The sequence below is a fragment of the Martes martes genome (genome assembly GCF_963455335.1).
Source record: "Martes martes genome assembly, chromosome: 9".
In the NCBI taxonomy this organism is placed as follows: domain Eukaryota; kingdom Metazoa; phylum Chordata; class Mammalia; order Carnivora; family Mustelidae; genus Martes; species Martes martes.
In genome coordinates, this window is record NC_137896.1 from 101,699,604 (window position 1) to 101,771,692 (window position 72,089).

Below are 72,089 nucleotides of genomic sequence, written 5' to 3' on the forward strand. Positions count from 1 at the left end.
CACCAATAAGTGAAACCATATGATACTTGACTTTCTCTGTTTGACTTATTTCACTCAGCATAATCTCTTCCAGTCCTGGCCATGTTGCTACAAAAGTTGGGTATTCGTCCTTTCTGATGGAGGCATAATACTCCATAGTGTATATGGACCACATCTTCCTTATCCATTCATCCGTTGAAGGGCATCTTGGTTCTTTCCACAGTTTGGCGACCGTGGCCATTGCTGCTATAAACATTGGGGTACAGATGGCCCTTCTTTTCACTACATCTGTATCTTTGGGGTAAATACCCAGCAGTGCAATTGCAGGGTCATAGGGAAGATCTATTTTTAATTTCCTGAGGAATCTCCACACTGTTCTCCAAAGTGGCTGCACCAGTTTGCATTCCCACCAACAGTGTAAGAGGGTTCCCCTTTCTCCACATCCTCTCCAACACACGTTGTTTCCTGTCTTGCTAATTTTGGCCATTCTAACTGGTGTAAGGTGGTATCTCAATGTGGTTTTGATTTGAATCTCCCTGATGGTTAGTGATGATGAACATTTTTTCATGTGTCTGGTAGCCATTTGTATGTCTTCATTGGAGAAGTGTCTGTTCATATCTTCTGCCCATTTTTTAATATGATTATCTGTTTTGTGTGTGTTGAGTTTGAGGAGTTCTTTATAGATCCTGGATATCAACCTTTTATCTGTACTGTCATTTGCAAATATCTTCTCCCATTCCGTGGGTTGCCTCTTTGTTTTGATGACTGTTTCTTTTGCTGTGCAGAAGCTTTTTATCTTGATGAAGTCCCAGAAGTTCATCTTTGCCTTTGTTTCCTTCGCCTTTGGAGACATATCTTGAAAGAAGTTGCTGTGGCTGATATCAAAGAGGTTACTCCCTATGTTCTCCTCGAGGATTCTGATGGATTCCTGTCTCAAGTTGAGGTCTTTTATCCATTTCGAGTTTATCTTTGTGTACGGTGTAAGAGAATGGTCAAGTTTCATTCTTCTACATATAGCTGTCCAGTTTTCCCAGCACCATTTATTGAAGAGACTGTCTTTTTTCCACTGGATATTTTTTCCTGTTTTGTCAAAGATTATTTGACCATAGAGTTGAGGGTCCATATCTGGGCTCTCTACTCTGTTCCACTGGTCCATGTGTCTGTTTTTATGCCAGTACCATGCTCTCTTGGTGATCACAGCTTTGTAGTAAAGCTTGAAATCAGGTAACGTGATGCCACCAGTTTTATTTTTGTTTTTCAACATTTCCTTAGCAATTCGGGGTCTCTTCTGATTCCATACAAATTTTAGTATTATTTGCTCCAGCTCTTTGAAAAATACTGGTGGAATTTTGATTGGAATGGCATTAAAAGTATAGATTGCTCTGGGCAGTATAGACATTTTAACGATGTTTATTCTTCCCATCCAAGAGCATGGAATGGTCTTCCATCTTTTTGTGTCTTCTTCAATTTCTTTTAGGAGTGTTCTGTAGTTCCTCAAGTACAGATCTTTAACCTCTTTGGTTAGGTTTATTCCGAGGTATCTTATGGTTTTTGGTGCTATAGTAAATGGAATCGATTCTCTAATTTGCCTTTCTGTATTTTCATTGTTAGTGTATAAGAAAGCCACTGATTTCTGGACATTGACTTTGTATCCTGCTACATTACTGAATTGCTGTATGAGTTCTAGTAGTTTGGAGGTGGAGTCTTTCGGGTTTTCCATATAAAGAATCATGTCATCTGCGAAGAGAGAGAGTTTGACTTCTTCCTTGCCAATTTGGATACCTTTTATTTCTCTTTGTTGTCTGATTGCTGTTGCTAGGACTTCTAATACTAAACCATTGGCCACACTAATCCAAAAGAAAAGAGAGAAAGCCCAAATTAATAAAATTATGAATGAAAAGGGAGAGATCACAACTAACACCAAGGAAGTAGAAACAATCATCAGAAGCTATTATCAACAGTTATATGCCAAAAAGCTAAGCAACCTAGATGAAATGGATACATTCCTGGAAAACTATAAACTCCCAAAATTGAACCAGGAAGAAATTGACAACCTGAATAGACTGATATCTAGTAACGAGATTGAAGCAGTGATCAAAAACCTCCCAAAAAACAAGAGCCCAGGACCTGACGGATTCCCTGGGGAATTCTATCAAACTTTCAAAGAAGAAATAATACCTATTCTCCTGAAGCTGTTTCAAAAAATTGAAGCAGAAGGAAAACTTCCAGACTCTTTTTATGAAGCCAGCATTACCCTGATCCCCAAACCAGGCAAAGACCCTACCAAAAAGGAGAATTTCAGACCAATATCACTGATGAATATGGATGCTAAGATACTCAACAAGATCCTAGCAAACAGGATCCAACAGCACATTAAAAAGATTATCCACCATGACCAGGTAGGATTCATCCCTGGGTTACAAGGATGGTTCAACATTCACAAATCAATCAATGTGATAGAACAAATCAATAAGAGAAGAGAGAAGAACCACATGATCCTCTCCATTGATGCAGAAAAAGCTTTTGACAAAATCCAGCATCCGTTCCTGATTAAAACGCTTCAAAGTATAGGGATAGAGGGAACATTCCTGAACTTCATCAAATCTATCTATGAAAAACCCACAGCAAATATCATCCTCAATGGGAAAAAGCTTGCAGCTTTCCCATTGAGATCAGGAACACGACAAGGATGCCCACTCTCACCACTCTTGTTCAACATAGTTAGTAAGGAATTCTAAACAAGATTTGGACTGTAGTAGTGACTTAGTGAAAAGTAACAAGTGTTGTTTCTACAGAGTTCTAGATTCTACATTCCCTATCTATGACAATAAGGATGTCTTTTTAGCTCCTGGTCCAGGGAAGAATCCTTCCATATGAGAGATTTATCTCCTGCTTTCAGGGGAACACAGTGTGTCCTCCTTGCACAGGCTGTCCCTCAAGGAATGATTATTTAAAATAATATATGAAAATGGCACATTTTCAGTAGCCTTCACTTAGTCCCTAGGTTGCCTTATCAGAAGAGCAGGAGAAAGAACACAGGCACAGAGCTACAGAGAAAGCAGACCAAGTGAAGACACAGGCAGACATCAGACTTATGCTGCCCAAGTCAAGGAATGCCTGGAGCCACCAGGGCTGTAAAGAAACAAGTGAGGATCCTCTCCCACAGGGTTCAGAGAGGGCAGGGTCTGGCCAACACCTTGATTTCAGATTTGAAGCCTCCAGACCTGTGAAAGAGTACACTTCTGTTGTTTGAGGCCACCAGGTTTGCAGTGCTTTGTTAAGGAAGCCCTAGGAAATGATGCACCCACTATCCGACATGAAAATGCAGATTAGGGGAAATTGAGTAATAGTGAGAATCCTGTTGGGTTGGATTTTATGACAGGCCCAGTTTTCAGAAACTCCTTTTTACAAAAGTCTTTAAGATGCTGAGTCAGGAGGTATTGCCTATTTTGGTGAAATTAACACAAAACCTTTCAAGTTGTCCAAATTCTTTTTTTTTACTTTCAGTTTTAATGAGATAGAAATGACATCCAGCACTCTATAAATTGAAGGTGTACAACACAGTGACTTAACTTACTTGTATTGTGAAATTGTTGTAGTTTTGAAATGTTGATGAGGTCCCCAGTTGATGGCCAAGAAAGAATTCTTGAGACATCTTTGGTGCAAAAAGATGATTTTATTAAAGCCTGGGGACAGGACCTGTGGGCAGAAAGACTTGCTGCCCTGGGTTTGTGAGGAGCAACTGATTACATACTTTAGGATTGGGTGAAGTAAAGATAAGGGAAGTTTCAAAATGATATTTAAATGCTAAAGAAGACACCTAGGATACAGGAGGCCTGGTTTTTTGCCTCTAGCAAGGCATTAACATGAAGACAGTTGGGAACTTAATGGGAGAACATTGTACTCTGCCTCCCTCAAGTATTGGTCAGTGGGTGTCAAGTTGTATTAATGTTATCTACATGTCCTTCTGCCTTTCATTCCCACAACATATATATAATGGAATATTATTCAGCCATAGAAAAGGAAGGAAAACCTACCATTTGTGACAACTTAAATGGACCTCCAGGACATTATGCTAAGAGAAATTAATCAGAAAGAAAAATACAAATAGTGTATGATTTCACTTACAAGTGGATTCTAAAACAAAGAAAGAGACAAAAACAAAGTTAACTCCAAAAAAAATCAGATTTGTGGTTACTGGAGAAAGGGACCAGAGGGTAGGGGAATTAGACCAAGGTGGTCAAGACATCCAGGCTTCCAGGCATAAAGGTCTCCAATTTTTATTGGTTGTTTCATGTCATAATCTGTTATCCTTAAATATGTAGAAAATATAAAGTATTTTTAAATTCTCTCTTTGTCAGAAAAAGGCTATGGAATGTTCTGATACTATTCATAGACAGGAAGTACAATACTCCTAATTCTAAAAAGAACCTCTGCCTTTCTTAGATTTATGAAGTACACTGTGGCCTGGGCAACAAAACCAACAGCATCCAACACCAGTCACTCCACTGCACCTAGATATAATAAGACTCTGTACAGGGGTTGAAAGAACAAGGAACATGAGGTCCACCTCAGCACCAGTCTCTGGGAGTCTCCAATCTCAACCATTGTCCACTGAATGAGGAAGGACTTAGGCAGGTGGGTCTCACTGTATTTTGTCTCTGTTGTCAGATGCTGTTGGTTTGAGCTGCATAAAGCTGAACCCAGCATATGACTGTGACCTGGGAAGACTGTCTTGTTGGGTCTGAGTCTGGTATTGTTCTATCACTTTTGGCAGCATGGAGACTATGCACTGTGTTCTCTCAAGTTTGTCAACCCATGCAGCCAGGCCCACACTGCTTTGGATGAGATTAGAGACATAGATGTCTGGTAACCTCCTTGAACCAAAAGGAGGTCCTTCTCTCTGATTAAAAGGGAGTTTGTTCTTGAGTGAGATCAACCTGCCCAGTAGGGAAGCTCCCAGCTGCAGGTGGGCTGGAGTGGATCACTGAGCCCTAAGTCACCTGTGACTGAAGCTGGTTGCTTTGGACAAATAACTGCAAATAGTCACCCAGAAAAGGTGAACTACATGGACAAGCTTTCTGGTTGCAGGGAGCTCAGGAAAGACTCCATGAACACATTTACCCTCTGAGTGTGCAGGGTCTCTGGAAAAACTGGGAGAAACGTGTGCTTACCTGCCTGACTGCTCTGGACCCTCAAGGTCACATTCCCCTTCTGCTTCACATGAATCAGCATCCAAATGTCTGACTCACTTTTGTTTCCTTTCTTGCTATAACTATAAATATCAGATGGAGGTCACACCTGATCCATAAAGATATGTGTGGGGATCATGTGCTGGATGGAGTCTCCTTGTCTATAAACATGAAACTCTCTAGGCAAACTGATGCACAACAATTCCATTGCCTGGGGAGGGAAACCTACAAACTCACATTGGGATGAGGAGACCCAAGTCCCATCTTCTATATTGTATCTCAATTTTCTTGGCCAATTTCTATTTTAAGGAAACTTGGAGGTTAACCATATCTAGGAGAACATGAGGCTGCTTTGGTGCTTAAGACATGAAAAGAGAAGTGAAGACAGGAAAAGAGTAGAATTCATGACTCTTCCAACTCTTCAGCTTTCTCTAGCCAAGGGCACAGCATGACTAAGACAACCAGGGCATCACTTACCATGGGTTCCCATCTTTATGCCTCTGACTCACAGAAACACACACAAACATAGAACTTAGAGCTCAGATAAAAAAAAAAAAAAAGTCAGATAGGGAACTGGCCTGAGATAAGGTTGACATGGATTCCTGGATGTCTGAATAATCAAGGGCATGGGAGGAGAAAATTATAAGATCACCCATTTTAGGATCTGGAAAAAGGACTGTGGATATATAGGAGGCAGTAGACTTTGTCAGTGGAACTCAGAATTTTGTCAAAATTCAGCAGAGCACCCACCACAGGTAAGACACCAAACAAACAAGCTTATACCTCTGAGAATACGAGCTGTCCTCAATCTTTGTCTCAAGTTCCATGGGACTGGCTTATTATGTTCATGAGAAACAAAGTCATAGTGACATGGGTGAAGGCCATGCATATCCAATGGCATGAGCCCACCATCTCCACTGGGGTAGAGATAATTATTGTCACCTCTGGGCATCTCAGCTGCCACCAGCAGGGAATAATTCCCCCCAACAACCTAGTACTAATTTTGTACATCTTATCAGTTCCCCTGGAGAGGATGTGATACATCAGTCCCAGGATTAGGTATGTTCTAGATACAGTTAAGCCTTCCTGAACCAGTGAGGCTCAGCTGCTGTCACCATCCAACAGTTCACAGAGTTTCTGATTTACCAATGGGAATATTGGTTGGGATAAGGAAACTACTTTGCAATAAAACTCATGTAACAATAGACTCATGACTACAGTGTCCATTAATCCTACCATACATGACATCACACAAAGTGGTCTTGTTGAGTATAAAATCCTGTAGACTTCAGAGACTCTCCTTCAGACATGCTACGTATTTTGATATCATGACTGTGAGCACAAGAATGAATAGGTTTTGAGGCACCTTGCTGGCTTTGTCACTAGAGCATGTGACTCTTGATCTTTGGGTTATAATTTAAGTCCCACAATAGGTGTGCACATTTCTAAAAACAAAAAATCTGCAAAAAAGGAAAGAAAGAAAGGGAGAGAGAGAGAGAGAAAGAAAGAAAGAAAGAAAGAAAGAAAGAAAGAAAGAAAGAAAGAGAGGGAGGAAGGAAGGAAGGAAGGGAGGGACAAAGGGGATTTGAAACCAACTGCTGAAATTAAAAGCAAGGACTCTAATCACTGCAGACAGTGACAAACTAGGGAAAATTCAAGGGACCTAATGCAGCAGAACCACTTCCCTTACCAAGGGAGCCTGCCCACCTCAGGACTGTTACCTTAGAGACAGAGAAATCTTGTTACATTCGTTCAACTTTTTGAGTATTTTGAGAATTCTGTGTCACAGCCAATTAGATTGTCTTCTGATTCTCCGTGGTGTCCACTCTCAGTTTCATGACATGACTTGTTTTTTACTATTTTGTTTTGAGTGCAGCACCTTGGGATAAAAACATCATGGAGGATTCCTCTACCTATCTCAAAGTGATGAGGGAGTTTGGCTTTCTCTCCTGTCTGACATCAAAGCAGAATTTCCAGATCACAGAGCACTGTCAATCATGTAGCAGCAAGATGACTATGGCTCTGCTGAGCCTTGGGCCTTCCTGCTCTCATTGCATTTCCTTCTCCACTTTCATAATCTCTTTACATCTCACCATACATTTATTCCAAAATAATTGATAACTGTCATATGTTCCATGATTGGTGGGCTTCAATCTGCTGGATTTCTGATACATTTTCCACACACTATCAAAGCTACTGACATAACAGACTTAGCTGTACTTGCCAGTCTATTCATCTCTTGGAACAGGCACTCACCCACAATACATTTTATTTTGTTGTCTACAAGCAAAGTTGGGCATTTGGTTAATTCATTCCCTCTTCTTTGTATCATATGTGTGATGATGTAAGACATGAGTAATTTCTAGGTCAAGTGTCACTCTGAAGCATTCTTTTCAATGGAATCCAGTCAATACATAAATTTTCTAACATTTCCAAAAAATACCCTATTCAGAGTCATTTTCAGTTAATGACCACATCCTGTGAAAATAATGCTTCTACTTATTGTTCAAAACCTTTTCTAACAGCAGTAGAGCACCAAATTCATCACATCTAAAGCAGTGTTTGGGTTCCATATGCTTAACATCCTTCCCATTTCAGAGAGAAAGGAAAACCTCCTATATTTAGGATTTTCCTGTCACCTAGAAAGGTAACCTTTGTCCCGATCTTTATTTTTGGCTGTTTATGTTCAAACCACTTTTGAAGTTCCAAGAACCCCCTTTCACTCAGGAAGATGTAATTGAGGGAAATCAAAGACACTTGGCATTGGATCTTATAATTATTAAAAACTGGTAAATATTTCTTTTATTGATCAGAATTAAACATTTCTACTGATTGTTCTCACCCGGACTTTCCCTGAGGGCAGCTTGTGTAAATCACTCTCTTGGACATGTTACTGGAGAGCATAGTGTAAGTAACAGAGAAGTAGAAAAAGGTAAAGAAAAAGGTAAAGTGAGAAAATACCAATATTACCCATATTAGCAAATATGATCCTGTGGAAGATACAACCCACATTGTTCATTCCAATAGGCATTCAATTTCTGCCACAGATCAATGTCTCTTGTCTAGTTACTAGAGTGACTATTTTTATTTGAGACACACAGGCACAGCAAGGAGGATTAAGGGGACCCCTCAGGAGCTCTTCCATTTACCTTAACCCATTCCTTATGGGACAGGACCCCCTAAATTCCCTGTTGCTTCTTTTTTTAAATTACTTTTTATTTTTTATTAGTTATTTTTATTAACATATAATGTATTATGTGCCCCAGGGTACAGGTTTGTGAATTGTCAGGCTTACACACTTCACAGCACTCGTCATATCACATACCCTCTCCAATGTCCATAACCCAACCACTCTCTCCACACACCCCCTCCCCCCAGTAATCTCAGTTTGTTTTGTAAGACTGAGAGTCTCTTATGGTTTATCTCCCTCCCAATTTTTGGGTCGGCGGGCTCCGGGAGTGCAGGAGGAACAATGGAAGTGACCGCCTGGTCTGCCGTCTTCCAGTCTCCTCCCCCTCCCCTTCCTTTACCCTTGACTCTCCTGCCAAAAGGATGTCTGCCCAGGTCACGTCTCCATAGGTAACCCAATACCTGTGCAGGAAACAGAAATATCAGGACCCCCCACCCCATACCCTCTGATCACCAAATGCCCTACCACATATGGATGTGAGCCCATGCCCTACCTTGGCCCGATAAAAGACCCCTGCCAACTCTCTCCCAGTGCAACTTCCCCCACTCCCCTTTCCGGAGTAGAGGAACCTCACCCGAGGGTGCCCACCTCCTCCTGGTGCAACTTTCCTGGCTCCCCTTCTCCTGAGCCCTGAAACTTCGCCAGAGAGTGCCTTTAATAAATCTTGCCTTGCGCCTATCTCACCTGGTGTCCTGTTTACCTCGCCTATAAAACCTTACACAAATTTCGTCTCTTTTTTTTCTTCCCTCCCCCTCAAACCCCTCACTCTGCCTCTCAAATTCCTCATATCAGGAAGATCATATGATAATTGTCTTTCTCTGATTGACTTATTTCGTTCAGCATAATACCCTCTAGTTCCATCCACATTGTTGCAAGTGGCAAGATTTCATTTCTTTTGATGGCAGCATAGTATTCCATATATATATATACCACATCTTCTTTATGTATTCATTTATTGATGGACATCTAGGTTCTTTCCACAGTTTGGCTATTGTGGACATTAATGTTATAAACATTCAGGCGCACATGACCCTTCAGATCACTACATTTGTATTATTAGGCTAAATACACAGTAGTGTGATTGCTGGGTCATAGGGTAGCTCTATTTTCAACTTTTTGAGGAAACTCCATGCTCTTTTCCTGAGTGGCTGCAAAAGCTTGCATTCCCACCACAAGTGTAAGAGGGTTCCCCTTTCTCCACATCCTCTCTAACATCTGTCATTTCCCATCTTGTTAATTTTAGCCATTCTGACTGGTATGAGGTGGTATCTCATTGTGGTTTTGATTTGTATTTCCCTGATGCTGAGTGATGTGGAACACTTTTTCATGTGTCTGTTGGCCATCTGGATGTCTTCTTTACAGAAATGTCTGTTCATGTCCTCTGTCCATTTCTTGATTGGATTATTTGTCCTTTGGGTGTTGAGTTTGATAAGTTATTTATAGATTTTGGATGCTAGCCCTTTATCTGATATGTCATTTGTGAATATCTTCTCCCATCCTGTCAGTTGTCTTTGGTTTTGTTGACTGTTTCCTTTGCTGAGCAAAAGCTTTTGATCTTGATGAAGTCCCAATAGTTCATTTTTTCCCTTGCTTGCCTTGCCTTTGGCAATGTTTCTAGAAAGAAGTTGCTGTGGCTGAGGTGGAAGAGGCCACTGCATGTGTTGTCCTTAGGAATTTTGATGGATTCCTGTTTCACATTGAGGTCTTTCCTCCATTTTGAGTCTTCTTCTGCCCCTCTATCTCTTTCTTCTTCTTCTGGAATCCCAATTATTCTAATATTGTTTCATCTTATGGTATCACTTATATCTTCAATTCTCCCCTCATTGTCCAGTAGTTGTATGTCTCTCTTTAGCTCAGCTTCTTTATTCTCCATCATTTGGTCTTCTATATCCCTAATTCTCTCTTCTTTCTCATTTATCCTAGCAGTAAGACCCTCCATTTTTTATTGCACCTCTTTAATAGCTTTTTTAATTTCAACTTGGTTAGATTTTAGTTCTTTTATTTCTCCAGAAAGGGATTTTATTTCTCCAGAAAGGTTTTCTCTAATATCTTCCATGCTTTTTTCAAGCCCAGCTAGCACCTTGGGAATCATTCTGAATTCTAGTTCTGACATATTACCAATGTCCATATTGATTAGGTCTCTAACCATCAGTACTGCCTCTTGTTCTTTTCTTGTGGTGAGTTTTTCTGCCTTGTCATTTTATCCAGATAAAAATATATGAACGACAGAATAAAATACTAAAAGTGTGGCAAAGACCCCAGAAAAATGTATGCTAACCAAATCAGAAGAGATCCAAAACAGGGGGTGGGGGGGCAGAAAGGGGGAAAAAAGAAATAAAAATAAAAATAAAAAATTATGTGTATATATATATGTGTGTATGTATATATATATATATATATATATATATATATATTAGACTGGTGAATAGAACAGAGCTACCTCACTTGATTTTGGGTGTATTTTGGTCTCTACCTCCCAAAATTTTAAAGAAAGAAAAAAAAAAATATATATATATATATACACACACACACAAAATTAAGGGTAAACATGATGAAGGGATAGAATATGACTGTAAAGATGAAAATTTTTTTAAAAATCTAAAAAAGGAATTGATAAGTTGGTTGGAAAAAGAAAAAAAAAAAACAGAGGAGGGAATGTGCTTAGGCTGGAGAATAGAAGAAAGCCATGTGCTAGATTAGGGTATATTTTCATCTGTTAGAAGAAATTGTATCCCAAAACTTTTTAGAAAAAAAAAAAAAACCCTATATGTATACAAAAAATAAGTTAAATACAGTGAAGGGATAAAATATGACTATAACAATGAAGGTTTAAAAAGATTTTTTTAGAAAGGTATTGCTAAGATTAACTAGTTTAAAAACTTAGAAGAGGAAAGAGGAAAAGTTTTAAAAAATAGAATAAGAAAAAAATAAAATTTAAAAAAATTTAACTTTGCAAGACGAAAGGATCATGGGGGAAAAGCCATGAATTCTATGCATTGCTTTCCCCAAGCTCTGGAGTTCTGTTGTTCTTGATCGGTGAGCTTGGTCTTGGCTGGATGTTCTTGCTAATCTTCTGTGGGAGGGGCCTGTTGCAGTGATTCTCAAATGTCTTTGCCCAAGGCGGAATTCTACTGTGCTTGCCAGGGACCAAGCTAAGTAATCTGCTTGGATTCGCTATCAGGAGCTTTTGTTCCCTGAATGCTTTCTGTACCACATTGGTGGATGGGAATGAAAATGGCAGCTTCCCAATCTCCGGCCCAGGGGAGCTGAGAGCTTGGGGCCCCACTCCTCAGTGCGCCCTTGGAAATAAGTAGTCAATCCCTCCCATCTCCCTGGTCTCTGGACTCACTCTGGCTCACCAGGCCTGTCATTGAGCATTTCTATCTCTGAGGCATGGCCCTGTTTGGAGACTCCAAACCCAGCCGATTCCTGCCATGCGCTCCCATGCCACTCTTCCCAGGGGAGGAAGGTGAGTCTCCCCGATCTCTCACTTGTGGGGTCCCTGCTCAAAGAGCAGTGGTCTAACTGTGCCTTGGATCATGGTTTAAGGTAGCCGTGATCTAAAACCACTTGCCGGGAGCCAGTCCCACCCCCCTGCAGTCTATCTTCCAGTTGTTTCAGATTCACTTCTCGGCACTTCTTACTTTCCAGAAAGTGGTCAATTTTTTTGTTCCTAGAATTGCTGCTCTTCTTGCCTTCTATGTCCTATTGAGTTTGTAGGTGTTCGGAATGCTTTGATAACTATCTAGCTGAAATCCTGAGATCTGATGTCATTTCAGTCTGCTACTCCTCCACCATCTTGCCTCTCACTCTTCCCTGCAGCTTCTGCCATGTCAGGCTGGGCAGTTGTCAGGGCCTCAACATGTAGAGCCTGACACCCAACTGTGAGCTGCTCCCCCCAGCGCCTCCAGTTCCTTCCTGTCACACAGACTCAGAGAACGTCCTGTCAGTTCCCCAGAGAAGCTGCTCACTGGGGCAGCCATAACCCCAGACAGGAGGTTTGTGTTCAGGTCTGAACCACTGTGGGAGAAGACTGTAGATTTTGCACACAGTAATAAACTCCCACATCATCAGCCTGCACCCTGCTGATGGTCAGGGTGAAATCTGTCCCTGACCCGCTGCCACTGAACCTGTCTGGAACCCCAGTGAAATGGTTGGAAATCTTGTAGATCAGAAGCTGTGGGGACTGGCCTGGCTTCTGCCGGAACCAACTCAAATAGGTTTTTCCATCACTGTGCAGGAGGCTCTGACTGGCCCTGCAGGAGATGGAGGCCGGTTCTCCAAGGGTGATGGACAGGGTCAGTGGGGTCTGTGTCATCACGATTTCTGCACTGGATCCTAGGTAAGGAGAGAAAAGTGCCATGATCAATACAAATATATTAGCTATTTTCATTGTTTCCATTTTGTTACTTATTTTAACTAAAATACTGCCTTTTAAAAATTACTGTCATTATTTCAGACTTCAAAAAGGCTCAAATATGCATATTGAGGAATGAACCAGACATTCCTGAAGTAACAAGACTCCTCTGAATATTGCCCACACTATCTCCATCTTCTCTGTCACAGTCCCCACTAAAGCACAGGTCCTTGTTCCTTCTGGAATCTTCCTCATTCTCCCAGATCTACACATCTCCTGCCCCACCCTGGAGAATAAGTCACACACCTCCTACTGGCACACAGAATACACTTGGAGAGCAGCTGTGCCCCAGCTCACCCCACACTCAAACTGGTTTTCTTTCTTCACCCCTCTGTTCTTACCAGGGATCCAAAGCATTAGCAAGCCAATGAGCTGAGCAGGGAACCTCATTCTGAGAAACTGAACTGAGGGTTCCTGGTAAGTCAAAACAAGATTCAAGCTGGCCTTTTATGTCAGACTTGCAAGGGAAGGTCCTCCCTAGGGGACACTATGCAAATTCCCTGCTGGGTGCATTAGTGGGGAAGGGGCAGGAAGAAGGTGGGAGGGGCCGACCTTTGAGCAAAGTGACATAAAAGGTCTTCTGTATTTGGGAGAAACCCAATGAAGTCAACTCCGTGCTACCTGCAGCAGTGGGAAGCACAATCCCCCTGTGAATGTGTGGATCTCAGCCAGGACTCAGTGCATATTGTTCCTCCACTCTGAGCAAGTGTCAGAGAGATGATCAGAAGTTTGTGTCCTGGGTCCATCTCTGGACAGGGAACACCATGTTGCTCACATTCTTCCCCCTATTTGAATTGGTTCCAGCAGAAGCCAAGCCAGTCTCCACAGGGCCTGATCTATAAGGTTTCCAATCCTTACTCTGGGGTCCCAGACAGGTACAAAAAGTGGGACCCATCACCGAAAAATTCCTGGGGTTTTATTTAAATACAGTCACTGTGGAGTAGGATGCTGGGTCAGAGATGCTCTGGGGTGTTGGTTGCCCACACCAGCCTTTATCAAATAAGGAAATAACCTGATTTTACTTCTCGTGTGAGCCTAGTGTGGGTCCTGTTGAATTGAACAGCTCCTGAAAAATGGTGCTTACGTCAAATTGCTTTTAGCTCCAAGTCGTATTTGGAAGCAAATGAAAAAATAGATTTTATCATCTGACAGTAACATGTAAGATTCTTCAAGACTATTTTCCCTGAATATCTTTTGGGAAACCCTTAAGAACAACATTTTCAAACAATGCTGAGAACTTACTTGAGCAGAATTTTGTTGAGTTATCAATTCTGAAGTCTGGGGCAAGAATCCTTGTTGCTGAGAGAGACTGTGGTGTGGGGTGGATTGGAATACATATGTTCTTTTTTTTTTTTAATTTTATTTATTCATTTGACAGACAGAAATCACAAGTAGGCAGAGAGGCAGGCAGAGAGAGAGGGGGAGGCAGGCTCCCCACCGAGCAGAGAGCCCAATGCGGGGCTCAATCCCAGGACCCTGAGATCACGACCTGAGCTGAAAGCAGAGGCCTAACCCACTGAGCCACCCAGGCGCCACTGGAATACATATGTTCTACATTGCACTAGTGACAGTATGCTTTCTTAGTTCCGCTACATTAGTTTAGGTTTTCAGTTTCCTTGGCCTGATCCTTTCTTAGGATTCTAAGGAGAGTGACTCTAGGTCTTACTTCTGGCTTCTGATGACATCTATACAAATACATGTTTCTATTAGCAGGTAGCTGTTCGTGTCCAGAGAGTTCCAGCCCTTCTAATTAAATATGTCAAGGTAAGATGTCAGAAAATTAAGCAGCAAAAGAAAGAAAGAAAGAAAAAGAAAGAAAGAAATGAGAGAGGGAAGGAAAAAGGGAAGGAAGGGGGAAGGAAGGAAGAAAAGTAGAAGGAAGGAAGGAGAAAAGAAAGAAAGAGAAAGAGAGAAAGAGAGAGAAGGAAGGAAGACAGAGAAGGAAGGAAGGAAGGAAAGAGGAAGGAAAGAAAAGAGAAGGAAAGGGAAGAAAGGGAGAAAGAGGAGACTCTACAAATTGTAAAGTTAATTGTGTAAGACTATTTTCAAATGTACTAAGAATTGTTTCTATTCAGTATTATTGGTTGAATTGTGTCCCACAAAAATGATATTAAGCTCATTCCCTAGTACTTCAGAATGTGACGTCATTTTTAAAAGAGTCATTGGAGAGACATATAGCTAATTTTGATGTGCTCTTATTGTGGTGGGCCTTTCATAAATATGATCTCAGGAAGGGAGAAAGGACACAAATTCCTAATTTTAAAGAAGAATTTCTGTCTCTTACGGATAAACAGAGGGTACTGGGGCCTGGAGAACAAAAATGACCAGCAAGCTACCACCGCTCCTAGAAATAAGACTTTGTACAGGTTGGAAAAACAAGGAACATGAAGTCCAGCTGAACATCAGCTGCTGGCAATCTCCAACCTTGACCATCGTCCAGTGAATGAGGAACGACTTAGGCAAGTGATCTCATTGTACTTTGTCTCTATTGTCAGATGCTGTTGGTCTGAGCTCCATAAAGCTGGAAGCCACTGTGTGCCTGTGTGACTTGGAATGATTGTCTCCTTGGGTCTGAGCCTGGTATTCTGCAACCCTTTATGGGGGACAGAAACTGTTCTCTATCCCCCCATTCTGGGCACTGTGTTCTCTAGACTTTGTCAACCCACACAGCCAGGCCCATACTGCTTTGGATGAGATTAGACACATGGAGGACTGCTCACCTCCTGGATCCAAACAGAGGTTCCTCTCTGATTAAAGGAGAGTTAGTTCTTGAGTGAGATCAACCAGCCCAGCAGGGGAGCTCCCCCAGCTGCAGGAGGGCTGGAGTGGATTGCAGAGCCCTGAATCACCTGTGACTGAGGGTAGTTGCTTTGGACACATAACTGAGAATGGTCACACACAAAAGGTGAACCTCATGGACAAGCTTTCTGGTTGCAGGGAGCTCGGGAAAAACTCCATGAACACGTTTACCCTTTGAGTGTGCATGGTCTCTGGAAACACTGGGAGAAACAAGTGTGCTTACCTGTCTGACTGTTCTGGACCTTTGAGGCCACATTCCCCTTCTGCTTCACATGAATCAGCATCCAAATGTCTGACGTCTTTTTGTTTCCTTTCTTGGTATAAATATAAATATTGGATACAGATCGCACCTGATCCATAAAAATAAGGGGGAATCATGCTAGATGAAGGTTGGCTCTCTGTCAATATGAAACTTTCTGCTCCTTTGAAGTCACCCATAGACTAACTAGACAAAGTAACACACAACAATTCCATTGCCTGAGAAGGAAGGAAACCTGCAAACTCACATTGGGGTGAGGAGACCCAAGTCCCATCCTCTATGTTGTATCTGACTTTTCTTGACGACAATTCTATTTTTGGGAAACTTAGAGGTTAACCATATCTAGGAGAACATGAGGCTGCTTTGATGCTTAGGATATGAAAAGAGACATGAAGACAGGAAGAAAGTAGAATTTGTGACTCTTCCAAATCTTTGGCTTTCTGTAGCCAAGGACACAGCATGACTAACATGCCTGGGGCATCACTTACTGTGGGTTCCCATCTTTATGCCTCTGACTCACACAAACACACACAAACATAGAATTTAGAACTCAGATAGGGAACTGGCCCGAAATAAGGGTTGGCATGGATTAGGGATGTCTGATTAATCAAGGGCACAGGAGGAGAAAGTTGCAAGATCACAGATTATGAGATCTGGAAAAAGGACTGAGGATGTATAGCAGAAAATAGTCTTTGCCAGTGGAACTCAGAGTTTTGTCAAAATTCAACAGAGCATCACCTCAGATGAGACGCCGAAGAAACAAGCTTATACCTCTGAGCAGATGAGCTGTCCTCAGCCCTTGTCTGAAGTTCTGTGGGATTTGCTCACTATGTTCATGAGGGACACAGCCATAGAGACATGAGTGGAGGCCATGCATATCCAATTGCATGAGCCCACTACCACCATCTCCCCTGGGGTAGACATATTTATTATCTTCTCTGGGTATCTGAGCTCCCACCAGCAGGGACTAATACTACCATCCACTTATTCCTAATTTTGAACATCGTATCAGTTCCCCTGGAGAAGGTGTGATGCATCAAACCTGGGTTTAGTTGTGTTCCGGATACAGTTGAGCCTTCCTGACCCAGTGAGGCTCAGCTGCCGTCACCATCCAAGAGTTCACAGAGTTTTAGTTTATCAATACAAGCATTAGTTGGGACAAGGAACCTGTTTTGTCATGAAACTCATGTAACAATAGACTCATGACTATAACATTCATCAGTCCTACCATATATAACATCCCACAAAATAATCTGCTTAGGCATGAAATCTTATAGCTTTTGGAGACTCTCCTTCAGACATGCTATGTATTTTGATATTGTGACCATGAGCACAAGAAGGAAAAGGTTTTGGGGCACCTTTCTGGCTCAATCAGTAGAGTGTGTGACTCTTGATCTCGGGGTTGTAGCTTAAGTCCCCCAGTGGGTGTGGATAGTACTTAAAAACAAAAAAATCTGTAAATACATAAATACATAAATAAATAAATAGGATTTGAAAGCAACTGCTGAAATTAGGAGCAAGGTCACTAATCATTACCCACAGTGACCAGCTGGGGAGAACCCGAGTGACCTGATGCAGCAGAACCACTTCCCTTACCAAGGGAGCCTGCCCACTTCAGGACTGTTACCTTAGAGACAGAGAAATCTTGTCATATTCAATCAACTGTATTTTGATATTTCTGTCTACAGCCAATTTGATTGTCTTCTTATTCTCCTTGGTGTCCTCTGTTTTATGACATCATTTTTATTTTTTACTATTTTGTGTTGAGTACAACATCTTTGGGATAGAAGCATCATGTAGGATTCCACTACTTATCTCAACATGATGAGGGAGTTTGGCTTTCTCTCCTGTCTGACATCAAAGCAGAATTTCCAGATCACAGAGCACTGTCAATCATGTGGGAGGAGGATGACTATGACCCTGCTGAGCCCGGGTCTTCCTGCTCTCATTGCATTTCCTTCCACCGCTTTCATAATCTCTTTCCATCTCATCATATATTTAATTATTAATTATATAGAATAATTTATTAGTGTCATAAGTTCCATGATTGGTGGGCTTCAGTCTGCTGGATTTCTGTATACATTTTTCCACACACTATCAAAGCTACTGACAAAATGGACTTAGCTGTACTCGCCCTTCTATTCATCTCCTTGGAACAGGCATTCATCCGCAATACATTTTATTTTGTTGTCTACAAACAAGGTTGGGCGTTTGGTGAATTCATTCCCTCTTCTTTGTATCATATGTGTGATGATGTAATGCATGAGCAATTTCTAGGTCAAGTGTCACTCTGAAGCATTCTTTTCAATGGAATCCAGTCAATACATAAATTTTCTAACATTTCCAAAAGATACCCTATTCAGAGTCATTTTCAGTTAATGACCACATCCTGTGAAAATAATGCTTCTACTTATTGTTCAAAACCTTTTCTAACAGCAGTAGAGCACCAAATTCATCACATCTAAAGCAGTGTTTGGGTTCCATATGCTTAACATCCTTCCCATTTCAGAGAGAAAGGAAAACCTCCTATATTTAGGATTTTCCTGTCACCTAGAAAGGTAACCTTTGTCCCGATCTTTATTTTTGGCTGTTTATGTTCAAACCACTTTTGAAGTTCCAAGAACCCCCTTTCACTCAGGAAGATGTAATTGAGGGAAATCAAAGACACTTGGCATTGGATCTTATAATTATTAAAAACTGGTAAATATTTCTTTTATTGATCAGAATTAAACATTTCTACTGATTGTTCTCACCCGGACTTTCCCTGAGGGCAGCTTGTGTAAATTGCTCTCTTGGACATGTTACTGGAGAGCATAGTGTAAGTAGCAGAGAAGTAGAAAAAGGTAAAGTGAGAAAATGCCAATATTACCCATATTAGCAAATATGATCCTGTGGAAGATACAGCCCACACTGTTCATTCCAATAGGCATTCAGTTTCTGCCACAGATCCATGTCGCCTGTCTGGTTACTAGAGTGGCTACGCTTATGGGAGAAACACAAGCACAGCCTGAGGAAAAGGTGGAAGAGGTCTCATTAGCTCTTCCTCTCACCTCACAAGACAGAACCCCCTAAATTCCCTGCTGCTTCTGCCATGTCAGGCTGGGAGGCTGTCGGGGCCTCCACATGTGGAGCCTGACGCCCAGCTGCGAGCTGTTCCCCCAAGCACCTCCAGCTCCTTCCTGTCACAGAAACTCAGAGCACATCCTGTGAGTTCCCCAGAGAAGCTGCTCACTGGGGCAGCCGGGACCCCAGGCAGGAGGTTTGTGTTCAGGTCTGAACCACTGTGGGAGGAGACTGTAGATTTTGCACACAGTAATAAACCCCCACATCGTCAGCCTCCACCCTGCTGATGGTCAGAGTGAAATCTGTCCCTGACCCACTGCCACTGAACCTGTCTGGAACCCCAGTGAAACGGTTGGAAACCTTGTAGATCAGAAGCTGTGGAGACTGGCCTGGCTTCTGCCGGAACCAACTCAAATAGGTTTTTCCATCACTGTGCAGGAGGCTCTGACTGGCCCTGCAGGAGATGGAGGCCGGCTCTCCGGGGGTGATGGGCAGGGACAGTGGGGTCTGTGTCATCACGATTTCCCCGCTGGATCCTAAAGTAAGGAGAGAGAAATGCAAGATTATATACAAACTTTTTGAGCCATTTTGGACTTTTTCTCTTGTTATTTATTTCAGGCTAAATCATTTTAAAATGTTGATTTCCACCCTAAAATATCCAATTTCAAAAAAGAATCCACAGTTTGCAACAAACAAAGGGGCCTCAAGAAGTCACCTACACCTTCCCTCTCCTTCTGTATCACAGTCTTCATCAGAGCACAGAACCTTCCTGGTTCCTTCTCGAATTTTCCTCAGGCTCATGGATCTAAACATGCCCTATCCTAGAGAGCAAGCTGTGTACCTCTGACATGTGGACATCATAACCAGTTGTGTCCCCAGCACTCACAGTCCCCACTCCCTATTCCTTTCTCAACCCCCCTCTGTCCTTACCAGTGATCCAGAGAATCAGCAGCCCCAGGAGCTGAGCAGGGGAAGTCATTTTGGGAGGTTGAACTGATGAGCCCTGATAAGCAAAAGGAGAGCTGACCTTTTATCTCAGACTCACAAAGGAAGGGCCTCCCTAGAGAACAACATGCAAATCCCCTGTGTGGAGAGAACCAGTGGAAAGGGGTTTGGGAGGCTCTCCTGGACCAAAGTAGGAGCAAATGTCTCTACATTTGAAGGAAAACCAACAGAGATAAAATCTATGCTGCCTAAAGGGTAGATGTTCACAGTTACGTGTCCCCTTCTATTTTCTCTCCCAGTTTTCTGGGTTTCCAGAAATTTCCCAGTCATATTTACATTTTAGTGTGGTTGAGTTGCCACAAATATTTGGTGATTTTTGTTTCTTTCTTATGTTTGTTTGAAAGGCTCTGGGTTTTGTCCTTTTTAATTTCAACTGAGATAAAATGCATACAGAATAAAGGGCACATATTTTCAGGGCACAAGTGAACAGTGACAAGTGGTCTCCATTGTGATGAAAATACCGAATATTTCAAATCCTCCAGAAGCCTCCCACGCGCACTTTTCTGTCCATCTCTATTCCCAACCACTCTAACTGTCCTTCTGACTTCCTTCATAGTTGTTTCGGTTTTTCTGCCCTTGAATTTTCATGTAAATTGAAGAAATTATCCTGTTTCTAGCTTATTGCTAGTCTCTTTACTTCCAAAGACTGCCTTTACTTATTTTTTTCAGATGTTGGTTCTGTTTCAAGCTGCTGTGTCATAAAGGACTTTGTGAAAGGAATTTACTTCAGCCTACATGAAAAGGGATCCCGAGATGGCCATTTTCCATACAATGGAGTGGATGATATGCTGTTTCTTTTCCAATAAACAGTGAGGAGCCACTGGAGATGGAAATGCAATGAAATGGGTGGTGGAAAGAAAAACCCTGAAGAACTCCTAGAGGATTACAGTCTACGTGTGAGAGCTAAAATAATGAAGCTTCTAGAACAAAGCCCAAGAGGATAACTTCAGGCTCTAAAGGTAAGGCAAATATTTATTACATGGAACATATGAATACACACACTAAGTTAAGGGAGAAAAAAATGGATAAATTAGACCCCATCGAGATTGGAAGCTTATTTTCAAATATATCATTAAGAAAGTTAATAGAAATTCCTAAACATGAGGGAAGATTTTCCAATGCATGTTTTTTGTTTTTTAGATATTTTTTATTTATTTGACAGAGAGAGAGAGAGAGAGGTCACAAGTAGGCAGAGAGGCAGGCAGAGAGAGAGGGGGAAGCAGGTTCCCTGCTGAGCAGAGAGCCCGAAGCGGGGCTCGATCCCAGGACCCTGGGATCATGACCTGAGCCGAAGGCAGAGGCTTTAACCCACTGAGCCACCCAGGTGCCCCCCCAATGCATGTTTTTGACAAAAGATTCCTTTTCAGAACATATAACAAAAGATAATCCCTCTCTCTCTCTCTCTCACCCCTGTATCTATCTATCTATCTATATCTGTTTCAAACAGATATTGCCCAAGATATCCAGATAGCTAATGAAAAACATATGAGAAGTTACTCAACATCATTACTCATCAAGGAAATCTACATTTTAACCACAATACCACCTCAGGGTTGACCAATAAATTGTGACAACACCAAGTATTGCCAGGATTTGCAGCCACTGGAACTTGAACTCCCAGCTGCCAGAGCGGAAATGGAAAGGGGCAGTGTTTCCTGAAGCCAAACCTGGGGATTCAGCACTTGCATTCTGAGGAAGGTACCCAAGGAAAGGAAGTGTGTAAGTCCACAAACGACCTTGCAAAAATGTTCCTAAAATCTTTATCAGTAACAGTCTCCAATCTTGAAGGAACTTACAGATTGAAAAGGGAATTGTGAATAGATTCATATACTAGAGAGAACTTTACTGAGGTAAAAAGGAATAAATTATAGCCACACCAACAACACAAGTGAAGTTCAAAAACCATGTTGTCAAAGGAAGCCGAAAAGTACATACTGCATGATGTCATTTATGTGATGTTTAAGACCAGGAAACGGAGCCCTGGTTGCTGCCGGTGCTTCGGGAGCATGGAGTGTGGCTGTGACTGCAAGGAGTGTGAGGAAGCTTTTGGGATGTTGGAGACAGCAGCTCTCTGGACTCGGTAGCATTTAGAGGAAGATACGTGTATGTGTATGTTCATCTAGGTGTACATTTAAATTCACTTTATATACAGGAAATTCACCTTGCTGCATTTAATATTATTTACTTTTTAAATGAATGAGTTGATTAATGCATAGAGGATTATCGCTATCATCTCTAGAGGATGATTGTGTGACTATTTGCTCTGGCTGAGTAAGGCCCCGGAGCAGCACTGAACACAGAGCATGTCTCTAAGACTTCAGCAAATGGCAACTGGCAGGGCATTACTATCGTTGTTTATTGTCATCAGTAGCATTATTGTTATTATTACTATTATTATTATTAATAGTATTACTAGGAATATTTTCTTGGATATAGGCTCCTTTTTCTGCCTAGTGCTCTGTTTTAAAACAAAACAAAAACCTCGCAGAGTGTTTCTCAGAGAAGGGATTCAAAGATGATACCGCAGACAAATTCCTCTGCAGGCCTGACCTAGAAGCCTCCTTGGTAGGATTCGCTGAAGGTTTGGTTGTTTTATGTTGTTCAGAAAGGAACCTTTCGAAGGACAAAGTCCCTTTCAGGTCAGGTCATGACGCTTGAGCCCTCCGAGCCCTTCCCCAAAACGGTCCTTGTCCCATGAACAGACCACAGAGCAGAACGCAGCTGCTGGACCCACCGCGAGCCCCGGCCCCCCTTCTACCCGCCCCCCCCGCAACCCCAGCCCAGGGACGGTTTCTGCTTGGGGCTGCAGCACCGTGGGAAGAAGGGTATAATCCCGCTGGCAGTAATAACTGACGGCATCCTCAGCCTCTACTGCGCTGATTTTGAGGATGAATTAATTCTCTGTCTGACTGAATCTCAGAGAACCGGTCTGGGACACCAGACTTGAGGTTATCAGCATCATAGATGAGAAGCTCAGGAGCCTGGCCTGGTTTCTGCTGATACCAGCTCAAGTAATTGCTGACACTCTTATTGGCCCTGCGGGTGATGGACACGCCCTCTCCCAGGGACACGAAGAGGAAGGCGGGAGACTGGGTCAGCCCCGCGTGCCCGCGGGCAGCTGGGTCGGAAGCAAAACACAAAGTCACCGTAGTTTACCAGGTCCCACTCCACGTTCCTCCCAGAAGATTATGGCAGCCCTGGTCCCCTAATCTGAGAGCACCTGGGATTCCAGGGGAGGGGAGACCCCGGGTCAGGGATCCACAGGGAGGATCCCTGGAGAGATCCCACAGTCAGGAGGAGAGGACTCCCACCATCTGGGGCATGTCCCCTGCACTTCCCTCCTCACCTGGGAGGCAGGCCAGCAGAAGGCAGAGGAGTTGGGTCAGGACTCCCACGTCGATCCCAGGCCCAGCCTGAGGCTCTTTTTTGCCCCGAATGTCTGAGCAGCCTCTTCATGGGGATGTTGAAGACCAGAAATGGGCTCTGGGGAAAATCTTCTTAGTTGAAGTAAATATTCTCTAAACCTGGTAACTTTCTGAAATGCAGACCCCCATCTGAAGGTCTAAAGTGACCTGCATTTCTGTGTTTATAAGCAGTTCTCAGTGATGCGGATGATGCCAGCAAGCTTGTGGGAAAATGTTGAGGGGCAAGTCATTTTCATATTAAGGAAAAAGAATGCAGCATTAATGTGTAATGTTTCTGTGTGTGTCAAAAACGCTTTTTCATTTATTTGTCAAAGGATTACTATATATTTAATGTATTTCCTCCTTTTCTGTTTACCATATAACTCAATAAAATTTCACGCTATGATCCCAGACTTGCTGATAATACATGGAAGCACATTCAAGTGTATTGTGGGTCCACCCTCTAGCCAGAAGGGCTCTGAGAGTCGTAAAGTCCTGACCATCCTGGGCTGCCTGCTGTCAGCTACCCATCATTGCACCCCTTCTGGAAGCACCTCTTTCCTTTTTTTTTTTTCTTTATAGCTTCTTTCAAGGTGTTCAACGAGGCAGCCTCACTGGAATTTGGAGGTCAGAAGAGGAGGATTTGATACTACTGGTCAGCAGCTACAGGCAGAGTGGACAAGGTGAGGACCAGAGAACCACCAGGTGAGGGCTGCAGAGGCTAGAGCGTTCTCAGGCTTTCCAGACAGGCTCGAGGACCACATGGTTAGGCAGCCTGTACTCTCAGTGGCGATGTGCTCTGGCTGCTGGGGGAGCACCAGGGAGTCACCCATATCTATCATACGTTTTCCTTATTATCATACTTCCTAGACTTTGAAGCATTTTGAAAGGTTATGGCTCAGGATGGAATTCTATGAATTTGAAACATTCCTGCTTGGAATACCTAGAGAGGCTTCTCTTTTGCTCTGAGGACCCTGGCTGACGCCATCACCCACACTCCTCAGGTGCAATGATCTGGGGGAAAGGGAGTCAGTCAGGGGGCCAAGGAGCCTCTTTGCCCTTCTCCCAAAGCCTCCAGTGATCTCCGAAGAGGGGCTGCCTCTGAGAAACTGTCTGAGCAGGTACAGGCATCAGAGGAACGGTGGGGGACAGCCCAGCCCCTCCCACTGCTTCCCTGGTGGTTTATGTTCTGACCTGTAACACTGTGGGCGGGTAGCTGTTGTGCTGTTGGCAGTAATAGGTCCCAGCATCTTCAGGCTCCAGGCTGCTGATAGTGAGGGTGAAGTCTGTCCCAGACCCACTGCCGCTGAACCGTGACAGGACCCCAGTTTCCAACTTGGATGCTTCATAGATCAGGAGCTTAGGAGCTCTCCCTGGCTTCTGCTGATACCAGACTAACCACTTGTTAGCATTCTGACTGGCCTGGCAGGTGATGGTGACTCTGTCTCTTGGAGATGCAGACAGCGAGAATGGGGTCTGGGTCATCTGGATTTCAGAACTGGCTCCTGAGACTGGAAACATAGAAACAAATAGCCACACTATGAATCATGTTATAAGAGGTCTTCCCTGGAGGGCCAGGCAGTATGACCACACTGGCTGAGCGAGTTCCCAAGGTTCTCCTTCCCTACCTGGGAGCCAGAGCAGCAGGAGACCCAGGAGCTGAGTGGGAACCTTCATGTCCATGCTATGTCCTGACTGGGACTGCGTCCTGCATGCAGTGTGACGGGTCTGTTAATCAGCGTTCAGGGAAGTGGGCTGTGCTCCAGTGATATGCAAATCAGCAGGGGATGGAGCATAACTGGGCACTGCCATAGGGTTGAGTTATTTCAGTAATGGTACAGATGCAATAACCCTTCTGCTCTGGGCAGCAGAGACATTTTAACAACGTTTATTCTTGCAATCCATGGGCATGGAATGGTTTTCCTTTCCTTTGTGTCCTCCTCAATTTCTTTCGTCAGTGTTCTGTAGTTTCTAGAGTACACCCTTTACCTCTTTGGTTAGGTTTATTCCTAGGTATCTTATGGTTTGGGTTGCAGTTTTAAGTGGAATCAACTCCTTAATTTCTCTTACTCCTGTCTCACTGTCAGTGTATAGAAACGCAACTGATTTCTGTGCATTGATTTTCTATCCTGCCACTTTGCTGAATTCCGGTATGAGTTCTAGCAATTTGGGGGTGGAGTCTTTTGGGGTTTCCACATAGACTATCGTGTCATCTGCAAAGAGTGAGAGTTCGACTTCTTCTTTGCTGATTCAGATGCCTTTTATTTCTTTTTGTTGTCTGATTGCTGAGGCTACGACTTCTAGTACTATGTGGAATAGCAGTGGTGACAGTGGACAGCCCTGCCATGTTCCTGACCTTAGGGGAAAAGCTCTCAGTTTCTCCCCATTGAGAATGATATTCGCTGTGGGCTTTTCATAGATGGCTTTTATGATATTGAGGTTTGTCCCCTCCATCCCTGTGAAGAATTTTAATTAAGAAAGTGTGCTGTACATTGTCAAAAGATTTTTCTGCATCTATGGAGAGGATCATATGATTCTTGTTCTTTCTTTTGTTTATTAAGTGTATCACATTGATTGATTTGCCATGTTAAATCATTCTTGCAGCCCAGGAATAAATCCCACGTGATTGTAGTGAATAATCCTTTTAATGTACTGTTGGATCCTATTGGCTAGTATTTTGGTGAGAATTTTTGCATTCATGTTCATCAGGGATACTGGTCTGCAATTCCCCTTTTTTTGGGGGGGGTCTTTATTTGGTTTTGGGATCATGGTAATCCTGGCCTCATAGAAGGAGTTTGGAAGTTCCCTCCCATTTCTGTTTTTGGAAACAACTTCAGAAGAATAGATATTAATTCTTCTTTAAATATTTGGTAGAATTCCCCCTGGGAAGCCATCCCGCCCTGAACTCTAGTTTGTTGGGAGATTTTTTATTATTACTTCAGTTTCCTTGCTGGTTATGGGTTGGTGTTAGAAGTCTTAGCACACTCAGGAAGCTTTTTGCTTGTGTTGCCTAGTGGGACACAAGGCTTAGCTGGAGACAACAGATTAACAATGGCAGATTCTCAGTATCTTGGCACTTACTTACACACCATGACACCCACACTTCTTTATCACTCTTCCACCTCATTGTGTCTCTGGATGGGAGTGATGATGATTTATTATGCCAAGAATAGCAGGAAATTATAGCAAAGAGGAATCTCTGTGGCCTTAACAATATTCACAAGCCCCAAATAAAAGGAACCTGTACAAGATCTTAGATTGTCTGGGATTGTATAATATCTAATGGATACTGTCTTAGAGACACAGTAAGAAAAGTGTGTCATGAATCCTGAAGAGACCAAAAGAACTCTCTATCCACAGAACACCAGACAGGTTCTGTCCCATGGTCTCCAGGGAGAAATACCTCCTCTGTAGGCAAATTTGTGCTGCTCTGATCAAAGCTGGACACTGGGGGATTATTACATTTTTAAAAATGGAAAAAAGAAATGAAACAACTTCTAACACCAGTTTTGGCAGCCAGGGGTTGTTGCCTACATAAATATTTTTATTCTAGAAATCAAGAATTCATAGAATTCTGAGAACTTACCACAAGATAAATATTGATATAATCTTCTTTGCTCTGTCAAGACTGGGCTTCTCTGCAGGACTAGCTTTTTACAATAGCAGCACCCAAGTGCAGTGTCCTCCAGGAGTCCCAGGTCAGACCTGAACAAAATTGTCTGCAGAGAACATGTCTACCTGTGATGGCCACAGGACAGAATCAGAATGAAAAAGGCCCAGAAATCCAAAGAAATTCTACAAGGTCCTTGCATTTGGTGCTTAAACATCTTTTAAGACAGAGAATCTTCTTCTTTGCTCTGATGTCCTGATGCCCTTGATGTGATAAAATATTGGCATAGAGAGAGAACCCAGGATGTCTATAGATGGTTCTTCTCAATATTCAAGAGTGTACTGATCAACACATGCATGTCAAGAATGTACTGAGGCTGAGGAAAATAACTGCATGAGAGTCTTACAGGGAAAATTTGCCAGAAAGAGTTACTGTGTGCACCAGTGAGAATAGAAAACCTCATGGTTCACAGGGCATCCAGTTGAGAACTCAAGAAGTTTGGGAGTGGAGCAAATTACCCCTGGATAAAATGTTACCCCAGCCCACCTAACAAAGCTTAAAAGCAAGACCCGAGTCCATCAGATAGATTCAAGTGGCAAGATTTGATATTTCAGAAAAAAAAGATAAGCAGCTTTAGCTTTAGAAATTGTCTAAAGTGTAGTATTGTGATAAAAAATACGTAAAAAAACATGAACAGAGAGTGAATCAGTAAACTGTGTAACAACTTCAAGCAGTCAGTTATGTGAGTAATTGGAGTCTTGAGATGAGAAAGTGAAGAAGTCTAAGAAACATTTTGAAAAAATATTGGCTCATTTTTTTCGGTTTTAAGAAATCATTATCAGGACCTGCACAATCAAAAATCCAGAGTCTGACTACATAATTCTTAAAGGGACTATCCACCAAGATGATCTAACAATTGTAAATATCTACACCCCCAATATGGGAGCAGCCAATTACATAAGAAAACTATTAATCAAGATAAAGAGTCATATTGATATGAATACATTAATAGTAGGAGATCTTAATACGCCTCTCTCAGAAATAGATCATCGAAGCAGAAAATCCATAAATAAATAAGAGCATTGAATGACACATTGGACCAGAAGGACCTCATAGATATATACAGAACATTCCACCCTAAAACAACAGAATACTCATTCTTCTCAAGTGCACATGGAACCTTCTCCAGAATAGACCACATACTGGATCACAAATCAGGGCTCAACCGATACCAAAAGACTGAGATTATTCCCTGAATATTCTCAGATCACAATGCTTTGAAACTGGAGCTCAATCACAAGGAAAAGTTCAGAAGGAACTCAAACACCTGGAAGCTAAAGACCACCTTGCTTAAGAATGCTTGGATCAACCAGGAGATCAAAGAAGAACTTCAACAATTTATGGAAACCAATGAGAATGAAGACACTTCACTCCAAAACCTATGGGATACAGCAAAGGCAGTCCTAAGGGGGAAACAAGCCTCTCTCAAAAAAATTGAAAAATCGAGAATACACCAGCTGTCTCTACACCTTAAAGAACTGGAGAATCAACAACAAATCAAACCAACTCCACACGTAAGAAGGGAAATAATCAAGATTAGAGCAGAGATCAATGAGGTAGAAACCAGAGATACAGTAGAACGTATCAATGAAACTAGAAGCTGGTTTTTTGAAAGAATCAATAGGATCAATAAACCGTTGGCCACACTAATCCAAAAGAAAAGAGAGAAAGCCCAAATGAATAAAATTATGAATGAAAAGGGAGAGATCACAACTAACACCAAGGAAGTAGAAACAATCATCAGAAGTTATTATCAACAGTTATATGCCAAAAAGCTAAGCAACCAAATAAAATGGATGCATTCCTGGAAAACTATAAACTCCCAAAATTGAACCAGGAAGAAATTGACAACCTGAATAGACTGATATCTAGTAACGAGATTGAAGCAGTGATCAAAAATCTCCCAAAAAACAAGAGCCCAGGACCCGACAGATTCCCTGGGGAATTCTACCAAACTTTCAAAGAAGAAATAACACCTATTCTCCTGAAGCTGTTTCAAAAAATTGAAGCAGATGGAAAACTTCCAGACTCTTTTTATGAAGCCAGCATTACCCTGATCCCCAAACCAGGCAAAGACCCTACCAAAAAGGAGAATTTCAGACCAATATCACTGATGAATATGGATGCCAAGATTCTCAACAAGATCCTAGCAAACAGGATCCAACAGCACATTAAAAAGATTATCCACCATGACCAGGTGGGATTCATCCCTGGGTTACAAGGATGGTTCAACATTCACAAATCAATCAATGTGATAGAACAAATCAATAAGAGAAGAGAGAAGAACCACATGATCCTCTCAATTGATGCAGAAAAAGCTTTTGACAAAATCCAGCATCCGTTCCTGATTAAAACGCTTCAAAGTATAGGGATAGAGGGAACATTCCTGAACTTCATCAAATCTATCTATGAAAGACCCACAGCAAATATCATCCTCAATGGGAAAAAGCTTGCAGCCTTCCCGTTGAGATCAGGAACATGACAAGGATGCCCACTCTCACCACTCTTGTTCAACATTGTATTAGAGTCCTAGCAACAGCAATCAGACAACAAAGAGAAATAAAAGGTATCCAAATTGGCAATGAAGAAGTCAAACTCTCTCTCTTCGTAGATGACATGATTCTTTATATGGAAAACCCAAAAGACTCCACCCCCAAACTACTAGAACTCATACAGCAATTCAGTAATGTGGCAGGATACAAAGTCAATGTCCAGAAATCAGTGGCTTTCTTATACACTAATAATGAAAATACAGAAAGGCAAATTAGAGAATCGATTCCATTTACTATAGCACCAAGAACCATAAGATATCTCGGAATAAACCTAACCAAAGAGGTTAAAGATCTGTACTCGAGGAACTACAGAACACTCCTAAAAGAAATTGAAGAAGACACAAAAAGATGGAAGACCATTCCATGCTCTTGGATCGGAAGAATAAACATCGTTAAAATGTCTATACTGCCCAGAGCAATCTATACTTTTAATGCCATTCCAATCAAAATTCCACCAGTATTTTTCAAGGAGCTGGAGCAAATAATCCTAAAATTTGTATGGAATCAGAGGAGACCCCGAATTGCCAAGGAAATGTTGAAAAACAAAAATAAAACTGGCGGCATCACGTTACCTGATTTCAAGCTTTACTACAAAGCTGTGATCACCAAGACAGCATGGTACTGGCATAAAAACAGACACATGGACCAGTGAAACAGAGTAGATAGCCCAGATATGGACCCTCAACTCTATGGTCAAACAATCTTCGACAAAACAGGAAAAAATATCCAGTGGAAAAAAGACAGTCTCTTCAATAAATGCTGCTGGGAAAACTGGACAGCTGTATGTAGAAGAATGAAACTCGACCATTCTCTTACACCATACACAAAAATAAACTCGAAATGGATAAAAGACCTCAACTTGAAAAAAAAAAAAAAAAAAAAAAAAAAAAAGACCTCAACTTGAGACAGGAATCCATCAGAATCCTCGAGGAGAACATAGGCAGTAACCTCTTTGATATCAGCCACAGCAACTTCTTTCAAGATATGTCTCCAGAGGCAAAGGAAACAAAAGCGAAAATGAACTTTTGGGACTTCATCAAGATCAAAAGCTTCTGCACAGCAAAAGAAACAGTCAACAAAACAAAGAGGCAACCCACGGAATGGGAGAAGATATTTGCAAATGACAGTACAGACAAAAGGTTGATATCCAGGATCTATAAAGAACTCCTCAAATTCAACACACACAAAATAGACAATCATATTAAAAAATGGGCAGAAGATATGAACAGACACTTCTCCAATGAAGACATACAAATGGCTACCAGACACATGAAAAAATGTTCATCATCACTAGCCATCAGGGAGATTCAAATCAAAACCACATTGAGATACCACCTTACACCAGTTAGAATGGCCAAAATTAGCAAGACAGGAAACAACGTGTGTTGGAGAGGATGTGGAGAAAGGGGAACCCTCTTACACTGTTGGTGGCAATGCAAACTGGTGCAGCCACCTTGGAGAACAGTGTGGAGATTCCTCAGGAAATTAAAAATAGAGCTTCCCTATGACCCTGCAATTGCACTACTGGGTATTTACCCCAAAGATACAGATATAGTGAAAAGAAGGGCCATCTGTACCCCAATGTTTATAGCAGCAATGGCCACGGTCGCCAAACTGTGGAAAGAACCAAGATGCCCTTCAACGGATGAATGGATAAAGGAAGATGTGGTCCATATACACTATGCAGTATTATGCCTCCATCAGAAAGGACGATAACCCAACTTTTGTAGCAACATGGACAGGACTGGAAGAGATTATGCTGAGTGAAATAAGTCAAACAGAGAGAGTCAAGTATCATATGGTTTCACTTATTTGTGGAGCTTAACAAATAATATAGAGGACAAGGGTAGATGGAGAGGAGAAGGGAGTTGAGGGAAATTGGAGGGGAGGTGAACCATGAGAGACTACGGACTCTGAAAAACAACCTGAGGGTTTTGAAGGGGCGGGGGGTGGGAGGTTGGGGGAACCAGGTGGTGGGTATTAGGGAGGGCACAGATTGCATGGAGCACTGGGTGTGGTGAAAAAACAATGAATACTGTTATGCTGAAAATAAATAAAAATTTTAATAAAAAAAATTAAAAAAAAAAATCCAGAGTCTGCTTGAAACCAGGTACTTGGTGTTTAAATATAGAAGTGCAAGACAGATCACACAGAACTTCCTCCATGGTCATGATGCAGTTGCAAAGAAGTTTCTAGAAGTTGAGTTGTCTGGGGAATGTAAAAAAAAAAATTGTCTCCAAAATGAAAACACATTTTCAGGGGTGTCTTGCTAGCTCAGTTAGAAAAACATACGACTCTTGATTTTGGAGTTGTGAGTTTGAGGCCAATGTTGGGTGTAGAAGTTACTAATATAAATAAATAAACTTTAAAAAAGAAAACCACATTTTCTGTAACTGAGAAACAGACTCCACACCATGAAGCCCTCTTTAGATTTGAAACCAATATATATATGCATTTATTTAGTAACCTGTAAGGTTGTCTACTTTGAGTGAGACCCAGAAGAGAACAACACTCTGCAGCAAGGCCAACCTATAGAGGACTTTATAATCCAGCAGGACAGTGATGCTTAAAGTGTCTGGGACACATAGGGAGAGCATTTGGAGGCTCCAGAAAGCCCCAACAGGCGAAGCACAGTACGGACATCTAGAGTATTGGAATAGTGCTGTGATCTCTTCAAACAGAACAACTCTCTTTTTGAGATAAGGTCCTGGCTTGCTGTTAAGTCCTAGAGAGACTCCATGTTGTATACAGATCCTCAAGTAGCCAAGTGACCGAATCTGTATGAATTGAGTAGTAACATCCAACAAGCCATAACATATGCATGCACAGCAGTATCCTGCCATCACATAGAAGAGGGATATACAGTCTAGGCCTTAATATAGTCCCCAAGGCACACAGGTAAGTTGTTCATACTCTAACGGCACCTACACTTGCTGAAGTGTGCCCTTTCCTTCATCCTAATCCTAATGTGGGATCTCTGTAGACAGTTGACCATGAAAAATAATAACCATTCAGATGCAGTGTATGCAAGATATGCATACATTAAAATCCAAAGTAGAGTTTTATAGGCTTAAAGACCACAGTAGGAATAGTCAGGGAAGCGAATGGAGGGAGAAATTCATCTAGTGGGCAGAACTCAGAGTTGGGTTCTCCAGTCCACTTTACCTCTCATAGAGATAACCTGAATCAGTCTTCACTCATTCAGGGGCAGCGAGTAACAGTGTGATCACATGATCAGAAGACTGGATTAAACAAAACTGGGAGATTGATGATGAGCTCAAAAGTAGAGTTTTATGAATAGATCTCTGGCTTGGGCACATGCTGTCAGAATATTTGTGGCCTATGCAAATGCTCATTTCAACACATGACCTGCGCAAGGAGCACTCAGTCATCAGACATAGTAGATGACCAACTCTGGGGATATTAGGTAGCCTCTTACCCAGACTCCCCAGTTCCTGCTAATTGAGCTCAGGCATAAAGTGGCCATGGTGTCAAGGATGAAGGATATGCATGGGCTTTGCAATATGGACTTCCCCTAACCAAGACTTATCCAGCTTTTTGTCATTAGGTAACTGCCCAGCAAGACAAAGGAAGAGATCAATACTGATCCCTGAACTCTCACTATGGCTTCAGGGCCTGGGGGTCTAGCTAGTCACCTGGTGGCTATATCCCATTATTTTTCCCGTACTTTTAATTTTTTTTAAGATTTATTTATTTATTTATTTGACAGACAGAGACCACAAGTAGGCAGAGAGGCAGGCAGAGAGAGAGGAGGAAGCAGGCTCCCTGCTGAGCAGAGAGCCCGATATGGGGCTCGATCCCAGGACCCTGGGATCATGACCTGAGCCGAAGGCAGAGGCTTTAACCCACTGAGCCACCCAGGCGCCCCCTTCCCGTACTTTTTAAATAAGGGTATTTGTAGTGATCAACCTGGTAATTCATTCTTTAAATTACCTAACATAAAAGTGACTGTGGTTGACCTAGAAAATAAAAAAGCATCTCCTTCCAGGGAAGAAGGAGAACATGTCTTGAGTTTTACTGGAATCAGGGCATCATATTAGCTAGATGAATGATGGCAGTGGACTTTAATTGGAAACACAAACACAGGTAAACAAGTGTTCTGGACGTTGGAGGACAAGGAAGCAAACCAGGTTGCCTATATGTCTGCTTAGCATCACTGTTTTGCCCTTCTACAGTCCCATCTGCATCACTTCCCACAATCTCTTTCCCCTATGACTCAAGACTTTGTTTGGTTAATAGAAGGTCCTTGTGTAAGATCTAAAAATTGGAATAGCATGGGAAAAATTTACTCTCCAGTGGTGTCATGGACCAAAGCATATGCAGGTCACAGATGGGTTTCTTGAAACTCTTGAGGTTTATCATGGCTTCTGAGATATCTTTGGGGACTCATCTTCTTTGGAGCTGCTACTGAAATTATTTGTAGCAGACTTTCCATGATGCAGAAATTTCTTGATTTGAGGAACTCTGGAAGTGGTTTCCTTGACCTTTACTCCTCAGACTCCCCAGTGTTCAACCCTATAATACCCTGGACTAAAACCAAATTATTTGGAAATTCTAGGAGAGCATCTGTTTTCCTGAGAAAAGTCCAACTCCATCTCTCTTTTAGTACAGATTTTTTTTTTAAGATTTTATTTATTTATTTGACAGAGAGATCACAAGTAGGCAGAGAATCAGGCAGAGAGAGAGGGGGAAGCAGGCTCCCCGCTGAGCAGAGAGCCCGATGCGGGGCTCGATCCCAGGACCCTGAGATCATGACCTGAGCCAAAGGCAGAGGCTTTAACCCACTGAGCCACCCAGGTGCCCCTAGTACAGATTTTTTAATATTTGAAACAAGTTCTCTTATTTAAAGTCTTAAGATGCCCCTTAACCACTCCCTTCATCCCATCATATTCCTCCTGACCATGGCAGGCATTCAAGGCACAAAGCATTTTTTCCTCATTCTAGTCCCATAGGAAAAAAGGAGTCCTTAACTCCCATGCTTATCTGCTATTACTCGGAAATCCTTGTGTAAATTTATAATGTATAATGTTCTTAATTTAAAAATAGAGTCTATATGTTTAATAAACATAAAACATGCTTTTGGCTTAATAGAAATTAAATGGCTCAAAAGTTCACATAAAAATTAATTGATGCATCTAAGAGTACAATTTCTAATTATAAACTTAGCAAAATTGTACATGAAATTGGATACATAAATTATAAAATATCATAATTCAACTTGTTCTGAGAGGTTCTAAACATTCAAAATAATGTTATCAAAATAGATGTACAAAGGGAAAAAAAAACCAAAAGAATGAAAAAAATAAATAAGGCAGGAAGGAAGCCACAAGCCCACCATCTTGTACAGTAAGTACTCTTGAAGGTTGTAGATTATTATTTTATCAAGGAAAGAGTGATCACCTTTACTATGAGCTCAGCAAACCCCTCTGCTCATCAGCTGTTGAGACAGCAAGAAGTCCCCTTGCCTAAGAGGAAACAGCTAGAACCACAAGGCCTCCCTGGGTGACTAGCGTGAGTGCATTAGGTTTGTGTTCACAGATGTCAAGTTGTGAAAGCAAGTTGTGTACTTGACAAAATCTCCAGTATCACAAAGGCAACAAGTTGCTATTTTTACACAAAATCTATGACTTTTACAGAACTAGCCTAGGGTTCCAGAACATTGATCAATCACTTCTTAAACGAAAAACATAGAAGCCTCTCCTCGTTTTTTGTGGTTTGTAAACTCAAGTCACTAGCTGGCTGCTGATGGTGAGTGTGTCTGGAGTCCTGGACTCAGAGGCTGGGCACTTGGTCAGCTTGATACCCCCTCTAGCCCCAGAGAGTAAACATGACTCATGTGTCTCTAGTGTTCTCCAGACTGAAGCCACTGCATTCCCTGCAGAGTGAATCTGGTTCCTCAGGCTACAGTGTGGGTACTATGCTGTCTGTCTTGGGCCCTCAAGGATTCTTCCTTCCAGTGATCTCTCCGTCTGTGGCCACAGCCCTTTGCAGCTCCATCCATCAGGAGGTAAAGGCTATATGCTCAGCCTTTGATTCTGGGCTAGCCTGTGACTTTCATTGGTTAATAGAATGTGGCAGACAGGATGTTGTTCTAGCTCCAAGGCTAGACTCAAGAGATCTTGGATAATTCCTCCTTACTTTCTTAGCCCCACAACTTCCCTGTGAACAGGGCCTGACAGGGCTGCTAGGAGATTAAAGACCATGTGGACAAGAGTCCAGCTGCCAAAGATAAAGCTATTTAAGAGCAGCCTACAGCCAGCCAGCCCTCAACAGTCCATAGAACTATGAGCCAAATAATGACTGAACATTCTCCAAAGCAGATGAAAAAGTCATCCCACAAATCCCAGAAGTTCAACAACCCACGAACAGGATGAACACAGAGAAAATCACACTTAGGCACATCCTAGTCAAACTGATGAAAACTGAGCATAAGGAGAAAACCTTAAAAGAATCAGGATCGGGGGTGGGGAAAAGGTATCGGGGAACAAGAAAAAGGACTGCCCACCTCAGGCATAGCTGACCACAGGACAGCATCCTGAAGCACTGAAGGAAATACATGTTAATTGAGAATTCTATTTCCGGTAAATATAACCTTCAGAAATAAAGGTGAAATAAAGCCATATAAAGATGAAAGAGAAACAGATAATTTGTCACCATCAGACCTGCTCCACAGAAAGACAAAGGGAAGTTCTGGCAGAAGACAAATTTCACCAGATGGAAACACAAAAGAAATGAAGAGCACCAGAACTGGTAAATGATAGGTCCATATAAAAGACTTGTCTTCGGATCTGCAGTTTCCTGAAAGACAATTGACTCTTGAAAGCAATATGAGTAAGAATTTATCATGAGTTTGGGGTGCCGGGTGGTTCAGTAGTTAAGCGTCTGCCTTCAGCTCAGGTCATGAACCCGAGGTCCTAGGATCGAGCCCCACATTGGACTCGCTGCATGGCCAGAAGCCTGCTTCTCCCTCTCCCACTCCCCCTGCTTGTATTCCCTCTCTGGCTGTCTCTCTCTCTCTATCAAATAAATAAATAAATAAAATCTTAAAAAAATATATATATATATCGTGAGTTTAAAAACATATGTAAAAGTAAAATGCATGACAAAAATAGCACCAAGATGGGCTCTGGGTAATGACAGTACATAGCTGTCCATTGTAAACATGAAAGTCATTATCATGGGGAGCTGGCCGGAGCATTCAGTGGTGTGACAGGGTGTGCGAGATGGGGAGAACTATTCACAATTGCCAGTGGAGGGTGGTAATAAAACTTGCATTTTTATTAATTTATAAATTTCTATGGTCCATTCAGCCCTTGAGAGCCTGCACCTGGGGGTGGAGGTCTCTAACCACCCCTTCCCTTGTTGTGACTCAGAGGAGACCTGAGGCTCCCGGCCCACAGCACCAGCTGGCAGACATGGGGCGAGACAAACTGAGGTCTTTCAGTCAAGCTGATTTTCCAACGGACAGCAGCTGCATGAGTGAGGGCCGGCAAACCAGCAGAGAAATCACCCTGCCAACCCACAGCATCATGAGAAATAATGAGTTGTTGTTCTTTGAAGCTTTTAAGTTTTGGGGTGCTCTGTTAGGCTGTAATAGATAACAGGACAGCAATAAATGAGTCCATCTGAAGCTTCCGTCTAGATCGCCACTTGGCTCTCTCAACCTGCACATTTTCCTCTATGTAGATCTGGTTTAAATGGGAGACAGTAACTCTCCAACCTGCCCCTGTTGCACAAGGTCAGAAGACATAGACTCTGAGAGGCTGGAATCTAAAACCTGGGTACATCACTCCTCTCTCGCACTGTGGCCGCCTGCAGGGAGCAGGTGTCTTGCTTCAACAACTGGCATCCACAGCCCAGAAGGGTATTTTTGTCTGGGGACCTATCACTGGGAGAGGCCAGTGGAAGTGCTGCTGGCAGCAATACACTCTCACATCTCCAGCCTCCACTCCGTGAATGTTGAGTCAGAGCCAGAGCCACTTCCCCGGAACCGGGACGGGGTTCCAGCCGCCCGGGCAGAAGCCCCGAAGATGAGCAGCCTAGGAGCCTCATTGGGTTTCTGTTGGTACCAGGTCATGGAGGTTACTACCTCCATGCTACTTCTACAGGTGGTTGAGATGAAGCTGTCCTGAGCTGCGGCCAGGGTCTCTGGGGTCTGAGTCAGGACGAACCGCCCCCCACAGCCTGCAAAGACACCCCATTTGGGCAACCCAGTGTATTACTTGTCCAAGGCTTCAAGGAAACATCATTCCTCAGAAGAACCATGCTGGGCTTAAACCTGATAGAAATTTAAAGTCAAGTGCCCCGGGGCCTTCCCACCTTTGCCTGTGTCCAAGAATTCACCCAGTTCTCTGTTAATGTGTCCTCTGGGCCAGGGCAAGCTGTGAAAAGTGACCCAACAGGTCACAGCCCCTCCCTTCCATGAGGGGCCGATGGATGTCCCTCCCTTATAGCCTAAACTGGTCCACAGTGAGCCTCCAATGGCAGGGTGGACATGGGGTGGGAACACGGACAGAGTGCTCCTTGGTCCTCAGGGGACCAAGGGCAGGTTCAAGGCTGTTTATGCCTCTTCCTCATTGTCAGCCTTGGGCTCTGTGCCCGGATTTCCCACCAAGAGCTAAGTCAAAACCACACTAAATAACCCACTATAATTGCCCAAAGCCCCTTTTGAGCACATGGTCTCTGTGTCAAAGGCTAAAGGTCCAGTTCCCCCTCAGCAGTGGGAAACATGTTTACCCTGAAAGCCCATCACCAGGAGACAGAGGATCTGGGCTTGGAGGCTCATCTTGGAGAATGCCCTGAATCTGCTGCTTCTGGACCAAAGGGCAAGAAGGATGGGGCTGGGCAGGTAGATAGTGGTCAGGGCTGTTCTGGATTGGCCCCTGCTCCAGGGTTAAAGAAGCACAGGTCTGCATGGAGTCGATTTGCATGTCTAAAGACCTGACAGAGCTCTTCTGTCCTGCCTCTGGGGGCTGGCAGGCTCACTTCTCCTGCAGCTGGAGGAGGTGGTAGAGGTGATGGAGGGGCCTCTGGTCCCATGGGAGCTGAGGCTGTACTGAGGGGGACAAGGGAGGCTGGCCCGTTCACAGGGACCCTCTCCGGAGACAGCCAGCTGCCTACAGAGTGATCACTCCAAGATCTACTGTTACAGACATGGGGACTTGTTCGGCTTCAGGCTCTAACTAGATGACAAGTTAACCATTGATTGAAACGCAGACCAGACAGATAACACAAAATAGTCAAGCCAAACTGCTTCATCACTGAGAGTGTATTTCTGAATAGACACCACAACAAAGACTGGTACTTAAAATTAAAGTTAAGTTGGGATTGAAGAAAAGAGTTAATATGAGAAGCCAGATGCCCACAGAGAGAATTTGGGTACACGTTGCTGACCCAACAATGCAGCACTGTGTCTAACCCATGTGTCAGGAGAAGGGATGGTGTCTCCTGTCCCTGGAGACTGCAGCGGTAGTCTTTGCCTTCTCTCCTGTGTGTTGGAAGCTGGAGCAGCCCCAGGATCTCAGGTTGGATCTTCTGGACACTTCTTCAGCCTGCCAAGGCAAGGTTGTAACTCCAAGGTCTCATGGACAGGACCCAGAAAGGACAACAGGGATGAAGTTTTGGGGGGACCTCCTGAGATGTTGGGAAGATGTTTTCAGTGTCCTCCTAGCCGCCTCCCCAGAACACGCTTGTATGGTTCAACCTGGTCCCTTTCTTTTTTTCTGTCTATCTGGTTGTCTCTTTGTCATCAGCCTCCCTAAGGGAGACCTGGTCAGCTAAAGACAACAAAACACAGGGAAATGAGGTAATAGGCAAGTCCCCAGGGACAGCACACAGACCTGTGGTCACCTTGACTGTTTTGCTTCTAGAACCTACCACTGTTTAGAGAATTTGAGTTCTGGGAAACAGAAGGAATGAACAATCCTGCTACTGGCATTTAGAATCCCTCGGGAATTTAAGGAGACATTCAGGAATAGCTTATTGTCTCCTCACTGGAAGTAAAGACTTTTGTTGGCTCTACAAAAGAATCTTTCATGACCAAGGAGGAATCTACATGTTGAGGAGTGTTGAATGCAAACAAGGAAACTGATGTGGTTAGAGATGAAGATGGGGCTGTGTGACCACTGGATATCCCCCTGGTTTCTAGATGGCAGCCCTGTGTAGGCGCCAAAGACTCAGAGTGGAGAGCGACATCAGCAAACAGCCCACAGGGAGAACGTGCACCTTCCCCTACTGCAGACCCGCTAGTAGGCAGCAGGAGACCAGCTCCAGACCCAGAGCTGCTGACGTGGGCTGGTGGGACCTGGGTGTGGGTGTTGTGCTAGCATGTGATAGGTCTAAGCTCACTGCTCTAAGAGCACTGGCCCCGAAGGCAAGTGGGACAGCTTCTGAGGGAGACAGGAGTGGAAGGTGAAGGATGGATTTGCACAGAGTGTCCCTGGCCTGGTGAAAGCTCTTCAATAATCATCCTATTTGGGGTGCCTGGGTGGCTTAGTCAGTAAGCATCCAACTCTTGATCTCAGCTCAGGTCTTGATCTCAGGGTCATGAGTTTAAGCCCCATGTTGAACTCCCTGCTGGGTGTGGAGCCTACTTAAATAAAATAAAATAAAATAAAATAAAATAAAATAAAATAAAAGTCATCCTCTTCTTCATGGGAGATACCCTGTCCACTGGAAACAGATTCTCAGCCATCTAAATTTAGAAACTCCTCAGCATCCAAAGAAGATTGAGACTTTCCCCATAGTTGGGCAAAGTCTAAAAAAATCAGGCATTCAGAAAGGATCTCAGTCTGATCTTTGGAGAGAAACATGGTTCTTGGGAGAGAAAAGTAACTCTCCCTCACCCCTGGCTCTTGGGGAAGAGGGAGGAAGGTCCCGTGATGCCCTAAGGAGTAAAGAACATCAGCAGTGAGTGTTGCCTCACCCTGTGCCTGCAGAAGATAATCCTCTCCCCCCAACCATGTCCCCCTGAAAATCCCTTTTCCTCTCTGAAATCTCTCCTCTCTGTGCAGTTTCCCTGACTCCCCCAGCCAGCACCCCTCTTTCCTCCACACCCTCATTTCATCTTCACTATAACCACGGCACATATCAGTTAAGCTGTAACATGTATGTATTCATGAGTATGCAGTTATTTATGTATCTAGGGGTCCATCTTCCCTAATAGACAGTGGCTTCCTTGAAAGTAGGAATAAAAGATTTCAATATTCATATCTCTAGGACCAAGGACCAAGGGCCAATAGCCCTGTCCTGTGTAAGGAAGTCCCCACCAGAAGCTCCTATCTTTCTCCAGTGCCTCTCTTCCCCGGTCCTGGAGCAGGAGTGAGGGTGAGGAAGACACTCGGGTGGAAGGGGTTCTTCTAACCCTTCCACGAGAGTGTAGCCTGGAGGGGCTGCACTCTCATGGCAATGTGATCCCAGGGCATCAGCTGATTTGGAGAAGATTTGGAGATGAGGTTTTACAAGGAGCCCCGAGTTCTTGGCTAGGCACTTGAGTGGCTGGGTCACACGGAGCCTCCCTGGGCCACCGCTGGCCTGATTCATCACTGTAATATAATAACAAGACATTTCCCCAAATCCCTGAAGCCTCTCCTGGAGGGGAAAGATGTATGAATTTGGTGGGAAAGTGGATCCTTCTAACTAGCAGCTTTCATCAGTAGCTGAGATCAGGTAAGGGGCAGGTAGGTAAGAACTTGATTTATGTGTCACAAATCAGAGAAACAGTAAGATTATATTCCTAATTGAGAGCTTTCTCCCATCTCTTGAGCCAAGATATGTCCAGAAAAATGATTCTTACCCCAGACTTTGCAAAAGGTTTCAAAATGTCTCATGAGCTTAAGAAAAATATAGCCAGATTATAGTCATTTCCATACTTTGGGCGATTTAGGTGTGTCACTCAGCCAATATCAAGTACACTGTTCCCAGTAAGTAAAAAAGGATTAAAAAGGGAGAGAAACACGGATCATATTTGAGACCGTGGCCACAAATACCCTCCATGAGAGCTGAGGACCACAGCCCCTACATACAATCAGAGGTCCAAAGGGTAATAGCCCATGACCTTCTCTGTAGAGACAGCTTCACCACAGACGGTTAAGGGCTGTCTCTGGCGATGTCTTTTTTCTGCAAGATAATGGAAGACACAGCAGGTCATTTTAAAAAATCCTGAGAAACCTCTTCCTTTGTGTGCCCCTCTGAGCCTGGACATATTTGACGCTGGATATACTTAGAGAAATGCCTGTGAACATGGGAGGGAGAGAGAGGTATGTGTTCACAGAGAATTGATACAGCAACAGTAGAACAGGCTGCAGTCATGGCCCCCAAAGGTATCAGATCCTAATTCTACAATCCAAAACATTACCTGATATGAAAAAGGTTAATTAACCTAAGTGCAATTACAAGCAACCTATTAAGAGAGAGGCAGAGGGAGTTGAACACAGACAGCAGCGGAGAGGTCTAGTGAAGATGGGGTGGGGATCGGGATACCAGCAGCCACAAGAACCTATGAGACATAAGGCATGGATTCTCCCCTACAACCTCTGACTTCAGCATGACCCTGCCGTACCCTGACCTTGGCCCAGAATTCTGGCCTGCAGAGCAGTGAAAAAATGCATTTCTGTTGTTTTGGGTTTTTTTAAAGATTTTATTTATTTGACTGACAGATCACAAGCAGGCAGAGAGGCAGGCAGGGGGGATGAGGGGGGGGAAGCAGGCTCCCTGCTGAGCAGAAAGCCCGATGCAGGGCTCCATCCCAGGACCCTGGGATTATGACCTGAGCCGAAGGCAGAGGCTTTAACCCACTGAGCCACCCAGTTGCCCCCATTTCTGTTGTTTTAAGCCACCCCATTTAGATAATTTCTTACAACAGCCATAAGAAATGAATACAAACGGGGCTCAAAGAAGCTCCATACTAAAGGCATTGTTGTTTGTAACCTCCCTGGCTAACTTTCTAAAGCTGTCCCTAAATGAATTGGAGAACTACTTTTATGGTGGAATGTGATATTAGCAAGATGGTAGATGAGGAGGTCCCACCCTTTGTCCTCTTGCATAAACAATGATTTAATGGCCTCTTAAGGACAAAAATTGCTCTGAGAGAGTTCCACAATGCGATTAAGAAGCTGGAAGAAACCAGGGGAGCACAAACATGGAGGATGGCTGCTTAGAAGGTGTGGGAAGCATTTTACCTGTGTCACCCCATCTTCCAGACCACCGCAGCTTAGCACCAAGAGGAACCCCTTTAAGTGTGACTTCTCCCCTTGGAGGAAAAGGAGAGGAGGACACCAGCAACGTTCCCCAGTGGCAGGGGGCCATCAGCACCACTGTGGATGTCACAGTCTTCATAGCTGAGGACTCCCACAACCTTTCTCAGTATGAATGGCGTCTGATGGAGCTGCCCAGAGCCTGCCTCAGAGCCTGCACCCTGGCCAGAGCCTCCATACCACACCCTGGGCCCTAGCCCCCCAGGAATGAAAGGAAACACAGTAACAGAAATGTGAATCATACGAAAACATATATCTCACTGGAAAATGGCCAATATATAGGCAAAAACATAACACTGTACTGGTGGTATGTAAAATATTCTTAACCCTAATATAAAAATGAACCTTAAAAAAGATTTTTTAAAATTTTCTATTAGTTCAACCTTCATATTAAGAAAAAAAAGTAAACTCAGAGTAAAAGAACAAAATATGGGGGTAGTACAAGGGAAGCTTTTTATATGTGATTGTAGTCATCATCAATGTAAAATAGTTATAACTGCAAGTATTTCATATAAACTTTGATTTAATCACAAAGAAAAACTTGTAATAGATATCCAAAAGATAAAAGAGGAAAGAATCAAAGGAAATCACTGCAAAAAAAAAAAAAAAATCAAGTAACAAAGGAAGACAGAAAAGTAACAAAGCAACTACAAAACTAACAGAACAATTAACAGGATGACAATAGTAAGCTCTCATCTATCAGTAATTACTATAAATGTAAATGGATTAAACTTCCCCACTCAAAAGGCATAGAGTAGCCAAATGGAATTTTAAAAACAAGATTCAGAGATATGCTGTCTATAAAAACTCACTTTACACTTGAAGACACACACAGGCTGAAAGCAAAGGGATGGGAAGAGGTATTCCATGCAAATGGTAACCAAAAGAAAACAGGGATAGCTATGTTTATATGGGACAATATAGATTTTAAGTCAAAGACTGTCTCTAGAGGAAGAGAAGGTAATTGTTATGATGAAAGATCAATTCAACAGGAAGGTAACAGTAATGTCTTTATATGCACATAACATCAGAGACATAAACACAAAAAGCAAATATTGACAGATACAAAGGGGAAAACTGAGTGAAACAAAATAAGAGAAGAGACTTCCACACCCCCACTTTCAATAGTAGATAAAACATCCATATAGAAAATTAATAAACAGTTTAAAAAAAAAAGAAAATCAATACAGTTGATTTGAACAGCGCTATAGACCAAATGGACCTGCCAGACAGGTCCTTCTCTAAGATGCTCCGGCATCCTGTGCAGGCAGTGTATTACAGAGGTACAGGAGATGTTGGAAGGGAAGAGGGAAGTGAGACAGGGAGAAGATGGATAGTACACTGCCCATCAGCACGGCAGCTGTGAGTGACGGTGCCTGGATCTCAACCCCACATGGAAACAAGGGGGAAATGTTTTTGAGTGATTCCAGCTGAGAGGTAGGGAGTTGGAGTGTTTTATCCACTTGCTCCCATTGGTCACAATTAAAGGCTGTCCTAGGGGGTGCTCATTCCAGGCCATTGGTGGCCCATACAGGCAGGCAGAGCTGCCTTCCCCAGCTGCAGGGAGAGCAGAGATGCCCAGAAGGGGCCTCTGGAAGTCAGCAGAGGTGCACTGAAGTAGTAGGCTGCCAGTATCCATAGAGGAAAAAGAAAATTGTCTTTTCAGTCAGGGGCTCCACATGTCCTGCATCTCTCTGGAACATGATCCTGGCTACCTGGCAGCCAGCAGCTTCCCTAGAAACCCAGTGGGCAGTGCACGCCCTGGTTCTGGGCTGATGCTGAAGGGTTAGTCCATTCCACACCTCCTGCTGCTGTACCAGGCTGGGATGGTGGGGTCACCGCAGGGATGTGAGATAGAAGGAGTTCAAGTCTTTGTCCAGGTTTTATCCAGATCCAAGGTGTTTCTCCGTGCCCATTGGCTGTGGCTTGATAGGAAATGGTGACTCTTTCCCGGAGACACAGACAGGGAGGGCTGGCTTCTGGGTCAGGATGATGGCTCCACTCCCTGCTCACGACTAAAAGAGGAAAGTGATATTTATGGAGCACGACAGGGGTCTTTCATGCATGGCAGCCACCCCCACTTGGGAGAGAGGATTTGCTAACTGGTGTCCCCGCTGACCCTCTCTCCAGAAAGCCGGGCTCCAGAGGTCCTGCCCCTGAGTCCCCAGGAACATGCTGCCAGGGAATGTTCAGAGCCCAGGGAGTGAGAGAGGCCTCAGCCTTTATAGAGGTGGGGGTGGGGACATGGGAGTGGTGTGGTGGAGATGAGAGGGGGTTGGGGGGGAGAGTGCAAAAAACAGGCTCCGGGGAAATAATCTGGGTAGTCTTATGGGCCTAAAGGTTTTCCGACCAGAGATGGGGGAAGACATTCTTGTTAAGAAATCAGAAATATTAAGAAGGGAACTCTTCTACCCTTGACAGTGAACAAAAGAAAAAGATCCTGCCTTGAGTCAAAGCAAGAAACAGCTCTCCATGAAACTCTTATTGATGGCCTGCCTCGACCCATTCCAGATGCTGGATTTCCACAGCTGCAGAGGAGAATGTCTGTCAGTAAGTGGGAGGGGCCTCCACTTTACAGGCTGTCAGTGTAATTAGGAGAAGCTTCTCTCCCACCTCCAGGGCCCATCTGCCTTCTGAATGGGGACTAGGTTGTCTCTGTTGCAGTCTCCCCACCCCCACATGTCCCAAGATGAAGCTTGCTTCTTCCAGTGGGGTCCATCTCACCTCCACCGAGGGACCTGACAGCCCTTGCTTTTGGGGGCCTTGTGGAGGCATCAGAGAAGGTGGGTCCCCACCTGCATGCCAGAAGGGGGTAAACTCAGGCATCCTGATGAGAACCCAAGTCAGGTGCCTGTGGCTCTTTGATAAGAGGTCCCCACCCTCAGGCTCCAAGGCTGTGGTCCTAGGTGTGAGGGTCAAGTTCTAGCTTCCCACGTACATAGCCTCTCAGGACACCCTCTGGCCTCGTCCATGCTGGTGATCCAGAACCACCGTCCTGCTTTGCAACGCAGGCATGCAGCACTAACTGCCTGGAAGGATTTCTTTGTAAATCCTCAAAACGCACACTCTGAGGGGAGGCCCACTGGCTGAATAAGCCCCTCCCCTTCAAAAACACCTGACGAAGGAAGGAAATCTGCAAACACACACCCATGGGATCCCACTCTCTGTGTTGCATCTGATTTTTCTTGACCACAATTCCATTTTAAGGACCCTTGGGTGAGTGAAATCGAGGATGTGAGCCTACTTTGGTGCCTGGCATATGAAAAGAAACTTGTAGACAGGAAGAGAGTAGAATTTGTGAACTCTTCTAAGTGTTTGGGTTTCCCTAGCCATGAGCACAGCGCGACTAAGACACCAGGGAGGGCGTCACTATTTACGGCTTCCTGTCTTTATGCCTCTGACTCCCTCAAACCTCACACAAATGTAGGATTGAAAGGCAGGTGGAAAGCCTCGCCAGGCCCTCCCCCTTACCTGTCTTTTCTGCATTGGTCAGAATGACTGTAATAGCAAATGAAAGAAATGTTAGCAGTAAGTCAAGCAATAACAAGATGTCCGATGTTTGGAGTTACTAGAATTGATATGCTGAACCAAGCTGAGAGCCCGGCGGCTGGGGTGACAGTAAGGGACCCGGACCTCAGAGCCAGGCCTGGCATGTGCAGGGTTCGCTATTCTCAGAGCTTCTCTCCCTGGTCCTCAGTGGCTCTGACCCCTCTGAAGCCCGAAGAGGGAGGCCAGCAAATGTCCCCACCCTCAAGTCTTTATTCAGCCAGATTCTGTTCTGGTTGGAACAGAATCTGGTTGATATATGTTATGTTATATGTTAGAAATATATGTTAGGAATGTATGTTAAGTAAACAAACAATTGTATCATTTATATCATATATGCAAATACTATGTTTAAACTTTATATCTGAAATTAAATGTTTTATATAAATCATATTTAAATGTAATATTTATCCACACTATAAATAAAAATAATGTGCATACTTATATATTAATAGATACGACTTTAATTGTTGGTATAATGTATGATTTTAAACTTGGATGTGAGCATGAACATTTAAAATCAGACATGAGTTCTCAGCCCCGTGGCCCCCACTATGAAGCCCAGGACCCCACCTTCATGACCTGCCGGGCTCAGCACGGATCTGTCCATTGCTGAAGGCTCTGAGTGACCCGGGGGGTGGCGGTCTGGGGACTCCATGACACAGCAGGTGCCAGGGGAGGCTTGCAGTGGGTTTGGGCCTTGAGAAGAAGAGGTATTTTCCCTCCAGAGTCCAGTAGGTGGCAGTGTGTCTGTGTTCCCCACCACACCGATGCTCCACCCTGGCTCCTGTCAGTAGAAACAGCACAGGTGGCCTGAGGGGCGGGTGTGCTCATAGAGAAAACCACTCCACAGCCTGGTTCCAGCCTCACGTCTGCCCTCTGCCTCACCTCGGGATGTGACCCACCTGCTCAGCTCTCACTGCCACTTGTGGTCTCCAGGCTGGGTTCCCCGCTGCGGGGATCTGTCCCCGCAGGTAAGCTTCCGAGCATTTATAGTTTCCTCTCTGGTTTCCAAGAACCACCACTTACCAACAGCAACCCTTCCAAAGGATCCAGAAGCGGAGTCAGAACCACAGCTTAACAGGGGCCAGAAGAGGGAACAAGGCTCGCCCTCTGAAGGCACCGAGGGCCTGCGTGTGAAGTCAGGGAGAATCGGTCAGTTTATTCTGTGCAAACATGCGGCAGGCTCCCAGAACAGGGACGGCGGCGGGGTGAGGTTTGTGTCCCGAGAGGTAACAGGAGGAGGGGCCTGTGTTCCTGAAAGCATCCTGGTGCTGGATGGTGAGGGTGACATCGGTCCAGATCCGCTGCCGCTGACCAGGCGGGCGCGTCATGTCCAGGGGCCGTGTGCATGAGCAGGAGCCTGGGAGCTTGTCCTGCTTTCTGCTGACTTCAGGCTATAGGGATGTTAATGCTCCGGCTGGCCCCACAAGGGATGGTGACCCTCTCTCTCTCCAGGGACACAGGGATATTGCCCACACAGTGTCCCCACTGGCACCTAAGTGGGAAAGCCACCATGGACATCTCCAAACATTAGTAGCAAGCCGGTAGCTCATTGAGCTTGATATGTTTCTGCTCAGAAGCCAAGCTAACAGCTTCATCTTCAGGGAAATGAATGGCTTTAATGGCAAACAACGGAGGATGAAGCCTGACCCCTCCTTCCTTACCAGAGTCAGAACAGCAGGAGGAAAAGGAGCGGAGCTCCCCATGTCCGAAAAGTGCCTCCTGATTTTCTCCCATCCAGAAAGGGCCGGGATGGGATACTAGTCTGCTTGGGCTGCCCCACCCAGATCCCAGAGGTTGGGTGGCTTAGACAGGTCAAGAGGCTTGAAAGTCCAAGATCAAGGTCCAGTAAGACTTTCTGGTGACTGTCTTCTTCCTGTTTAGCAAAAGGCCACCTTCTCAACGTGTCCCCACATGGCCTTTTTGGGTGCTTGCTGAGGAAGAAAGTGAGCACTACTGTGTCTCTCCTTATAAGGACACTAACCCTATCAACACGGGGACCCACCCTATGACCTAATTTAACCTTCAGTCTAGGCCCTGTCTCCACGAACAGCCTCATTGGGAATTAGGCAACTTCAACACAGAAAGTTGAGGGGGACACAGTTCAGTTCCCAGCCAATGGGGCAGGACCAGGCTTTCAGTCACACGGCAGAACAAGTCAGCACACAGGGGGCTCCTCCCAGGTGTTTCCACTCACACCCAGAGAATTTGCTCAAGCCTTCGGGGCTTCCCTGTGGATAATGGGCCAAGGTCCTTCAGTGACAGTCCCCCTGTTTTTAAGCTCCCGGCACTCTCTTTGTGGAGTTTGTTTGCCATCTAGTGGCCTTCTTGTGATATAGCAACTTACAAGAATTCAGAGGTTGAATTCTTGCGAAGCTTGACAGTGAGACTTTTCACTCACACTCATGAAGCTGACACTGTTCCATCCATCCCTAGGCCAGACTCAGTAGGAAGCACAAAATGATGCTTCTCCTCCATTAGCCATCCGATGGGATGGGAACATAAGACTAACAGGTAACCAGGAATTGAGAGAAGACACTGGTTCCCAGACAGTTAAGGGCTAGGTCCTGTGATCTATACAAGATGCCAGAGATGGGGCTTTGGAAAAGACAGGTGGGTGGGGAGGAAACCTTCAGGCAGAATGGCAGGGGGTGGGGTGGGACACGGAGGGCTTCTGGTCTAGCTGGGGTCGCCATCAGCCACATGTGGCTACTGAGCCCTTGAAATCTACTAGTACAGTAAGTAACTAAGTTTTCATTTGAATTAATTCTAATTTAAGTTTATATAGCTGTGTGTAGCTGACATTTGCCATGGGAACAGTATCGTTTTTGACAGGAATAACCAGCACGATCAGCAGGACAACCAACTGATCACTGTTGAGCACAGAGCCTGCCCCCACAGCCACTGCGCCAAGCTAGGGGTTGGGGTGCGGCTGGGACCCAGATGGATGAAACACATGGTGGATCTTTGGAAGCTTCCCTGGTTTCCGCTGCTTCCTGGCAGACGGTGAAAACTATCTCTCCTGGAGACTCTAAGAGGACAGTTGCCCACAGTGTCACCACTAGAATAAGAGATGGAAACAAAACACAAACGTGTCCCAGTATCGATGATGTCCCACCCCACAGTCTTGTTAGCAAAGTGGTGCTGGTGATCAAAGGGGGCTAGGAGGGCCTCGCCCACTGAGCAGCAGTCTCTATCCCAGTCCCACAGAACGTGTGCACCCTTCACACCATGGCTCCTTGTTCCCTTTCTCAGCTCGAGCCTGAACACACGACCCAGAAGGCTAGAGCCCTGTGTCCATGGGCTGCCCCTGCCTGACATGGATCTTGTCCTCACCAACCACTGATAAGGACTTGAGTGGTGTGGGTGGGGGAAGGGGGGTGCTTGGGGAACACTCAAAGCAATGATAGGTGCAGATCTGGGCTTCCAGCTTCTGAACAGAGGACGCATCCTGTCTCATGGGCGTGACCCAGGCCAAGGGGCTTGATGAAAAATGTTGTAATAAATTTTACCTTTCCAGTGAGAAAACCCTCAGCAGTCTCATTCTTACGGGACTGGTTGGGTCTGTACTAGAAAGGAAAAAAAAATGTTCCTTTTAAATCAATACTTAATGGTTTGTTGGGAATCTCCTGATTAGATAATGATGTTAAACACGATCAGCCCCTCTGATAGATTCGAGATGCATAGCGGACTGAGAGTCTGATGATCTGCAAATACTGTTCAGGTGTTCCCTAGGGACTAAGAGATAGGACTTATGAAAGAAAGTTATTGAAATGCTCCCTCTTTTCCATGACCTCCTTCTAGCTTCCACTCCCTAGATATCTTCTTTCCCCTACACGTGTCTAAACTTCACATCAGATTCAAATGGTTTTGAATACAAAGGCTCATTGACCTCTATCAAGAAGAAGACTTTCAAAATACAACTGGTAACTTGGACCCAAAAACCTGTTCTGCCTCCCAGTCCAGGGAACAGAGCCAGCTAAGCTTCCCTGAACTCTGCAGACTACAAGCCCTGGAATGAGGCAGTTTCTCTCTCTGACTCAGCCTCCAGAAGTTTCCATGGCAGTCATGGAGATGCATTTTGTGCGTCTCCCTGTACAAAAGAACTGTTCAGCTGTGAGATGCACTTTAGGCTGACAGTCTCCAGGGGTCGCCCCTCAAGACCTGCCACAGCATTGGAATCAAACCCACGTTCCTCCCAGCCAGTGACTGAGCATGGCAGAGGGGCTAAGGTCTGGCCAATCCTGCGCCATGGTGGTGAAGGGGCCCTTCTCTCAGGTGGCGGGTGGCGGTTCCCATGGGGTTGACTAAGACTGTCCAACCTCTGTCATAGTCCAGGGTTCTCCTTATCCAGTTCTCCTTCCTCCTCCTGTATCTTTCACACATATGCCCTTCTAATGGACCTCTCACCCTCTCAACTACATCTCACCACGTGCTTCCTGAAGGATCCAAATAGATATAGTTCATACCAGGAAGGAGCTGGGAAAGCAGGCAGTAAAGATGGGGTTTGGGGACAGGATCACTCAGTACCCAGAAGGTAATGAGGATCCCCATCCATGGCCTTGGGGGCTCAATTGCTAAAAGTGTGCTGAAGGTTACTTGGGGGAAGACACCAGTGGAGGGGAGACGCTGGTGGGTGCAATGATTCAGGGATCTGGGGAGGAAGGGTAAGGCATTCGAGGGCAGTGACATCAGCATCTGGCTGGCAGGCTGCGTTGACCCCAAAGGAACCTGAGGACAGTTAAATAGTTGAAAAGCAGGTGTGAAGGGGCACCTGGGTGGCTCAATCAGTTAAGCATCTGCCTTTGGCTCAGGTCATGATCCCAGGGTCCTGGGGTCAAACCCCGAGTTGGGCTCTCTGCTCAGCTGGGGAAGCTGCTTGTCCCCCTCCCCCAGCTCATGTTCTCTCTCTCACTCACTCTCTTTCAAATAAATTAATTAGGGGGGGGAAAAAAAGCAGGTGTGAAGGCCCAAGGACATCCTTAGCAGTTTAGAAAAAGGCCTCTTTCCCCCTTGTGGGAAAGCAAAAAAAGCTGTCGAAGACCAAACTCAGAAATTAAAATCCTAAAAAGACTGAATGCTCAGCAGAGACAAGGCTGCTATGCTACAGTCAGAGGCCAGTTGGAAAAACCTGGGACCCCGGCACGTGGATGGGGAAAAGTGGTAGAGGGGGCACAGTGTTGTACGCTGGAAACTAATAAAACAGGGTATGTCGATTACACCTCAATTTTTAAAAAAGAGAAAATGGTCTACTTACTCCCTATTCCTCAGAAACACTCCACGCATTTTCGGTTTCCACTTGTTTGCTCACACACCTTCTCATCTGCATCAGGATCTGAGAACAGAAAAGTTACCTGGATTGTCCCTGCCAGGAGGTCAAGTCTGCACCATTGACCAGTAATGGAACAAGAGCCCAGACATGTGCTACCCTGGGACTGAATTCTCTACAGGTCAAACAATACTGGTTTTATACGGCCTCTTCCTGGGGCGCTTGGGTGGCTCAGATGGTTAAGCGTCTGACTTGGTTTTGATCTCATGGGTCATGAGATCAAGCCCCAAGCTGGGCTCCAAGCTCATCTCATCAGGGAATCTGCTGTAGATTCTCTCCCTCTGCCCCTCCCCCTGCTCACAGGTGCTCTCTCTTGTAAATAAATAAATAAATATTATATATATATATATATATATATATATATATATACATACATACATATACTGTCTCCTCTAACACCTCCCATTGTATTATTAAAAACCCTCACCTCAGCATGTTACTTTTTTATTCAAAGATTTTATTTATTTATTTGAGAGAGAGAGAACGAGCAGGGGGAGCAGCAGGCAGAGGCAGAGGGAGAAGCAAACTCCCCGCTGAGCAGGGAACCCGACACGGGGCTCCATCCCAGGACCCTGGGATCATGACCTGAGCCAAAGCCAGGTGCTCAATTGACTAAGCCACCCAGCTGCCCCAGTATGTTACTTTTCAAAGATGGGGAAAATGGCACTTTTAGAAAATATATATGGAGAGTTACTGTACCCTCTTGTTAGCACAACTGCCTCCTGCCTGTGCATCCATCTGAAACCCCAACTGTTTACATTTTCCTTTAAATTCTACAAAGTTTTCAGGGCACCTGGGTGGCTCAGTGGGTTAAGCCTCTGTCTTCGGCTCAGGTGGTGATCTCGGGGTCCTGGGATCGAGCCCCACATCAGGCTCTCTGCTCAGCAGGGAGCCTGCTTCCCTCTCTCTCTCTCTCTCTCTCTATCTGCCTGCCTCCCTGCCTACTTGTAATCTCTCTCTGTCAAATAAATAAATAAAATCTTTTAAAAAAATTCTACAAAATTTTCATCATATTCTAAAATTGGGTCTAAGACCCTGCCTAACTGTTCCCTCCTTTATGAGTCCTTCGTTGATTTCTCTGGCCAGTATCTTCCTAGAACTCCCAAGGAACTTGTGTTCTGACTGCTACCTTGACTTACATTTGCATGCTCGTTGTTTGCATACACATTTTACACCCTCTTCAATACTGTGAACTGCCAGAAACCAGGGATCCTAGATGCTACAACCACAGTCCCCCCTCCCCAAGCCAAGGATAGTGGACTTCCTGTGTTTCCCTGCCGTTCTTATATTCGATTGGAGAAGAAAACGGAGTCATCCTGTCTACTCTTGGGGAAAGGAATCCATACCCGTGAAAGGATCAATAAACAAAGGGTCAGTGAACAAGTCACTTGTGTTTTTAAACTCCGTTTTAAGTTCACTAATGAACTTAGTGTGGAAGGGTCAAGGGGATGAAACACCGGTGGGCGAACACCTCTTGAACACAAACTGGCTAGGACAAATGGTGACTAAGCAGCCACCCTTCAGGGACGGCTTGGAAAACTTCAGCATGGTGCTCGGGAGTGGAGAACACGAGGAGAATAAAGACAAGGACAATGACTGGGGGGTCCCGGGTGGTTAGAATAAGAGGACAGTGTTGGCACAGCATTTGGGTAGGTGGGAGGGAGTGTGGGTGAACGTCAGGGAGGACTGCGTGTGAGGATTCGAGCCCTCAGGAGCCCAGAGAAGAGCACAGATGGAAACTAAGGCTGTCGGAATGCTGTCACCACTGTCCTACCCTCCAGAGATGTCCCCTGGCCAGTCCTGGATCTTAGCCCAGCAGTGGGCAGACAGCAGAGCCAGGGATCTACAGCGCCCTCTGTGGCAGGGGAGGGCATGGCAGCGATGGGGGTAGTCAGCCCTGCCCCCACCAGGCGCTGGTGTCCCTTGCTGCTCCTGGGATCTGAGTTGGGACCTCAAATGACCCTTAGAACCTGAGCTCTAGACTTTCTGACGGTTCATATTCTCAGACAGTGTAATTCTATTTGCATAGTCGTTCACAGCAGTTACAGTTACATGAACTGATATATCACATTAGGGAAAAATATGATTTTTCTAGGACGATAATTTCCTTTTTAAATGATGATAATTGCCTTTTTAAAACAAGTTAATATTCTCATAATATTCCTTCTCTTCTTTGTTGGTTGGTCAAGCCAGACTATTCTAGTCATACTCTTAAATAAAGAATCAAATCTTGGTTTCCATTCTTGGGTTAATAGTACTTTCAGTTTCTTTTTTTTTTTTTTTTTTTTCTGATTTTTTTTGCACTGTTACAATTAGTGTTTTGTAAGGGCTGACTGATTTGTTGATTTCTAACTATTTTAATTACTTGCTGAGGTGTTCTAAGGAGGATTTTTTTTAAGATCTGGATTATTGCTACATATTTTACACTTGCTACTGTTTTCCCTGTGTGCTCTATGGTCACTGGTTTTATCTCTGCTACATTCATCATCTCCAGATGGTTGTTTAGTGTCTCATTCTTTTTTGTTTGTGACTATGGAGTTATGGAGTGTGCATTTTCCTTGTTTGTCTGCCTATTTTTTGTCCTGAAAACTGATACTTCACTCTGCCCACATCTGAGACCTACAAGCAGACCAGCAAAAACACTGCCCCAGGCTGCTGCTGGCAGGAATTCTCAGCGGGGACTCTCAATAGGTGGTAAGGGTTCCTTGTCCCACTCTGGAGGTGGGGCCAGCTCCCATCTTGCTGGCCCTTGCAACCCAGGAGGCCTCGGAGCCACCTGACCAGGCTGCCCAAAGTTGGCTCAGGAGTTATAACTGCAGGGGGGATCTTTCCTGACACCTGAGACTGATGGGCAGGCACAGTTGGTGCCAGTGGCAGGAGAGCAGGAAAATGCAGCCCCAGAGGACCCACTGGATGACCCGGAAGAGTGGTGTGGGGAGGCTTCCAACCAAGCACTGGCATCCGTCTGTCCCGCTGCTAGGGCTCTGCACGATCGGACTCCTCTGCCACGTGGGACAAACTGGCTAGGACAAATGGCTTTACGAATCTGATTATCTCAAAAAACATATTGGCTTTTTGTATCAAGAACAAAATAATTTTGTTGTCCTCTCCCGTTTCCTTTTCTTTAGGAGTTCTTGCAATGTGAGGGTTATTTCTCCTTGTCGGACTTTCAAGGCTGTCAATAGGGTTGTTAAATTGCGCTGCTGTCTGAATTATGGAAATTAAGTTATCTGCTTTCTGCTTGGTCTCTTTCCCTAATTCTGTAAGTCTGTTCCCTGTTACCTTTATTCAGCTGTTAATGACTTTCAGTTTGTGTCTGAGGTTCTAATTGGATCACGTCCTTCGCGACCAAGAAAGTAATTCTTTAGGGCCTCTAGGCAGAAGAGGTGAGAGCGCAAACACCCTGAGCTAGCTAGGGATGAGTTGCCCCTCTCCCTGTGCATCTCGTCCTTCCCCACGCAAGCGGGTGGGTAGGAGGCTTGACCCTAAGCTGGCACGGGACAGTGAGGATGTGGGTCCTCTAAGCTTCCTGCTGAGCCCTCCTATCTTCTTCTACTGTGGATCGTGCCATGACACTTCTCTTTCTTTCTCGTTTGCTTGATTTCCCCACCCTCCTTTCATTCTTTCTTTTCCTCCCTCCCTCTCTGTCTTTTTTTTTTTTTTTTTTAACTCTGTCTATTACACTCAGCTGGAAAACTGTGAGTTTTCCAAGCTGTGCAATTCGGCTGCTCCTTTGGGCCATCACAAGGTCCAAGCGGAAATCTCTCAGTGTTAATTTCTTTCTTGATCTCTAATCACAGTTCTGTATGCATAGATAGCAGCAGGAGAAATTTAGGCACTTCCCTCCCAATCTGGTCAGAACCAAGAGCATTTCAGAGAGATTCCAGGAATAAGAAATGTGTTAGTACTGAAGGCTTGAGCGCTGACTGCGTGTTAACCTCTATGTCTATGGTTCTTGCCTTCTTAACTCAGACCCTGCCCAGCGGGACCCCACTGCTGCCACCTTGCACATAGCCCTGTGCTAGCTCTTTCAGTCTGATGAGTCCGGTTGCTGGTATTGAACTGAGCCTTGCTTTCTCTGATTATCTCATTATCACCACCACCACCCAGTCCTGCCTCTGGGCTCTCAAGCTGGGTTGAGAGCCCATGTCTGCAGCATCTACCCACTACCATTTACAACTAGGTATTAGTTGGATGATATAACAAGTGCCAATAAATGACCTGGCCACCCTGGGGGAGGGGAGTCCTTTTCCTCCTTCTGCTTGTAGCCATGGATGGCCATATCTTTCCCCTCAAGGAGTTACTCTATCTGGGGCTTGGTTGGGAAAGAGCAAGCAAGACAGCCGTCATTCTTCAGTATCCATTGGGTCTGTTACTGGGGAATAATGAAATCATCTGCTACATTCAATGACAAGTACCCTTTACCATCCTTCAACCATAGGAGGTAACATCCTCAGAACTTCCCAAAATCTTCAAGCTCAGCCCACAGTTACCCAAACTGATCAGCAGGATAAGGCAGATTATAAACTCCATGTTCTTCCCCCATCATGTGGACTTCTGTAGGGAATATGGGCTGGTTTGGCACATGCAAACCTCTGTTGCCTGCTGTGACAGCCCCTGATGTTTTTCTGCTAGTGGATGGTTCTCTCCTGACTCCCAGCCCTTTTCTTCAGATGTTGGTAGCGAGTCTACCCCTGCTCCCAGGATGGGACCATGACCCACACCAGATCAATCAGAGCCTTTCACTTCCCTGGCCATGGATTGGCCAAGCTACATTTGAAGTTCTATCCTTAAACTCTCTGCCACCTGAACCTATAAATTCCCACTTTGCTTTAGCGGCTCTGGGTTGGGTTTGCTGTCACTTGCCACCAAAAGAGCACTGATGATTCATCCATCAGAGCCTGGTGCCAGAGAGAGTACACCCGGGTGCGGCCAGCTGCCAAGAATGTGGGAGTCTGGTCCCCAGACTCAGCTCTGGGAGCAGCTGCTCTGCCCGGAAGTTTCCAGGGAGAGGAAGAGCATCTGGGAGACAGGGCAGGGTGGGACGCCTGAGGACAGAAGGGGGTCTACAAGTGGCAGCCAGAGTGTGCCACCAAACATGCCAAGGGCCCCCATGCCCAGGCCTTGGCTCTGACCACCCTCCAATCCATGCTTTTTTGTGCTTCCTCTTCTCCCACTGTAATAAATTCAGTCCCACAGCCATGACTCACCCCAGCTCGTTCTCATCAATACCCAAGGCTCTGCCATCTGTTTTCTTCCCCCTTTCCTTCTCTTTTCACAGCCCATGAGAGTGATAGTCAGCCCACAGCCAAGTGCAGGGTCCCTGGACTCCCACAGACCCTCCCGAGCCCTCACTTTAAGGGCTCCTCCTTCACCAAGGTTCCCCAATAAATGACAGTTGTTAACTCCAGTGATGCACAGGAGCCCTGGGAAGGGCTGGGTGAGAACCCAGCCTGCGTCCATCCTCAGCTCCTCCAACTGGATTGCCCCTGGGCTGTACCCAGGCATTAGGAATTCATAAAATTCTACAGATAGCTTAAAGGTGCAGCCCTATAGTATGGGTCTGCTCCCAGTTTCTGGCAAAACTCCCACCGTGGCTCTTTTTACTGGCTTCTTCCGTTTAATGGCTGGTTCAGACACAAACACAAAGAGACTCACATGGCATCACAGACCACACCACCCCTTTTCTAGAAGCTTTTGGTGGTTCCCATTGCACATGGAATGGTCTAGAAGGCTCTGGGAGATTTGACCCCTGCTTGCCTCTTGACCTCATCGGGGAGGACTTCTCTCACACACTTGCCAGCCGGCCCACTGACGTCATCCTGCTCTCTCTGTCTGGGAATGTCCCTTCTCGTGCCTGACTCCCGCTCATCCTTCAGCTCTGGGAATAAACATCTCTTCTTCCCAGGGGCCTTCCCTGCCCACCATCCCGGGGAGATAGGTCCCCTCTGCAGTCATGTCATCACATTGCCTTGTTTTCCAGCACAGCACTTAGCACCATCTAACGTAGTCTTGTTTTTCTCTGTATTTATTGCCCATCTCCCCCTAGACACAACACACACCCCAGAATGTAAGCCCCAAGAAGACCATAATTCCTTCTTTTCTTTCCCCTCCATATCTCCTTGAGCCCGAGGTGCGCGCAACAAACAGCTGGGTAGGTACGTAGGTACCCAGTGGAAGGAAGCATTTCCCCCCAGCAGGAGGCGCACATGGAGGAAGAGCAGCAGATATCAAGTGCCACCACACGGTGGCAGCACCCGCCCGGTCAACTGAAGGTTCTACTTAACCCGCGGAGACTACGCAGAGTGTGGGGAAATTGTCAGCCCCTAAGCACTTCTGGCTTTCCATCCTTCTCTACCTGTCTAAAGAACCTACAGGCAGTGAAGACCAGCTGTCAAATCATTGAAAAGGAGTTTGGGACTTTAAACTGTCTGTACTTAGCCTCAATTGCTCTATCTTTATAATGGACATATTAATATTCTTCTAAAATATGTGACATTATTTAAAAACCGGCTGCAAAATAACTTAAAAGGAAAGATTCCAAATGCTTCAGAAATAAAGTGCTGGGAAGACTTTTGGAGTTGAGAATGGAGACCAGTGTTTGCAGAGAACGTGAGCTAAGGTTGGAGTTTTAGGACCTTCTAATTTACTCATATTTATGGAGAAACTCCTACGTGCCTAACTGTCTTGCCAAGCATAACTGGGGATATAAAACAAACTTGCGCATTCCTCACCACAAATTGGTTTTAATAGTTATTATTATCTGCAATTTTAAGTTCCTTTATTTTGTTTTTTGATAAAACGTTCCCATATGTTTGGAAAAACAAAATGAATGCATGTTTCATGTGATAAAGTGCTAAACTTTAGTAATTCACGGAGCTAAAAATTAACACAGTGGCATGGAAGGGGAAAAGAGGACATGGCTTGGGGAAGGATAACCTGAGTTCAGATCCTGTTTGGGTTTGTGTCAGTCACTTAATCTCAGGGTGTAGGGTTTCATTGCCCAGCACAGGGCCCCACATATGACCGGTGCCCCACGCGGGCTTGCTGAATAAATGAATGCATTTGTAAAGTGGGAACGATAAAATAATGCTAGTCTCTGTGACAGCAGGGATTAAATAAGACCATGAATTCAAACAGGCTTTGTAATTCATAAAATGCTGTGACATATTGCGTATTGTTATTAAAAGCTAAGTGTATGGCCAAACAATGAGACAGGCTAAAGCAGGGATGGAGGGGTCCCTGTACACTGCAGGTCCTGGGGAAGGCTGGTCCCAGATAGGGAGGCGAGATGAACTTCCAAAGCAACTTCTCCACCACTGCCAGCAAATGGGCATCCAGGAAGTGCCCACCAGGGAGCAGGGCAGATTTTGCCCTTACTAAGAGGGAACATGTGTCCTAATTCAGGAACAGAAACCAGAAACACGCCCCTCGTGACTAGGTCTTCCCCACGCTACTGAGAGTTGTTTTCTACCAAATTGCATCCGATCATATTTCTGGTAGGACCCTCTCCGCCCCCACTTCACACACATTAGCATCCTCAGAAGAAAGACTCTCCATCCATTCAGAATCTTATTATTGCCTCTATAATTATTATAGTTATGACTATGACAATCATTATAAAGAAAATCATCCAAATGCAGAAAAGCAGAGGAAGGAGGGGACCTATGGCTCTGGGCACAGTCACAAGGCCAGCAAACACAGAGAAGTAGCAAGGGCTTTCCTCCCAGGCTCCCTTCAGGCTCCCGGAGAAGCAGGGTGCATGGAGCAGGGCTACGTAGAGGGTAACCATACCATGGTCCGAGAAATCCCTTCCTTCCTCCTCCCTGCCCAAGCTTATTGCATTCACCTTTCCCCACCATCCCCTCTGTAACGGCCCTTGCTCAGATCCTCACTGCCTTGTACCTGGATTATTCCAATGCCCCCAATCCCTCTAGAGCACCCCCAAAAGGGTCTTCCCCAGGGAGGGGTTATTATGTCATGTCCCTGTTCGACGGCTGCAGGAGCTTCTCCTTTCATACAGAATATATGTGGAGGTCTTCATCACAGCTGGAAAACCTCCATAGACTGGCCACCGCTTTATCCTCCTCAACCCTCGGACGGAAAGACAGACTCGCTGTCCCTGCACACATACCATGCGTCCATGCCTCGTGTCCCCGCTTCTGTCTGTACTCAGTCTCTCAGCCTGTCGGGAATCACCTACCGTCCTTCCATCTGACTCAAAGAACCTCAGAGCCCTGGCTCAAACCACCTCCTCCAAATATTTCCCACTGTTGAAATTCTTTCCTCGTCCTCCTCTCCAAAGGATTTTGTTTGCATGCAGGATATCCCACCTTGGGTTTGAGCTACTAAGTTCACGCTATTAGTTCCCTTGACTCTACAATCCTTGAAGGTCAGGGTCTATACCTGCGTCCCTCCCACTCAAGCAACAGGAAATAGTTGGAGCTGAGTAAATGTCTAGTGAGTTGCAGGTGTATTTCATCGCCTGCCTCTGATGTGTCCTCGCCTTTGCCCCATGAGATGAGTGCTTCGGTATAAACACCATGGCACCACACAAGTGGCACCAACCAAGTGGTGAAACCATAGGGAGCCAAGTTCAATGCAAAAGCAGCAAGGGCGGGTCCACTCTGTGGAAGGGAACCACCTGAGGTGAGTCTGAGTCAAAATAAGGTTACACAGTGATTAAGGAATCCAGACCCTGTATCTACATCCTGGTTTCATGATTTCTGTTTGTACGATCCTGGGGAAGTTTCTTGACATCTCTGAATCAGTTTCTTCACTTAAAACCTCATAGAAACCCAGAGGATAAATTAGCATCAGATACCTCACATCGAACCAGGCACATGCGGATACACAGATAGAGCTTGGTTATTATGAAATGAGCACCGAGAGCATGGGGAAAACAGCAGACTCCGATTTCTCTTCGGGGCTGGGGCATCGTGGCGAGGAGTCCAAAGTACCATCCCAAGAATGGGGAGGAGAGGGAGAGGCTGCAAAAAGCCCCTGATCATCCGAGCACATTCCCAGGATACCAGGCCACCCATCAGCATTTCCCAAGCAACAAGTCACTGTCATTTCCTCCCCTGTGCCCTGGGAAAGTGCGCAAATTGAGTTCATTTCATGAGCCTCTGTCTGCTGTTCTCAGGCCCAGCCATGACCCTCACTAGCTATTTGATACTCAAAATGGCAGGTATCGGCCATGTTGCACGCGAGCCCGGGGGTGTGTGGGGGCCCCGGGAGATGAAAGCAGGTTGCTGAGAAAGGGTGAGCGTCAGCGCGTGGAACAGACGCCTCCCCGCGCCTCTTCCTCGCTGGAAGTATTAACCAGAGGGGAATGCAGTCAATCAAATGGAAGGAGGAAGACAGTGAGAGAAAAAGAGAAGGTTCAGGGCGACTGGCAGTCAGCAGAGAGACCTTGAAAAAGGTAGAGACTCAAGAGTTCAGGGGCGGAGAGCCTGGCGTGTGTTCAATTTTCTGCCCCTTCACTCCCAGCTGCGTGGCTTTGGGCAAGTTATTTAAGCGTTTTGTAATTCATTTCCTCACCTGTAAAGTCAAAGTCCCACTAGCTGCGAGCTCGTGTCTGTCCATGAATGGTGGCGAGGAGTGAAGGAGATCAGGCAAAGAAAGCGGCTCCCACACACGCCATGTCGCACGCCACGTTGCACACCGCGTCGCACACTGTAGGAGCTCAGTTGGGTAGGAGGTTTGGTGAGGATGGTAATTTGGTCCCGACACAGACTCAGTGAATATTTTTATTCCTGTTTCCCAGTTGAATAAACTCGGGCTCGAGAAGTGAAGTGTCTTGCTCAAGGTCACATGGTCAGTACACAGTGTATCCTTTTAATCAAGTTCGGCTCCTCTTCTGCCCAGGATCCCAGGGAGTGATCCAGACGTCCTGAGGAGGAGGAGGACCTGGGACTGGAATGGACACTCTTCTTGGGAAATCAGAGGATGAAAGAGAACCAAACCAAGAACCAGCTGAGCCTAACAGCTAGGTAACCATTAAAACACTCCAAGTCATTACCTTGAACTAGGTAGGAGCGTGTCTGCCAAGGTCTCTCTCCTCCGTTTGCCTCAAGGTGCCAACTTGTGCAAGATTTAAACATGTTCCCCTGCTGGATTTGTACTTCTGGGGTCATCTAAATTTTGGGAGTCTTTCTACACGGGGTCAGATGTGCAATTTCTTCTAGAAGAGTCTGTGAGTGTCACCAGCAAAGGCAGGGAGCCCCCAGGACTTGGCCCCAGGACCATCTCAGGAGGGTCTGAGTTTCAGAAAAAGACCACCTCCCTGGGACCCCCACCTACAGGCCTCTTTTTGACCCCTCGTGAGATCTGCTCACTGAGAGCATCGAGGAAGTATTTATCAAGAAACTTCCTCAGGGGCCGAGGGTCAGGAACTGCAGCTGGGCCTGAGACTAAGAGGAGGGGGTGACTGCTAGAGTAGAAATGTTCCTAAGAAGCCATGAGCTGTGGCACTCACCACTCTCTGGTTCTTGTAATGTAACCAGGGGCTTGCCTCTGACTTGTCTTTGCCCTGACCCCTGCTCCCATACGACGGCGTGACAGGTGCCTCATGAATATCTGTCCAGTGAGCCAGTGGAAGTTGCCATCTCCAGAACTGACCTTGGCCACACCCTCTGGCGGCCACACCCTCTCTCCTTTGGTCCTCACGGCAGCTTGAGACAGTCCCTCGGCACACACGGGTCACACATTGGGCTTATCTGGAGACATCTAGAGAGTAAGCAGCAGCACGAGGGCCTCTGAGCACAAATCCTGGAGCCTTCCATGATGCCAGGGGGTGGAGGGGTGCAGGAGAAGGGGGAAGAACGCTGCCTGGTGCATCCCGGGGCAAGTGTCAGCCCTGTGCTCCCTTCTCCTCCCTCCAGCCCTTCTCCTCCCTCCTGCACGGGCTTCAGGGAAATCAGAAGTTTGGGCCCTCATGGGCACCCCGCCTAAGGTTGCTCTGTCCCTCTCATGAGTTTCTCTGAGCAGAAGAGCCAGGTGAGACCCCGTCAGAGAGCTGTGGCTGTTCAGTGGGAAGACCCCAGGGTCTAAGAACAGCCCAGCTCCCTGCTAGCCGTAGGTGGCTGGCAAGTCACGAGGTATTTCTGTGCCTGGGTCTCCACGCCCAGCTCCTGGGGTGGGTGAGATGGGGCAAATGCCAGTAGGAACATGGAAGGAGTTCCGGCAGCACCTGGAGCATGACAGGTGCCAAAAAACGGCCATGAAGGCTTCATGCGAAAATACACGCCAAGGCCTTACCACGGGCCCTGGGGTCTGTGCACGTTGCTGCTGCACTTCTTGTCACTTATTGGAATGTACATTCCAACTGGAATGACATCTGTCCAATGTCCTCACACCAGGACCTCCCCCCCCCACCGTCTCTGGCCACTTTGCCTTCCTCCTCCCCTGCTCACTGACGACACCCCACTGCTTGTCCACCCTCCCCAGTCCCCCTGCCTGCTCTGGGCCTCCTGTCTCCAAGGCCTCTGGGCCTGAGTCGTGTCCTCAGACCCCAGCCTGGCCCCACCACAGCCGTCCTCACTGACCTGCTGGAGCCTCTTGCCTCACAGACAGACATCAAGTCCATCTGGCAGAACTCTGGGTTATGCCGAAGGGTCCTGTCATGGCTTTTATGTCTCTGTCTGAGTTGGGCAAAGTTTTAATCAACTCGTGTCCATTCTGAGCACATTCCCCACCTGAGCCATCAAAAAATTCCTCCAGGCTTCTGGAGAGACTGATTCTACCTCAGCCTTCCTTCTCGGGTAGTCTGGCAAGTCAAGTGCCCTGAGATGAGCTCCTTTCTCTGTGCCAAGGAGGAGAAGTCATGGGCCACATGGCCCAGCTGCAGAGCAATGGAGGGGGAGGGGGAAGACACGGGAAGAGGGAGATGAGGAGGGATGCGAGGCACAGGGCAGATAGAAGGGGGCCTCGGTGCCCACCTGCTGACTCTGACCAGGAGGCCTGAGGGGGGGCAGCAAGGCCTAGTGTCAGTAAATTCACTCGGGCCCTGTGTTGACATTTAATAAATATTTTGTATTGCTTTCAAAACCACTCCAAGAATGCTGGTGTCCTGAACCCACATGCCCACCTCTCTGCCATCTTTTGGATGCTGTGTCTGGGCAGGAATGGAAGAGGGGACACCGACCTACACAACCCCCATAATAATATGCCAGTGACAGCGGGAGCCTCCCGGAGGAGTGCACGGGATTCTGGTCAGGTTCAGTCCCCAAGATTTACTGTGAAGAAAAAAGATCAATGGAGGGACAAAGCAGGTGGGAGGGTACATTCTGAGGGTCAGCAATCAGGTGTCCTCAGAGCTTGGGACCCCCTGAGTCATGCTGTCCAGGACAGTTGGGTTGCAGGCTGAGATCCTGGCCACAAGCACGAATGTCTGTTGTCCTGGGTCCTCTGGCACCAGCCTGGCTCCTCTTCTGTGCCCTCCGAGGTAGGGTGAGAAGCAGGCTGGCGGAACTGCTCATGGAGGGGTGACCCAGGGGTCAGCAGAGGCTGTGGGGGCAGGAGAAGGCGTGCAGTACTATGCCTGGGAAGTGGCTTCTCATTTGGGCTCCCCGGGTGACAGTCTTCGAGACAGGGAACAGGACCTTCCGCCCACAGGGCCTTGGTGTGAAACTTAGAAGTTGGCCCCGATCAGCGGCTTCCAACTTGGAACTGTCACTCAGAGGGCTTGTTAAACAGATGGCTAGTGCCCCTTATGTGCTTGCACATACGCACACACAAACACACACTCCAAGTTTGGGATTCAACAGGTCAAAGGTGGGGCCTGAGTCCGCATGTCTAACAGGTGCCCTCCGAGGGGCGCCGAACCAGGGCCACACTTGGAGGACCCATGGCTTACATGAGGTTTACTAGTTTCTCCTCCAGTCCTGAGACCTTAGGATTTGGTTTCCAGGAAGGACGTACATGGTAAGAAATGATTTTAAAATAATGGAGCATTTCAGAAGAAGGAAGCGGAGAAGTTTCCAGACACCTGGCCTGGCCGTGACCGGGGCCAGCGCCACGTTCTCCCCCAGGATGGGACAGCGGCCCGATGGAGCCTGCGCTCTCCTTCCTTCTGCTCTCAGGTTTCTTTCATTTGCTTTTCACTGAATTCTACATCTGACACCATATTTCATGACGCCAGCTGCTTGAGTCTGTAATGAAATAGTTTATGGGAAAGCATTTTGAAAATAGGAAGTCTAAGGTGGGGGGGTATTTTTAACGTATGTTCATATTTTCTGCTTTATCTCCTTCAAAACAGCAAATTATGGTGGCGATAAAAGAGTGCGGTTTATGGGAGAGTGTTGAATGGGGTGGAATTGAACTGATCTGAATTAAATAAGAGTTGCATTATTTCCACTCAGAGTAACCAAACACCGACTGAATGCCCGAGGGAAGCCTGGGCGGCTCTAGAGCCGAGGGCCTAGCTCTCCCCAGGAGTGCAAAGTAGACAGGCAGTGGTCGTGCCCAGCGGGGAGGGGCACAGGGGCCTCAGAGAGAGGACCTGGGGCCACACGGACATGTGGTCTCTCGTACCTGTGACCCTGACCTCTAGCTGGCCAAAATGGGGCCTGTGGTCTGCACATTCAGCGGCCAGGTCCCAGAAAGAGCTCAGGCTCCCTGACCCCCTGCCAAGGTCTTCCCCACCATCTCTATTGGTTCCGTATTCTGGAAGTTTCTTCCTTACGAGTACAGCAGACCACCTTAGATGCGGATCCGAGCTCTTCTCATTTTGGTTTTCCGTCTACACGTGTTCAGCAGCTCCTTCCAGCCATCCCCCACCCCAGCGCCCCTCCATGCACCAAATCGCAGAGATCCATGGGGACTGCGAGGCTGACTGAACGTGGTTTGCCCAGGAGCAATAGCACCTGAGACCCTGGGACAGCCAAGGTCCCTGCCTGAGGCTGCGTGACGCCAAAGGCCTTGTCCTGGGCTCCTAAGCCATGCGAGGAGGAGTCTGAGGGCCCAGGCTGGCGTGCTGACCGTGACCTGGGGCCCATGCTAAAGCCTGGGTGACCTGCCGTGGGAGGGCTGGAACAGCATCCGGATGCCCACACATCTGTGAGCCATGTCCCTTGAGGTTCAGGTCAAAGCCGGGGCTGGGAGGCAGGGCAGGCCTCCAACTCACCGATAAACTGAGCTAAGTTCTGTCTTCACAAAGGAATTACATCCTATTTGTGTTGGGAAAGAGCCTGGAAAGAGCAAAGCAGGCTCGGGTCCTGGCGAAGTCTCAGGACCTGCCCCTAGGTCTGGCCAGAGGCACCCGGCCCGGTGGGTACATGGCTTGCAGAGCCCGTGGCCCCTGAGGAGGCCCCTCGCCTGCTGGTGGAATTGTCCAGCGTCACTCAAGAGCCCTTCTCAGAGGGGCCAGCCACACTCTCCACCAGAGTTGTTTCAAGCCAAGATCCCAGTTACTCTTGAGAACTCTTGTAAGTGGCCTGCCGGCCAAGACGGCGCCAGGCAGCCCAGGCCTCAACAACCTCACGACCTTCTGGTGACCTCTGCATGAGGACAGGCCAGACAGAGGCCCCCGGGTGAGCCCACTGTCTCCTGTGGGCATCACTAGAACTTAAAGAAGCTGGGACACTGAACTACTATGGATCCAATATACGTGTCAGATTTGGGTTCAAAAAATCAGCTGAACAAGTATCAGTTGGGAGAGATCCCGACGAACCAGATCATTGAGACCTCAGAGGGTCAGCGTGCCACAAAATGAAATAGGCCAAGAGACGGCTAAAACAAAAACAAAAACAGAAAACCACTGGGATCTAAGATTGTGTTAACAGAAGTTTAAGACCCAAAGAAAAAGAGGCAGGAACGAGTCCGGCCATATTTGGTGTATTGTGTTCCATTTTTGGTAGCACATGTTTAAGACTGTAATTCCAAATTAGAATATTCTCGAAAGAGTAGAATGCTATGGCGAGGAGCTTGGAAGTAGCCTTGGAAGAGTTTTTACGGAAATGGCTCTTTGGCCAAAAGGAGGCAGGAATGCAGAGTTGCATCAAGGGATTGTATGTGAGAACACTTGCTCCCACCTGGGGGTCACATCGGTGTGCTGAGAACCACACGGACCCATAGAAATTGAAGCAGCCTTTCTGGGGAACACCATGTTCTTCCATATCAAGGCCTTTAAAACTCCTCACACTGTGGATTTGATCCAGGACTTCTACTGCTGGGCATTTATGTCAAAGAAGTCATCGGAATGCGGTAAAGATTTCCCTACAGTGATTTTGACTCTTGTGTTATTTACAATACAGAAGAGTGAGAGACAACCTAAGTGTCCAAAAGTAAGGGTATGGGGGCACCTGGGTGGCTCAGTGGATTAAAGCCTCTGCCTTCGGCTCAGGTCATGGTCCCAGGGTCCTGGGATCGAACCCCACATTGGGCTTTCTGCTCAGCAAGGAGTCTGCTTCCCCCTCTCTCTCTGTCTGCCTCTCTGCCTACTTGTGATCTCTGTCTGTCAAATAAATAGATAAAATCTTTAAAATCTTTTTTTTTAAGATTTTATTTATTTATTTGACAGAGATCACAAGTAGGCAGAGAGGCAGGCAGAGAGAGACAGAGGAAGCAGGCTCCCTGCTGAGCAGAGAACCTGATTCGGGGCTCAATCCCAGGACCCTGGGATCATGATCTGAGCCAAAGGCAGAGGCTTTAACCCACTGAGCCACCCAGGCACCCCTAGATAAAATCTTTAAAAATAATAATAATAATAAGGGTATGGTTCCACACATTGTGATACAGCACTACGGAAAATACGGCAACCATTAAAAATATGGCTTCAAAGGCTATTTAGTGATACGAGAAATGTTCACGATGTCAGTGAAAAGAATCACCCGAGCTCAACACTTATCGTCAACAGGATTCTAATTTTGTAAAACACGCACATGGCCACATGTACACAAACAGGAAGAAATGCCTCTAAAATGCTAACAGCATTCCTCACCGCTTGTCTATATTTATCCGTGATTTATTTTACGTTCACTTTTGCATGATTTTCAAATTTTCTGCAATACCTAGGTATCCTTTTTATAATCAGAAAAGAAACACTAAAAATATTTGAAGAGCAGTTGAGTGTGGGATAGCTGATAGATTCTGGGATGAACCCAGAGGGGGACCTGCTTGGTGATAGCTTCCCAGTGAGGCAGAGGGCCCGGACACTGGGGGTCCAGCCTGCATTAGGGGGAGGTTGAACAAAAAGGCCACTGCATGTGAGAATCAGTAGAACAAAGGGGAAGTAACATTTACCAAAGACCTGCTCTCGTTCGGTCTGTGTGCTCCAGATCTGAGACTTGGAATCGACATAACTCCTGTAATGACCTAGGGTTGCTAAGTCAGAGCTGGGATCTGAAGTCAGGACTTTCTGCCTCTTCACCCCATGTTTGGAAGAAACTTCTCCCTCGGCAGGAGCCAGGCCCACTTTGGGCCCCCTATTCAACTATCCAGCCTGCGTCACTTCGTGGGATCAAGAGACAAGAAGGAAACCTTGCATTTTGTTACAGAGACTTGTCTCCCGACAGATTTGTGAAGAATTAGGGTGGAGAGCTCTCCAGGAGAGGAGGTACCCAAGGAGCGGCTAGAACACAGCTGTGTTTCTCAGACTCCAGCGTCCCCTCATCACCAAACATCGTAGGGAACCACCTATTTCACGGATCAAAAATCCTGCTGATAGACTCCTTTTCTCAGTCTGTAGAACAGAGTCCCTTTCTTTCCCTGAAGCTGATGCTACCCTCAGAAGCAAACCAGTCATCTAAGTATAAAATATTCTGTTTTCTCCCCTCACGCCTGCCATCTTGCTCATCTGATGCCATTTTGCTAAGGTGTCAAAGCGTATCTAACCCAGCTCCCTTTCCCAGAGGGACAATTTTGAGTCTGCCAGGGGACTGAGAGGCCCGTGATGAACTGTGATGCCATCAAGAAGTCCAGACACCAAACCTGGAACCGTCATATGCCCGTCTCCCACCAATAAGTCTTTGGACTTATAGAAGGTTACTTGAGCAAGTGAGCTATTATTTTCCGGAAGGAAGTTCATTGGGTCTCACGAACAAAAAAGCCACAAAGGTAATAGTTCTTAGACCTTTTTGAGCACTGAAGTATTCCTGATTTATCAGGACTTATCCTCCTTGCAACAGCTACACACATGAACACACGAACACACATACACACTCACATACATGCATCCTCCCCATAAAGGCTTTGAGTGCCAACTAATTTGGGCAGTTCCTGGCTCTAGCCAACAGAGTATAGAAAACAGGGATTATTTTCAGGAAAGTCTTGCCCGAAAGTGACCAGTGAGTCCCCTCGGGGCCCAGGCCCCACCGGGAGCACCCCTGTTGACCCAAGGGAGGGAGAGGTACAATCTCCTTCAGCAGACACCAATCTGTCAAGAGATTCAGCTCTGAGGGTCTATGTCACTTGCACAGTCTACCAAGAAATAAAATGTTCTTCCATTTCAGAACTGGGGGTGGGCAGGGAGCGTAGACAAAGCAGGACATTCCTTGTTTTCTGATCTCTGGGAATTGAAAAGTAGGCTTTAGTTCTCTTAAAGTAAGTTGTATTTCCAAATCCTCCTACACCAGAAACATTTTCTAAGAAAAGGCCATCTTTGACCATCAGTTCGTATTTATGTGAGTCAGAAATGCTAAGCCGGACCATTTGCTCTAACAGGAGAATAGGTCATTGCCAATTTCCATCATGTCACCTCCAGAGGGTGGAACTACTCCCCCCAGAACAGCCAAACAACCCTAATACATTGCTTTCTTTAGGGCTTCATCTGTATGGTCTTGAGGAGTTCGTTTGGCATCTCTGGGTGTCTCCCTTCCTGCTTCATATGGTGAGGATGTGATCGCCAAATACCTTCCAGTTTTAAGTTGTGTAATTCAACTTGACAATGAATTTATCTGCACCCAGCATTGGCAAACTACAGAGTCCTGGTCAAATTCAGCTTCCCGCCTATTTTTGTAAATAAAGAACATCGTCACGCCCATTTGTATGTCTTATCTAGGGCTGCTTTTGACCTACCGTGGCAAAGTCAAATAATTGCGACAGAGTTGTCCACAAAACCAAAAATGTTTGCTATCTGCTTTTTTACAGGAAGGGTTTGCCAACTCCTGGCCTAAACCATTAGAAACTGAGGTAGGTTGAGTAAGACAATGAGATACTGGGGATTCTGTAGGGAGCTCACAGCAATACTTCTATAGGCCAGGAATCTATTTATATTTTCAGGCTGCGCCACCCACTGGGATCACTCAGCAGGCAGCAAACTTATGGAACGTGTTAAATAGAACTTTCTTGTCATTGTCCTAAAGCTGCTGCTGCTAAGCTTCAATGAGTGCCCCTTGGCAGGTACGCTTGCCTCCTCCCTCTCCATCCCTCCACTATCCCGTAGCTTTCCACCACATCTCGGCTCACCCTTCCTCTTTCCAGACTTTCCTCTGGGGTTTGTTTTTTTTTTTTTTTTAAAGCCTGGCCTTAAACAGAAGCCTCTCCCTCCCCTGGAGTGTTTTAATTGGTCTTCTCTGGACCATGTCCAGGTTCATTATGTTCCATGGGAGCCAATGGCCAGAACTACCCACTTTCAGGAGCAAACTGTGGTTTTAAGCAAAGAGGGAAGTTTTGGCTGCGGGGCTTGGGGGTAGAAGGTCAAGCCCCGTGGACAACATGGGCTGAAATCCTGCCTGTTGATTCTTCTAGGGATGTGAACTTTGTTGGGAACAGCCAGGCCACTTCCAAATCCTTCAAGGTTGTTGTGGGAGCTGGGGAGACACGGGGCCTTGTGCAGAGGCTCATGAGGGCACACCCAGGATCCAGAGTTGGCTGCTGACTTCCGTCTTCCAAAAAGTCACCTGTGTGGATAGGTAAATAGGCAGCTAGGTAGGTAGATAGACTGAGTTGAAATCACAACTAACTTCTCAGAAGATAAGTCTCTCTCTATATATATATATGTATGTATACAAACATACATACACATAAATACACAGAATCATATATATATACACACACACATATGTATATGTGTGTAGTTGTGTTACGTGTGCAAATACACAGTGTATAGGTATATATACAGTGTATAAATATATACTATATATTGCCTTATATCTACGCATATATTTATTTGTAAATATTTGTAAATATTCTTCAGATTAATAAAATATACCTTGTCTCCCAGCTGAGCTCTAGGCACCTTGTGGGACTCGGCCTCACCCTTTTCAGACACTCGGGGGCGGGTGTGGCAGGGACAGAACCCTGAAGGCCACCAGGCAGCTCAGAAAAATCAGTTCCACTAGAATTTAAATCCGTGAAGGAGGAGCTCTCATTGCCTGAGAAGTACTTGTGGATTCACATTTTAAGCGGAAGGGGCTTCAGAGCCCCTATTTAAAACGTTATTTAGCAAACCTTTGTGGAACATTTAAAATGAGCCGACTCCCTTCACCAAGGCATGTCCTTTGCACCCCTAAGTATTGGTTTACAACTCATTAGCCATTTGACAGGGCAGCTGGGAGGGCAGGAGTGGAAGAGAAATGTAACCCGGGAGTGTCCCACGCGATGTCACCAGGAGGTTCGGCATCTCTGCAAGGAAGCTGAGGAAAGCCCGTGAGAACATGTCTCTGTTCACCAACACCGAAGATGTACACCAACGTTTAGGAATTGCAGAACATCCCATTCTTTCTGGGCTTCTACGTTCGTGCCCGGCATCCTATGGGCATAGTTGACCTGATTTTCCTCTGAAAACTACCTGGGGGTGTCCTTGCAAGTTGCTGGTCTGCCCCTCGGCTGCGAGGGCGACAACGACAGGTGTTGGCCAGCTGAGGCCCGTGTCCCTCATCTCGGAGCCTCCCACTTCAAGTAGAGGCAGCCCAAAGAACATCATCTGAGGACTGAGAGGAGCCCGGAACATCTCCCCACCTCAACCTGGCTTTGGCCTGGGTAACTCTCGAGTGTTTTAAAAAGCAAAAAAAGTTTCCAAAGGCCCCCGGCTGGCGGCTCCCATTACCCCAGCAGACCCCTATCTCTAATAGGGATCACGCATTAATGACAGAGACAAGTCCTCAGGAAGATTAAAGGCCTTGTATAATTAAAAAGATAAGAGCAGGCCTGGGAGAAGGAAATTGGGATTCAATTAACACGAGCACCCTCCCCCCGCTGCTCCCCCGCGATCAAATGTTCCACTCACAAGTGCCCTCTCTACTCACTGAGAACCAAAGGCTGAAGGGTCCTTATTTATGGCCTGCTCGAGTTGGGCCTGGGGCCTTCCTCGGCTGGGGAGTCTGTTTACTTAGAGCTCAGGAGGGGAGGGGAAAAGCAACACAAATCCTGCAGAAGGAGGCAACAAGGTGCTTTTGACTCCTTTTCTTTTCTCGTCTCAGCTCCTCTGATCTTCTTGACAGGGGAAGAAAAATACTCAATAGAA